Genomic DNA, 72,089 nt, shown 5'->3' on the forward strand with positions numbered 1-72,089 from the left:
TTACTGATTTTGAAAATGTCAACTTAGCCTCCTCGTCCCATTTAGATTCCTTAAAGATCCATGCTATAGTTTAGATGAGTAGATGTCCACACCCATGCACTGACCATCCTCCTTCATATATTCAAACACATGGAAGTGCGAGGAGGCTATTGGATCGAAGCCCAATCGAGCCTCACCAACAGAATGGATTCTAGGTGGCAGTACCTTCAACTTCTGGGTTGCCAGATTGCAGACGAAATAGCGGTATCCATCAGCCCTAAGGCACCAGCATAGGATGAGGCCATTACAACAATCTGAGACAACTATATTGTTCATGATGAAGGGCAAGAAGGACAAGGAGGGGTAAACACCGGTGATGCTGGTGAAGTTTCGTTGGTCGTAGATTCCATCGTAGAAGAAGCCGGCCATAGTCTGGGGCATCAACTTATGGTTATCTGAGATGAGGCATTTCTAGGAGCGACAGACACATTTGTAGCAAAACAAGGAGTGGACGGGGAGGCGGCGAAGGATCTCGATAAAAACATCATCCATGAGGCTGGCCAGTGCGTTCCTCTTGTTGGGGGCCTCCTCCATTTCGTCAGTGTGCATGCAGTAGGATGAGAGCTTGCTCAGTAATGAGATCACTAAAGAGGAAATTAATCCAATAAAGATCCATCGGTGAAGACCACAACTCATATCAAAGTGCAACTTTAACAACCATTAACAATTTTCATGGTACGACCTCATGTAAATTTAGGGTAGCACCATATAGATATATATAACTCAAACTAGAGTAGCAGTTAATGGAGCTGTAACCATTACAACTCCAGCTAAATCAAGTCTAACCATCACACTTACAATCAGTACACGAGCTCAGAACTTCTTCCATAGGAGACAGACAAAGATTAAGAGGACTACAATTACAATAGTTTTGAAGGAGAAAGAGGGTGGAGCAGCTGTTGGGTTTTTAAGATAGAAGTCATCATCACGAGCTAAGGGTGGATTTGAGTTGGTTCTTTACTTGAAGGCAAAAAATCCTTCTTCATAGGAATTGTACTTTTTATAACAAGCACCATGAAACCTATGAACTTATTCCTAGCAGTCAAGCCAGTTGTAGTAAACTTCTGGCTCATGGCCATCGAACACAACATAGCAGGGATGACTCATCTCAAATCTACACAGCCCAAATAGGCTGCCTCGGTTTTCATAAGTAGAATGTCAGTGAATAAGTGGTAGTGATCATCATTGGCATCAGTAGCAACATGTGCAGCTTAAATATTAGTGGCCTCAGTCATGTGAATGATGGACACAAAGCATTGATTTGCTTTCGATGCCTTCCTCTTGTTTGAAACCAAATGGATAACTTGGTTGTCAACAAGGAGAAGACACAAAAAGCAAACATATGAGCTGCATCCTAATACATCCAACGACCATGTAGACATCATTGGCACAGAATTGTAGCCTCAGACATGTTACAAATTCAAAATACCACAAGGACTCACTAGCGCCACTGGAGCATACGAAACAAAAATATAGAATCAAGCAAGCACTGGACACAAAAAATAGTTTAAGGCAGAAGCGAAGGGCCTATTTGTTTGCCTAGACAGATAGGTATAATCAAGCAAGCACTTGACAATTAACATGCCTAGTTATACACTTGCATTTACAGTAAGAATACTAAACATATGCAGAAAACCAACCAGTGCCACCTCCTAGTTCTTTTCATCATCATTGGCCTAACTAGATCTGCAACGCTATAATATTTCTTGTATACCTCATGTTCAAGCAAGGACCAAAACAGTGAAGCGACCAGGAAAAGGCGAGAAAGGAGACCTACGGATCAGATCTGTCGCCTTTGCCGTGGCACACGATGGACATGGATGCCAATGCCACCATGCTCCACTAGGAAGACCCACCGCCTAGCCTCCAAAAGGACGCCTGAGCCACCATAGCACACCGGGGATCCTCTGCTACCACCGTCGCTGCAAGTCCAACGGGCACATATTTGTTTCCACTTCTAAGGGATATATCCAATATATAGGTCAACCTATCCACGCAGAGAACATATACTACTATGAGGACTCTAAAGACATGTCAACACAACTAGGCGTCTAGCGCAATGGTGAAGACGGTCTATTCCTTGCTCTGTGTCTCGGGTTCAACTCCTAGGTCTCATGTTTTTTTGAGTTTGAATTTATTATTAAACCCCGACAGCAACAAGTGACACGTAAGCCGTCAGGTCCTACAAGCCAGATGGAGAAGGGTCCACAAGTGACCCGTAAGTCGTCGAGTCCCACAGGCTGGATGGAGATGGAGAAAGGTCCCACAGGTATATGACGTCGGGTCCCATAGGTCGGATGGAGATGTAGAAAGGTAAGGTCCCATCGGTACACGTCATCGGGTCCCACAGGTTGGATGGAGATGGAGAAAGGTAAGGTCCCACAGGTACACGCTGTCGGGTCCCATAGGTCGGATGGAGATGGAGAAAGGTCCCATAGGTACACGTGACACGTAAGCCGTCAGGTCCCATAGGACGGATGGAGTACGGTCCCACAAGTACACATCGGATGGAGAAAGGACCGAGCAGAGACTTTTATGACGAATTGCCAACGTCACGGATGAGTAACTGTAGGTCCCACATGTACACATTGGATGGAGAAAGGGCCGTGTGGAGATTTATGATGAAGTGTCGTTCGTTACAGATCGAATATTGTTTATCACAAATGTGTAATTAGTTTAATAATGAAGCCCTGGTCATCATAGTTCTAAATAAGATTGTCATAGATGAGCAGGAACAGTCACGTGAGTGATCTGTGATGAAACCCTGTGCTGTTCTATGATGTTTTTTGTGATGATATCCGATTTTGTCATAGATAAGGGGGTTCGAGGATCGTCGCCGATGATATGTGATGAAACCGAAATATTCGTCGTAAAAAGCAATTTTTTATGACGATTTTGGGTTTGTCATTAAAATTTTTATCATAGAAGTGGATATTTTTAGTACTGTCCATGGTCGGCTTGCCTCTACACCTACGCAAGGGAGAGGTTGGGCTCAACAGGGGCTGCTCTAGCCAGTCGGTCGAAACTATATTGGCACGGTGGGGCACCCTCACGAGCCCATGTCAAGGGTCGGCCTGCACAGGACAGTGCCCGAGTGGCACAGTCAGCGGCCTGATATGTTCTACAGAGGCGACACGTGGGGGAGGGAATGGCAGGGGTGGAGCAGCGTGTGGCCCGAGGCCCCTCCAAGGGCGGCAACGGCTTTCCTGTGACGGGGTAGCGGAGGTGTGGAGGTGCGGTAGCCGTGGAGACCGCGGTGGCGTGGTAGACGACGGTGGGGACCGTGGGCGGGTTTGTCTGTGCACGGGCAGCGACGAAGGCACGTGCAGGCGACTGTAGTTTGCGTTGGTGGAAATATGTGCGGCGCCGACGGTTGAGGATGGGCATAGATTCAACCGCGGCTTTGGATGCATGCGGAACATCGCGGGGCTGGTGAGTGGTGAGGCTGTCGTCCTCGATATGCACCAGCTAGTCGTGGAAGCGTTCGAAAGCAGGATGGAGCGGAGCGGCTAACTATGACGTGTGGTGTGGTTAGACTGTCTCCAATGGTTGTCCCATATAGGCATCCATACCTAAAATATGTCTCGAATGGTACTGTATCCATCTTTAACAGAGCACCTATATGCGAGACACATTTTAGGTTATAGTAAAGGCACAACCTAAATATGAGTATCCTCTCTCCTGGAGACTTATTTGCAGAAAGGGTTCTTTTTTTTGGTTCTGTTATTGGAGAAGACCAAAAATAGGTACGGAATCATTTACCTGTAGCGCTACCCAAACGTGAAATATGTCTTGTATATTTGGGTAATGTTGTTGGAGATAGCCTTATTTGGCACTAGATGCATGTGCCCATCTAACATGGCGGTCATTGTTCGAGCTACCATTTTTGCCATGTACTACATGCACGGGTGATGGATGCACACACAGCTAAGCGGCGACGGTAGGCGTGCACGGCCACGGGGACCACGACCACGGGCGTGATGGGGTGGTTCGCCGGCATGGGCGGCCACGACAGTGAAGCAGCGTGCGTGTTCAACGGTAGGGGCGTGGTGTGCGCGGTGAGTAAGGGGTGCGGCTGGGGTGGGTGACTGCCATGGTGATTCCTCGCCGAATTTTCAGAAACAGAGACCGGCAAGGCCGGCCGAAGATTGGGGATGAAGCTGACAGGTGGGGTCCACCTGTCGACGGGTGAGAGAGAGAGGCAGGTGGGGACCATGTGACTGGGAGGATGAGAGGATAAGGAGACAGGGGTAGGACAGTCATTTCCTATGCCTTCTCCACGCTGGAAGGATGAGCTGATGTGCCACGTCGTCAAAAGTGACAAAATGGAATACTTTGAACTGTTCATGTGATAAATGTGTAATTGTCATTCTAAAACTAGCAACTAAAAGAGTGTCAACCGGAACTATGGCAAATATTTAAATTTCCCGAGCGGAAGGACGTGCGTGGGATCGCACGAGGCGGACCGACGAGGCCAAGTTGGATTGTCACGCCAAAATGGAAAATGGTGTCCACTTCTTAGTCGTTTTTTAGTTACGAGAGATTATATCAGATAAATCCATATCCTGTATTTGAGGACCAAGGAATAATTTGGGTTTGATAAAATTTCAAGGAAAAAAATCGTAGGCCGGGCCCATCGCCCAGAAGAAAGCAACCGCCTCCGCCCTTCCCCGCTCCTCTCCACTCTCCGGACTCCGCTTCCCATTCCGATCTCAGCCTGCCGCTGGCACCCCTCCTCTCCTTCCCTCCCTCTACCCGTCGCCGCCGCTGCCATGGACGAAGTCGTCAGCCAGGTAGCCATCCGCCCACCTCTCCTCAATCCGCCCCCTCTCTGTCCTTGCTCTCTCTGAGCGCGGGAGGCGTGCTGGTTTCGGTGGCTGCAGATTTTGGAGAAGCAAGTGCTGTCGGCCGCGAAGGCGGTGGAGGACAAGCTCGATGAGGAGATCGCCGCGCTCGACCATCTCGATCCGGACGACATCGAGGCGCTCCGCGAGCGCCGGATCCAGCAGATGCGCCGCGCCGCCGAGCGCCGCGCCAAGTGGCGCGCGCTGAGGCACGGGGAGTACACCGAGGTCCCCGAGAAGGAGTTCTTCTCCGCCGCCAAGGCCAGCGAGCGGCTCGTCTGCCACTTCTACCGCGACAACTGGCCCTGCAAGGTGCTGCTGCTCTCCCATTCTCACTGTTGTGGTATGATTGGCGCAGTTAGATGCAGATCTCGTGGTAAATTGGCTTTTATTAGGAATGGTGTTTTATTATGCTGTTCGTACACTTTTTTATCAAGATAAGATCTTTTCATACTGGTCCTAGTATCGTTCCCTTTGGCTCGCATGCGCTGGACTGCTGAAATTTCTGTTGTATCCGAAATATATTAACAGTCCGCTTAGATTGCTCTGCCCCTAGAGTGAAATGGAACGTAGGCACATTCTTTGCAGTTCATATAAGCAGGTCCCAAGCCCTGATAAAGGAGGAGGGTTGTGTTAGGCTTGGCGAGCCAATGTAAAAACTTAGCCACTAGTATGGAGATGAAACCCAAAAGAATCCCATTGGGGCATAACTCTCTTAGCGACTGCGCCATGCCGGGACTAGGCTCTGGTGGGTTTTAACTCTAGCCTACCCCAACTTGCTTGGGACTGACAGGCTTTTGTTTTCAATCAGTTCAGTGGCAGAGCCAGAGACTCAACTTTTTCTTTGTTTTTGGTTGGGTGGGGAGGGGGGTGGGCGCTGTCAACTTAGAAATAGTACAATAGTTATTTTATTTTAGTACAATCATACATGGGATACCCTGAAGGGCGGGCTTGGTGCAAGCGGTAGAGTCTTACCGCCTGTGACCGGAAGGTCCCGGGTTCGAGTCATGGTCTCCTCTGCATTGCACAGGCTGAGGGTAAGGCTTGCCACTGACACCCTTCACCAGACCCCGCACAGAGCGGGAGCTCTCTGCACTGGGTACGCCCTATACATGGGATACCCTAGAGCACCTCACCATACTTGTTACAGGAGTATTTGGGTATTGCTTTCCTATTTCCACGTTTACTTACATGAATGACCCTGATCTTGTCTGGGAGAGGTTCGTACATCCCATTGTGTTGATCAACTTCATTTATTGACGCATTGGAGGCTTTGTTGTACACATATGTTGGATTATTTGTTAAAAGTCCCATTATGTTTGAATGCACACGTTCAGTGAAATACCTAGAAAACTAAGCTGTGAAGATTTAACAATATGAGCTACATTGTTGTTCTAGATAAATTTCATTTGATCTCCTGCCTCATTCTCAGTGTTTTAAAGACGACTAGGCGTCCAGGCGAGTGCTGGGTCGCCTGGATGCCTAGGCGACAAGGCGCACTGTTTCCCAAGGCGAGCTGGGTATGCCTGGACGCCTAGGCGACGTCTTTAAAACACTGCTCATTGTCCACCATGGCAGTATGGACCACTTAAGTAACATTCCCAAAGAACTTGATAAATTGACTTATTTATCACAATTCTTCTGGTCATGCCTTCTCCTCTTTAACTTTTTATATTCTCTTTTTTAATAATAATAATGGAATACTTGGAATTAGCAGAATTCTCAAACTACGGAACCAACTGCTTTCGCACCGGGGTACCACTGCAATGCTGTTTGTGGCTGATCTGCTGATGTTCCACCAGCATATGGAGCTCTGATTTCCCAGCCATTGACAATTGTTCCCCTCACTAACTCATTTGAGTGAATATATGGACCTTGCCTATGTTCTTATTGGTTGCTGCTGGCACCTCTCAGGCTCACTTTGTTCAACATTTTCTGACTTGGTTGATACTTCCAAGGTAGCATAATCGAAAGGTTTGGCCACATCTTATTTGTGTGTTTTTTGGGGGCAAAGGGGCCAAAACAAACATAGATGAGCATGCTAGAGCTACATGTTCAGATTTTCAGGTGGTTACCTCTTACAAGAGGGGGGGGGGGGGGGGGGGGGGGGGGGGAGGTTTACCTAGCAGTAGAGTATGAGGCTGTGGTAGATGAGGCCATAAGTCAATCCCAAATTCTCCTTAAAAACAAAGATACCCAGTTCTGCTTGTGTATTTAAATTTTTTTTGAAGGAAAAGTCCATTTTACATCCCATGAACTTTTAATTTACACCGTGAACTATGAAACAGTCTAATTGACAAGCCTCAACTATCAAAACACATTTTACTTTACTCCGTAGGAAACCACTAGGACGCACACTTAGGCCTTCTTTGGATGCACTTGTAACTATCTCAATCCACATGTATTGGGGTGGAAAATTAACTAATTTCCACCCCAACACACATGTATTGATGTGAATACGAGTGCATCCAAACAAGCCCTTAGTGTTGCTCCTACCGATGTAGTATCATGTGTTTTGTGGTTTTATTTGTGGCCAAATCAGTCGTATTGCTCTATTTGCATGTTAAAAACCGTCATCAAATCAGCAAAAAAAATGTGGTTGTTTTAGGGTTTGGGAGGGGGGGGGGGGGGGGGGGGTATAAGAATATAGTTTTGAGAATTAGGGATTGAAATGTAGAATTATTGTAGTTAACGGTGTAAAGTAGATAAATGTTGAATTTCAGGGGATGTGACTTGGAAATTTTCCCTTTTCAATAAACGTTGCGACTATACTAGCTATTGGTCCTTGTTTGAACTTAAACCTCAAGTGGTGGATGGTGACGTAATGAACTTAACCAAGTTTGGGACCAAATTTCTATATTTTTGTTAGCTGTTGAAGCAGTTAGTGAGGCGTGAGGCAGCGGAAGCCATTCAAGGACTAAAACCAAAATATTCTGCAAATATTTCCTTTTGAAATAGTAATGTCTACTATTATTAGTATTAACAGTAACTTGTACTACAGAATTACAGATCATACTCTTGGATCCGTTGCACCATGCTCTCGGAAACTGGTTTCGGCCATAGATTGACCTTCTGATTTTGCAACCTTCATAAATCATAATTATTCCTTAATTTCCATATCTCGATGGGATACAACAACAACAACAACAACAACAACAACAACAAAGCCTTTAAGTTCCAAACAAGTTGGGGTAGCCTAGAGTTGAAACCCAGCAGAAACAATCAAGGTTCAGGCACATGAATAGCTGTCTTCCAAGCACTTCTATCTAAGGCTAAGTCTTTGGGTATATTCCATCCTTTCAAGTCTCCTTTTATTGCCTCTACCTAAGTCAACTTCGGTCTTCCTCTGCCTCTCTTCACGTTACTATCCTGGTTTAGGATTCCACTACGCACCGGTGCCTCTGGAGGTCTCCGTTGGACATGTCCAAACCATCTCAACCGGTGTTGGACAAGCTTTTCTTCAATTGGTGCTACCCCTAATCTATCATGTATATCATCGTTCCGAACTCGATCCCTTCTTGTATGACCGCAAATCCAACGCAACATATGCATTTCCGCGACACTTATCTGTTGAACATGTCGTCTTTTCGTAGGCCAACATTCTGCACCATACAACATAGCAGGTCTAATCGCCGTCCTATAAAACTTGCCTTTTAGCTTCTGTGGTACCCTTTTGTCACATAGGACACCAGATGCTTGCTGCCACTTCATCCACCCTGCTTTGATTCTATGGCTAACATCTTCATCAATATCCCCGTCTCTCTGTAGCATTGATCCTAAATATCGAAAGGTATCCTTCCTAGGCACTACTTGACCTTTCAAACTAATATCTTCCTCCTCCCGAGTAGTAGTGCCGAAGTCACATCTCATATACTCAGTTTTAGTTCTACTAAGTCTAAAACCTTTGGACTCCAAAGCCTCCCGCAATAACTCCAGTTTCTGATTCACTCATGTCCGGCTTTCATCAACTAGCACTACATCGTCCATAAAAAGCATACACCAAGGGATGTCCCCTTGTGACCTCATCCATCACTAAGGCAAACAAATAAGGGCTCAAATCTGACCCTTGATGTAGTCCTATCCTAATCGGGAAGTCATCCGTGTCTCCATCACTTGTTCGAACTCTAGTCACAACATTGTTGTACATGTTCTTAATGAGCCCGACGTACTTCGTTGGGACTTTATGTTTGTCCAAAGCCCACCACATAACATTCCTTGTTATTTTATCATAAGCCTTCTCCAAGTCAATAAAAACCATGTGTAGGTCCTTCTTCTTCTCCTTATACCGCTCCATAACTTGTCTTATTAGGAAAATGGCTTCCATGGTTGACCTTCCGGGCATGAAACCAAATTGGTTCATAGAGACCCGCGTTGTCGCTCTCAAGCAATGCTCGATAACTCTCTCCCATAACTTTATAGTATGGCTCATCAACTTAATTCCCCGGTAATTAGTACAACTTTGAATATCCCCTTTATTCTTGTAGATCGGTACCAATATACTTCTTCACTCATCAGGTATCTTGTTTGATCGAAAAATATGGTTGAACAGCTTGTTTAGCCATACTATAGCTATGTTCCCGAGGCATCTCCACACCTCGATTGGGATAGCATCCGGTCCCATCGCCTTACCTCCTTTCATCATTTTCAACGCCTCTCTGACCTCAGATTCTTGGATTCTCCGCACAAAGCGCCTATTGGTGTCATCAAAAGAGTCATCCAACTGAAAAGTTGTGTCCGTATTCTCATCATTGAACAATTTGTCAAAATACTCTTGCCATCGATGTCGGATCTCATCCTCCTTCACCAAGAGATGTTCTCTTTCATCCTTAATGCACTTAACTTGGTTGAAGTCCCTTGTCTTTCTCTCACGAACCTTAGCCATCCTATAAATGTCCTTCTCTCCCTCCTTCGTACTCAAACGTTGGTAAAGATCCACGTATGCTCTACCCTTTGCCACACTTACAGCTCGCTTTGCAGTCTTCTTTGCCACCTTGTACTTCTCTATGTTGTCCACACTCCTGTCATGGTACAAGCATCTATAGCACTCTTTCTTCTCCTTAATAGCCCTTTGGACTTCCTCATTCCACCACCAAGTATCTTTAGCCTTGTCTCCACTTCCTTTGGTTACTCCACACACCTCTGAGGCCACCTTCCGAATGTTGGTTGCCATCTTCTCCCACATGTTGTTTATGTCCTCTTCTTCCTTCCAAGAGCCCTCTTTGATAACCCTTTCCCTGAATACCTCTGACGTCTTCCCTTTTAGTTTTCACTACTTTGTTCTTTCAATCTTAGCTTGTTTATCCCTACGGGCACGCACTTGAAAACGAAAGTCTGCCACCAAAAACTTATGTTGAGAAACAACACTCCCCTGGTATCACCTTGTAACCCAAGTATGCTCGTTTGTCCTTCTTGTGAGGACAAAGTCAATCTGGCTAGAGTGTTGTCCGCTACTGAAGGTCACTAGATGAGATTCTCTCTTTCTAAAGAAAGTGCTGGCTATCATCAGGTCAAAAGCTACCGCGAAGTCCAAAACTTCCTCCCCCTCCTGATTCCTACTAACATACCCAAAACCTCCATGAACTGCCTCGAAACCTGCGCTTGTAGTACCTACATGCCTATTAAGATCTCCTCCTATAAAAAGCTTCTCACTACTAGATACAGCTCTAATCAGGCCATCTAAGTCTTCCCAGAACTGTCTCTTAGCACTCTCGTCGAGGCCTACTTGGGGGGTATACGCACTAATTACGTTCAAGACCATATTACCAATGACAAGCTTGACTAAGATAATCCTATCTCCTTGCCTTCTCACTCCCACCACACTATTCTTGAGGCTCTTATCAATCAAAATTCCTACTCCATTTCTATTCGCAACTGTCCCTGTGTACCAAAGCTTGAAACCTGTAGTGTCCACCTCCTTCACCTTCTGACCCTTCCATTTAGTCTCTTGAACGCATAATATATTAACACGCCTCCTAGTCGCGGTATCAACTAATTCTCTTAACTTACCTATAAGCGACCCTACATTTCAAACTACCTAAACGGATCCTAGTTGGTTCGACTAGCTTCCTTACCCTTCACACCCGTCGACTCAGATGTGAAGACCCTTGCTCATTTTTCACTACACCCGAGCGCCGATGTAGCGCGCCACTAAGGATGCGACGACCCGATCCTTCCTCACTTGACACCGTGCCCGGATCGCGACACGGCGCGTCACGGGGGTGACAACCCGGCCCTTGCTCATTTAACACCATACCCGGGTTCCATATGGCGCGTCGCTAAGAGGGTTACGCCCCAACGGTTTTTTTTTGGGTTTCATCTCCATTAGAATGGCTAGATTTAACGTTGGCTCGCCACACCTATCACAACCCTCCTCCTTTATCAGGGCTTGGGACCTGCTATGTTGAGACAACATAGGCGGAGTTCATATCTCGATGGGGTATCAAGAAAAATCTCTTCCCACCGTGGAAGAAAATATTCTTTGCATTCAAGTGACAAAGAGGCGATACAAAGTTGAGATACAAGAAATGAGTGTTCTCAACTCCTCATCATGCCCATCTTTGGTACTGATTATATTAAAACCTTTTGCAGCCAACCTTGCTTTTTTTGGTTAGGTTCAAATTAAGCACCCATTTGCACCATATTGCTGTCTTTCCTGTTAGATTTGCAGCCGATCCTGTCTTCTTGAGTTAAATTCACAGTAAGCACCCGTTTGCACCATATATCTTACGTGTTAAAGGTAATTAGATTTTGATTTCTTGTTCTTTGCTAGTGCGCAAAGATCCTTGGCGTCTTTCCACTTGGGATCCTGTGAAGCAGCTTGCTAATCCTTGACAAATGTCAGTAGACACTCTGTAGGGATGCAATAACTACTTTATGTACAGATGAAATACAACAGTAATTGACATAAATTTTGCAATACTGTTCCTCAAATTGCAAAAGCTTTAGGCCCTGTTTGGAGCCGATCCCTGGCCGCTTATGGCGGAAAAAGGAGGCCAGTGGCCACAAATGGCACGATTAGGTGGACAATTTCCATGCCCATGCTTCCTTTCCCCATGCTGTCTCAACTGTTATTAACCTTGAAGATTTCACTGTATTAGTGGAGATGACATTATATAGGGAGCCTCATGTGTGCCATATGGTCCTTGATATATACTTAACACCCCCTTCAAAATCAAGGTGGAAGCAGAGGATTTGAAGCATTGAGTTGAGCAAATGAAGCCGATGCTGCTCTCGTGTTTGTGCTTTAGTGAAAGTCGATGTTTCATTTTTTCATTAGCAATCTTTATGGATCCAGTATTATCACGTAGAAGAGGTGTGGGAACATCACATGAAATACCAAAATCAGCAAGCAACCATCAAAGCCATAAATCTCTATATTGGTAGTCGCAAGCACTCGAAGCAAATGACCAAAATGAATATAAATAGGAGCACTCACAAAATGATTTATAAAATATGAACTGCGTGAGCAATATCAGCTCTAGTAACAGTGAGATAAACATGGCTGCCCACAATATGCGTATATCAAGAAGGATCCCAAGAGGTATACCATTAGTAGCACAAAGCTGCAAGTGGAGCAGCCATGCGATTATTAGTAATGCCTGAACGAGCAATAGGGTCCTTTATGTATTTGGACTCTGAGAGATAATATTCCTATGCAGAATGGGAAAGCTCAATCCCTAAGAAATAACTGAGAGGACCCAAATCATCATAAATCTGAAATTGCTCACCAAGCTGCTGCTTCACAGTGAGATAAACATGGCTGCCCACAATATGCGTATATTGAGAAGGATCCTCAAGAGGTATACCATCAGTAGCACAAAGCTGCAAGTGGAGCAGCTATGCGATTATTAGTAATGCCTGAACGAGCAATAGGGTCCTTTATGTATTTGGACTGAGAGAGATAATATTCCTATGCAGAATGGGAAAGCTCAATCCCTAAGAAATAACTGAGAGGACCCAAATCATCATAAATCTGAAATTGCTCACCAAGCTGCTGCTTCACATGAGAAATGTTTTCCATATCGTCGCTCGTAATCAACATATAAAAGAAGCAAAGTACGTTCACGTGGAGAAAGGTGAATAAATAGAGCGGGATCATTAGCACTAGGTGAAAAACCAGCAGCCCATGTCACAGAAACTAAGGACGAGGAGCCTATTTAAGACTATTTAAAGCACGATGAAGACGACAGAAATATCCCAAGGGAGCATCAACACCTAGGGATGGCTACCTCTTCATTCAAATCATCATATAAAGCAACGTCAGACATATCCCATGATGAAGTAGCAGCCTTTGCAATCAGAGTATGGACGGTAGTCATATAAGCAACCGATGCAAATGTCTCATTATAATCACAAGCATGAGTCTGTTGAAAACCTATAGCAACAAGCCTAGCTTTATATCGCTCAATAGAACCATCAGACCTGGTCTTTTGAATACTCATTTAGATGTTATAGGCATGGCATGTGATGGTAATAGAACAAGATCCCAAGTGCATGTCCGATCAAGGGCAGCAAGCTCCTCAGACATCGAAAGCTGCCATTCAGGAATGATAGAAGTTTTGTGATACGTGGATGGCTCAGCAACAACACTCATGCATGGAAAACAATACTTGTCAGCAGGCCTAGTAGTAGTGCGACCCCGAGGTTTAGGCGGCGGAGGTGGGGGTGGGGGTGCAGGAGCAGGAGCAGGAGTCTCATGTGGAGACAACACAGTTTTTTTTTTCTCGAACATGCAGGAGAACTGCGTCTCATGTGGAGACAACACAGTAGGTGTGATGGACACATGTTGATCGGGAATGGGCATAATGGATGAGGATGGTGTAGGGGCATCATCACTGGAAGAATGAGTAAGAAGACAGAGAAATGAGGTGGACTCTGTGGGAGAGTATGAGGGTTGAATAGGGTGCTTGTGCTTCCACTCCCTATATTTCAGCCTCCCACTACATGAAGCTTGTCCTACAACCACTTCTTCCCCCGTACAAACTTCAATTGTGTTCATTCGCCTCAATTTTCACTCTTGGTGTCATGAGAGTACAAACTTCACATTCTTAAGTGCTCAAACTCAATCCATTCTCACATTTTCATATGTAACCCTTTTGATCTGATCCATAGCCAATAATACTACACCTCAGTTACTAAGAGTGGCACTGAGGGCTCAATTTGCCAACTGATAGTTGGTGACCCTGAGAAGGGCGGGCCTAGTGCAAGCGGTAGAGTCTTACCGCCTGTGACCGGAAGGTCCCGGGTTCGAGTCGCGGTCTCCTCGCATTGCACAGGCGAGGGTAAGGCTTGCCACTGACACCCTTCCCCAGACCCCGCACAGAGCGGGAGCTCTCTGCACTGGGTATGCCATAGTTGGTGACCCTGAGCACCCAAACACTTAAGGTGGCACCTTGAATTCCCTTTGGCCTAGGAAAAGTTCATCTAGGGACTTCAAGCCAAATATCTTCTTTGGGATACAATTGATGACCTACATGGACATCATCACTGCTTAGCTGAAGAAAAACTTAGGAATTCATGTGGAAAATGAGCAAATACGAGTGTGAGTTCGTTCCAAGCATCATAAGCTTCCTGAGCTTCCTGAACCTTTTCCTTCACAGAGTGTTGAGGTAGTCAAATTTGTTTCTATTTGTGTAGAAGCTCTTGTAGAGGTAATATACCTTTGAAATCTTTTGTTAACTTTAACAGACGCTCTTCCTCAGAGATAGATTCAAATAATGACAAATGAATGGTAACATGGTATCTATCCGTGGTCAGGAAGTGCTTCGAGCCCTGTGTCCTTTGTCATGTGGGGCTACACCCCCTCTAGGAGGAGAGCCAGGGAACACCCCGCGAGAAGCGGGCAATGGAAGAGCACGCATGCTGACCAGGCAAGAGCGGACGCATGCGCAGTTGCGGTCCAGGAGGCAGGCCGTGCCTATTCATGGAAGCAACGCGCCCGAGCGGCTTCATCAGCCATGCAGTGGACAGGCTTGATCAACCGGGAAGGCATGCAGTGGACAGGACCTTCAACTATTTTTAGGAGTGTGAACTCTTCTTTCCTTTAGCCAGCCGAGTGCCTCTAAAAGCTATGTATGAGACGCCTTTGAGAATCAAGCAATGAAGAACAATTAGTCTTAATCTCATCCCCTTCAACAACAGGGCGCTGAGGGGTAAAACCTCGCCCCAACCCTACGGATCGAGGGTATGAACTGCATAGCCGAGGTCCAGCTACCCTAGAGCCCAACCTCCATGACATCCTTGCTTTGCTCTACTGAAGGATAATGCATGTTTTTTCTAAGAACGTTGTTCGGTACTTTGGTTACCATATCTTTGAATGACAAAAATGATCAGGAAGATGAACAAACCTGAATTATTCTGAAATGCATAAATCAGGATAAAACCATTCATCTTTCGGAATTTAAAACATGAATCAAAGCCTAAGGGCACCCTATCAATAAAAAAGAGCTAGCTTCTAGTCTATGAAAGTTAATTCTGTGCTTTGTTTGGTTTACCAGGGCAGTTTTTCTCCTAGTTCATCCGTTTTTGGTAGAGACAGCTCTAGACAATTCCAATTGTTGGCACAGGAAATGTTCATTGTTAGCCCCTTAAAAACACCAATAGTTCAGACAAATGAACCTGCAACGCCTTAATTAAGGTTCTAGGCTTCTGAGATTTATGATAATGAGTTGCAGTGCATGTTGGAATAATGTGTTAACTGTATCTATCTGAGCTTTGCTAGTAGCAATCAGTAGATGTGCTAATTAGTTCATTGCGCGGACATAGAACATTTCAGTGATCGAAGGAGGTGAGATTTATGATAATGAGTTGGAGTGCATGTTGGAATAATGTGTTAGCTGTAGCTTATCTAAGCTTTGCTGGTAGCAATCAGTAGATGTGTTCATTAGTTCATTGCACGGACATAGAGCCTTCCAGTGATTGAAGGAGGCGATCTAGCCTCTGTTGGACTCCTAAGGTTTGGTTGCACTTGTGACCCCTGATTTCAGAATGAGGGGGGAAATGTTTGATTTGCATGAATTAAAACATCTTGGAATTCCTACCAGTCATCTTTGTATTTCCTTGCATATAGCCTCTATATAATCCAGTCATGTGCTCGTAGTGCATCCAATCTTCCATGACCACTTCCAATTGACCTTACAGTATGCATCTGTTGTGTAACCAGTTGCTTATGCTTGTTTGCAACAGTGCATTGCAAGTTGTGGATGCAACGAAATGATCTCATGTGGTTCTTCCACATCATTCCTTTCTAGGACAGTATCTAGAAAGGTTTTCTAGGGTTGTGGTCAATTAATGTTACACTTCCAATCTTTTCATCCACCATAGTTTCGATTGTCTTATGGAGTGGTGTTACGTGGTGCCAGGCCTACAACCGACGCAAGATGGTCAGCACAGCATGATAAGAGGATTAGTGCTTTCTATTAGGTTTGTTAGGTGTTAGTTCAGGGCTTGTTTGTATTAAGATTGGTTTGTTAGGAACTTAGGATCAAGATTAACTTGTTCCATACTTCCATTGTCCTCTATATGGGAGTGGATATTCACGAATAAGGAAGCAAAAGTTGATATCTTAACCTCTCTCTCAGTTCTATAATCCTAGCACCAGGGAGGTGAGGCTTATCGAGCATAGCAGCTGCTCTACAACACCTTAAGCCCATAACCTCAACAAATGGGCAGACTGCAATGTTTGGTCTGTCTCACAACAAATGGTGCAGATTGCAATGGTTGGGATGCCTTGCAAGATTCGAATACATTCATCTTTGAATTTATATGGGAGTCAGCATTCATGATTAAGGAAGCAAAAGTTGATATCTTAACCTCTCTCTCAGTTCTATAATCCTAGCACCAGGGTGGCGAGGCTTATCGAGCGTAGCAGCTGCTCTACAACACCTTAAGCCCATAACCTCACAACAAATGGGGCAGACTGCAATGTTTGGGCTGTCTCACAACAAATGGTGCAAACTGCAATGGTTGGGATGCCTTGCAAGATTCGACTACATTCGTCTTTGAATTTTCAATTCTTCTTTTCGTATAATCTCAAAGCTGATGTTCTTCCTCTTCCTATTATTACAGTTATGATCCGTTCACTGTGTTGGTCACTAGAACTGATGGTATCAGTTGCATTGTGTTCAATCTTGCCATCTTGTGCTGTGCAATATCATTTTATCATGTTGCTCTCTTGACCTGCAGGTTGTGGATAAACACTTGTCGATTCTTGCAAAACAGCATGTTGAAACACGGTTTGTGAAAGTTCATGCGGAGAAGGCTCCCTTCTTGACAGAAAAGCTCAGGATAGTTGTCCTTCCCACTCTTGCTATAGTTAAGAATGCGAAGGTTGAGGATTATGTGGTAAGTGAACACTCTTGTTAGTGATTCCTTAGCTTTGTATTTAATTTAACAATAGTCATATATTTTGTTCTGGTAATTGCAAGGTTGGCTTTGATGAGCTTGGCGGCAAAGATGACTTCAGCACCGAGGATCTGGAAGAACGCCTCGCAAAATCCCAAGTTATCCTCGATGGAGAAGGGTCTGCATACGCAGCAAAGCAGGCTGCCGCCACCAAACGAAGCGTTCGGCAATCAGACACCGGCAACTCATCTGACTCTGAATAGCCCCTCTGTTATATCTAAGTGGGTAGTACACAATACAGACATGTTGGCTGTTACGCCAACAGGCAACCTGTTGTGTTATCCTTAGCAGTACAAAGAGGTGTTAGTCCAGTTTTCAAATTTGAGCCGGGATTGACATTATATATCTTAAGATCTTGAAGCAAAACAGGTTGTGGTTTGAGCTGTTGGGTTGTATAGTGCTGCCTTGTGGATCACATCTGATTGGTTTGCTTGAGTGATTTGTTTTCCTTGTACCGCCAGGACAACCCTGATGAGTGATGAGAAAAAAAGAGCTACGGAGTACTACTGTCTGTGTGCTGCGCATGATGATGCCCCATGAATGAGCGGTCTCAATCTAGGACCATGTGCAGATTGCGTCGTCGTCATCATCCCCTGCAGCGTCTCTGTACAACATGGCCGCAGCAGCTGCTGCTGCTCATCCATGAATAGATTCTGTGCCGTGCCCTGCAGTGTCACCTTTTCAGCTGCTGCTCTGCTCACCCGTTTCCCCATGTGCTCATCATTGAGCATCCTGCTGGGACCTGAGCACTGAGATGAGATGAGATCAAAAGGAGAACGGTAAAGGTGGCGGATCCGCGGTCTGTTTGCGCAGATTGTGCCTGCTGGTACTGGTACAGCCCTGACGGCAGCTTGAATGCCGGCAAATTTAGGGATTGGGATTGCACTGGATTGAATCCCAATTGAATTGCAGCTTCAGATCGGTCGGTTGGTATGCCAGTATCAATGCGTTTCTGGGACTATTGATTGTGTGTGCTACAACTGTTTGTATTGGCATGTTTGGACGCCACGCAGTTTTTTTTTTTTTTTTGGTACTACTACGTAGCACTGGACGTTTCAATTCATTTCAATCTCCGGTACCTGCAGTGGACAGTGGAGTTAGAGCTCAAATTTGGATTTTGTTTCGCTTAAATTGGACACCAGAAGATGTGGATATTTACAAAACTACAGGTAAAAATAGCATAATACCACCGCCTTGGTCCTACTAAGGGCTGTTTGGTAGTAGTACTCCTGACAAGCTCCTCGGGAGGAGCAGGAGCGGTTTTGGTGGAGCCACAAAGCTCTGGCCCTAATAATATACAAAATGAGTAGACAAAGCTCTGGCCCTAATAATATACAAAATGAGTAAACAAATTCGGGTAAGGTGGGTGGTTACATCAGACGCACGATCGAGAGTAGAGAATTATTCTTAGCGTGTGAAACATTTAGCACGGAGAATCATAGTTTCTATTCTATAAAAACGCCTCGGGCGGGCCTGTTCGGCTGGTATTAAAGCCGGCTGATAAGCTGATTGAAGCTGATTTGTTGTGAGAGAAAAAAAATGTAGATTCTAGCTGATAAGTCGGCTGATAACTTCAAGCGAACGGGCGAGCTTTTCAGGCCTCTTATATATACTTTTTTAGCGCGACTCGGGTCTAGTCATGACATGGAAAAAAAACACATGTAACGGCACTCATGTTGTTTCTGTGAAGACATCTTCAGCCGGTTCGCTTGTTGGTTTCAGCCAGTCCAAATCAGCCAGCCAACAGTATTTTCTTCGCACAACAAACAAGCATTAGCCAGCCCAAATCAGTTCAGAAACCAACCAACGAACAGGCCGTTTGACTGTGACTCGGTCCAACAAGAGACGTCTACAATATATACTACTAGTACTAGTACTTAGGAGGGGTCAATTACTTAGATCCAGTGCAATAAAATGATGCAACACGACATGACGGCATTTTTGTCACGTTAATCTACTTGGCCGGCCAATAAACTAGGGTTTATGTCCCTTGTTTAGGACACCTAATGGCTGATGTAACCACAAAAAGGTACGCGTCAGCCGGACTAACAAAAAAGGGGGTTACTAGCTAGTTATGAATTAGACGACGACGACGACCTTGACATGATCTCCGGAGGATCACAAGCAGGAAGCGACAGAAAGGAATTGCACTCGGAGCTGAGGAGTTGTTGGAAAGCATCACCGGAGAGAGTCGTTATAATATATCTATTATGCTTGTAAGTAGGAACGCAACAACAATTTTAGGTCCTGCATCATTGACTAATTAATTTGATGTGCAACCTTCATATATATTTGAGTACTTGTATAGTATATAACTTGCTAGACGCTGAAGTGTTCGACTTGAAAACTTCAACAGTGAAAGTTTGAGAAGATTGTTATAGAACGTATATAGAGTTTAATTCTGAAGTTGAGGAATCCGAATAAATGGTACTGTACAACAGTTTTCATATGTAATGGGAGTTGCAGCAGTAGAGAAAATAATGATCTTGAAACCTCACAAGTGACAAAATTTACATCATGCCAATTTATATATGACTAACAAATAACGCAAGTGGCATTTTTTGCCAAAAATTGTCAAAGAAAAAAAAGAAGTGTTTCACGTCACCGGTAGAGATGAAAATTGAAGTAGTCTTAAAGGTAAATTCTCAGAAAAGCAACAAGATCATATTCGTCCTCATTGCACACCTAACAGGTTGGATCACCAATAGGTAGCCAGCAAGGGATTTTATTCTTGTACAGATGATTGAAAAAGATGAGAAATCCAAAATATGCCGGCCACACACTTTCACACTGGTGGATGCACATCCATCCATGGATATATGTCCCACTCTCCTAGTACAGGGAATAAGTCCTCAGTGTTAATAGGAGGTGCATTGAGTCATTTGTTGTTTAATATCAGTTACAAGAAATAAGATTGTTTTTGACAACTGCCGATCTAAAAAAAAATTAGGTACTATTCAAAGGAACATATTGGTTTTGTCAACGAGCGCAGTTAATTACAGCAATGTATAAAGACAACAAGGAACAAATCTTTCAATTTTATTGATCACTAGATACGCGCTCTTTGTCTTATTTGGATGGCCATAATATTAATTTGAGCTTTGAGATGGACACTTTTACTTTTTATTCTTTTTGGTATAATTGGTCTGATTCTCTTGGTCTCAAGAGACGAAGTCAGGCTTGTCTCCTTTATCCGAAATAGTCAAAATCTAAATATGATAGAATTTAAGTTGTTGAAGGTGGGTTGTGCAACCAAGAGCGACAAATTTAGGTTTACTTTTAGGTTAACAATAAGACATAACACTGTAATGGACACCTCAAAAGGAACAACATTTGCAACGCAATGTATTAAGAGATTTGCGCATTATTGGAAATGATGAAAATCTCAACCAAGATAGAGTGCAAGACTACTGTGCAAAGGTCTAAAAGAGTGTTGCCGCATGGCCTCCTCAAGCCACTTATGGGTTTAAAAGATCATGCCTTCTAGGAATTGGTGGCAAATATTTCTTTATCCTTTCTTTAGGGGTTTGTCTTTGTTGCAGTTGTTTGCTTGCTCATGTTGTTAGTAGATTTGCCTTAGTTAGTCATCGTAGTTGTTGCTACTTCTCTTGTTTTGTGTTACTCTAAAGTCGTTGTTTGTTCAGTCTGGACCTTCTTGTCAATATAATTGGCAGCCCTACTGATTGATTCACTTCAAGAAAAGTAACTTTGTGTAAACCTAACTATTAGTTGCTCCTTTCCCTTCCAAATGTCTATCCGGGAATTAAGACAAACAAATCTATTAGCAAGCAATAACCCAAGGACCCATTTGGATCCTTTCATTAGAGCTGAATTCGAATCTACTTTATGAACTAGGCTATTTGACTTAAAATTTGATATTCCACCACTTTCCAAATCTCAAGTATAGACCTAGAGTAAAATTCACCGTCGGTCCCTGAACTTGGCCGACGGTGTCATCCAGGTCCCTGTACTTCTAAAGTGATATTCGTGAGTCTCAGACGGTATCATCCAGGTCCCTGAACTTTCAAGGTGATCAGTGCAGGTCCCTAAACTTGGCCGGCGGTGTCATCCCGGTCCCTGAACTTTCAAGGTGATTACCGCAGGTCCCTAAACTTGGCAAGCGATGTCATCCTGTTCAAATGTAATAATATTAAAAGTTACCTATAGTATTAAAAGTTTTCTCTATTAAAAGTTACTTCTAATTTTAGTATTATTTTAAAAGTTTTAATAGTAGTATTATATTATAGAAGTAACTTTTCTCTGTTATTAATACTATAATACTATTATTAAAAATTATGATACTATAAAACTACTATTAAAACTAGTATAGTATTATAGTTTTAATAATAGAGGAAAGTTACTTCTATAATACTACTATTAAAACTTTTAAAATAATACTAAAATTAGAAGTAACTTTTAATAGAGAAAACTTTTAATACTATAGGAATTTTAATATTATTTTAATACTATTAATGATACATAAATATTAAATTAATTTTAGTATTTTTTTCTATTTTAGTTTAAACCTAATATATATGTTGTTGTGAATATTTTAATATTTTAATTTATTTTTGACTGATGTAAATTATTTTATATAATTTATATTTTCATGATAAATAATATATAAATAATGATTGATTAATTGACACATGTTGGATCCACATCTAACATAAAGTCAGCATGCCACGCCAGCTTATAGGGTAGGTTAGACCATATTTGGACAGGAATGACACCACTTGGCAAGTTTAAGGACCTGGGGTGATCACCTTGAAAATTCATGGACCGCGATGACACCGTCGGCCAAGTTTAGAGACCCGAGGTGATTACCTTGAAAATTCAAGGACCTGGATGGCACCGTCTGCTAAGTTCAGAGACCCACAGATATTACTTTAGAAGTTCAGGGATATAGATGGCACCGCTGGCCAAGTTCAGAGACCGACGGTGAATTTTGCTCACAGACCTATGTCAAATTCAAGTAAGAAACGGAGAGTGAGATTCACGACCCTCGCAACCTGATCTCCTTCACTCGTCTCTCTCGATTCCGGACACAAAAAGCTCCTTGTGGGGGATCCTCATGCTGCCATCAAGCTTCCACCGGCGGCAACACTTCAATTAAGATATGAAATGGAACGTGATCCTTAATTTTCTTGAAATAAAATTCAATTCCACAGAAGGGCGTAAGAATTTTATCGAAAGAAACCGGATCGACAATTCTACATGGCAAAAGGTCCGACCAGACACCTCGCCATCTAGAGTGCCACTGGTTAGGCAGCAAAGGATTTTATTCTTGGTGGAGAGACGATCCGGGTTCCGGAAACACGAAGGATGTGAAAATACTCCGGCAAGGCCTCTTTCACGCTCGTGGATCTATGCATGTGCAAAGATGGAACGAACCCCAGGACAGGCCCCCCCAACAAAACATGCATACGCTCAACACACACATACACTGCGTGTGTGCTATGCATTTGGGAACCCGATCCCATTCCACTCCCACCAGGAGTGACAAAAGGGTGCTAAATAAAGTTGCATTGCTATTGCTGCAAGCATCGTCGTCCTCACTTTCACCCAACCACCATCCATGGCATGGCATGCACAGCACAAATGCACAAAATGGCAGTATGGCACAGCACCAGCAGGCAGCAGCACACGAGACGAGAGGGGCCTTGCCCTGCTCGCTGCTGCCTTTCTGCTCCGCCTTTTGGCGAATCCATGATGCCATGGAGACTTTTTTGGAAGAAGAGGATCGGAGGAGGTGGGTGGTGACTGATGAGGCCAAAAAGTGAGGCGGTCGAGCATCATGGCATCTGACCCCATGGCCTTTTCTGCCTCCCCATAATTGCGTGCTGGAACAAGGCGGAGGAGATCATTATTGATCGATGGCAGGGAGGAGGAGAATCAGATCAGCCCATGGGTTGGGTACGTCCGTCCGTGGGTCTCCTCCCTCTGATCTGATCATGCTTGGGTTGCTGTTACTCCTACTCCGTACGTTGCTGCTGTGCTGTCAACGAAGGCAGGCAGGCAGGCAGCTAGTGCAATTAACTTTCAAGTCCTAGTCAGGATCTGTGACAGAAAGTAGTGGTCCTGTTTTTCTCTTTCTTGTTTCTTCAACGGTATGGGCCTTTTCTTGCTGAATTTCCCCCCCACAGTATCTCTGCATGTTCGGATTGAAATATTAACGGTAGAAAATTAATCACTGAGGCTGTGAAATAAGGTTTACGAGTCCCTTTGACATTCGATTCCACTGGCCATTTGATCTGGTCAATTCAACGATTGGCCTTGTTTGACAACCACCACTAATAGCAAGTGGAAAAGCATGATGAGCAGCTAGCTAAACAAGAGGCCGCCGGCCGGAGACGAATGGAATGGAGACCTGCAAGCAGCAGACGAGACGAGTTAGGTCCGGGGAGGAAAAGCAAAAACTAAATGGATGCACATGGAAGGAAATATGCAATGTTTGCTTAGCATATGGCATATCCAAATGTACAATGCAAGTGAGAGGAGGTAGAGTATGAGTGCGCACAACGGGGGTACTTAAAGGAGGTGTTGATTTGTAGCTAGGGGAAAAACACCTTTTCTTTGTTAGATAATTAGATATTTTCATGGTTAATTTAATCCAGAAATAAAACATCAGCAGGTTCGTGATGACATATATGTGCATGTGTATATCTCTAACAATCGCTACAGCATGCAAATAGGATATACTGATCGATACAGTAAGTACGCAAAGTACTGTAATTACAGAGATTAGAATGTACCCAGCGGAGGGTCCCATGCCAAGGGCATCGGAGGCTCCATTCGCACCAGACATAGTGCGTTGCTCGAAGTCGTGGACCACAGTCGATACAGGAAGATGTTCGCAGTGCAGTCCCACGAACAGTCACCAGGAAGAAGACGGGTTCCGTGAGCGATCACCAGAAAAAAGACGTCGGACGAGCAGCCGCGGAATCGCTCCCCAAAAACCTAATCGTCGCACACCCCGTGCAAGGTTCGTAGGCCGACGAGGGTTCCGGAGGCACCTGCTCTCGCGCTACTCCGTGCGCGCAGAGGTACGGGACGGGGAAAGCCAAAGGGCGGCTAACATGTGGTCTCTTGGAAGCAAAGGGGAAGTATTGAACTGACAAAGGACTTCTGATTTATGCCCAGCGGCGGGGAGAAAGAAAGACAGCGGAAGATCTCAGGAGATGGAGATACGAAGAGACGGTAACTGGCGCAATTAACTCGCCTCCACCATAAAGGAGAGAAACTCTCGTAATTATGTGGATTAAGTGGCAAAACCTGGCCACGCCCGTCTGCCCGCCGCCCGCCTACCACGACCCGGCTCGGACTGGCCCGGCCGCCGGCGACGGCGGCGGCGCGCACGTGTGGCACTCCTTTGTCCTTTTCTCAGCTTCTCAATTAAGATGGATAATTTTCAATCAAATAAGCTGAGTAAACGTCGAGTCAAAATCCCATACGGTATTAAACCATACAACGCTTAATATTACATACCATAGAGTTTTATTTGATTTATTAAATATTATGCGGGCCAAGCCCATAATATATCCAACAATCCCCACCAAACTCTAGGGTTTGTAACAAAGTCGTCTCAAAACCATATTTCTTTTATATACCAGTGTTTCGATGGAGACTGTTAAGTTAAACATCCATCTAGAGCAATAGTTTCACTCAGTCACAACTGAACAATAAACTAAGCCTTGAATTGATAGTTTTGTGTGAGGTGAATGTCACTAAAGTCCTTAGCTGATACTAGGCTGCAAAAGGCATCCCCTTTATTTGAAGCATATAAGTCATACTCTAGTACCTTTCATGAGTATTTAGAGATCACCTAAATCTCATAGATTGTGACCAACAGTCTGACTTATATAGGTGTGTTCCTCAAAAGATGTTCTGTAGGACAACATCTTTGCTTTAGCAAGCCACTTGAAACACATTAAGGTAAAAACCAGCCAGCCTTACAGAAAGGAAAGATATGCATCAGAAATGAGTCTTACTAAAGATCTTTTCTCATAATTTACTACTAGCTTGTTTCACCATCCTACTTCACGGGATCTCTGATTACATAGAACAAGTTACCACTATAGTAAATTTTATATGGGTCTCAAACCCATCTCTCTCGATGCACTTTCTATCACATTGCGTGACAAACCCTTAGTGAACTGATTTACCAGATTGTTAGACGTGTGAACATAGTCCAACGCTATTACTCTGGAGTTTCACAATTTTCTGACAGATTTTAGTCGTCTCTTAACATGCCTTGTCGACTTCATGTATCGTCTCTTAACATGCCTTGTCGACTCCATGTTATCCTTAGAACTGTTAACCTTCGTAATCACAGTCTGGTTATTGCAGTTCATAGAAATAGCTGGTATGGGATTTTCAACAACCGATAAATCCATAAGGAGATCACGAAGCCACTCGGCCTCAGAGCCAGCGGTGTCTAATGTTGTGAGTTCTGCTTCTATTTCGTTAAGATAGTCTGCTTGCAAGACTTCTAGAAAACAGCACCACCTCTAAGCGAAAACATATATCCACTTGTGGCATAAAGCTCATCAACATCAGAGATCTAGTTGGCATCACAATAGACTTCTAGCACCTTTGGATATCCGGTATAACGAATACCATAGCTCATAGTGCCTTTTAGATAGCGCATCACTCTCTCAAGAGCACGCCAGTGATCATCTCTCGAGTTTGACACAAAATGGCTCAGCTTGCACACAACATATGAGATGTCAGGCCTTGTTGTACTAGTAAGATACATGAGCGAACCAATGATCTAGGAATATCTCAATTGATCCCTTGCTATTCTTCGATTTTTCCTCAATAGCACACTCGGGTCATAAGGTGTAGGAGCAGGTTCACAGTCACTAAACCTAAAGCGACTCAACATATTTTCCACATAGTGGGATTGTAACAGAGTTACCCCACCATCACCTTCTCTCAGAAGCTTGATATTAAGAATAATATCAGCCTCTCTCAAATCTTTCATTTCAAAATTATTAGATAAAAATTTCTTCACCTCCTCAATCACTTTGAGGCTGGATCCAAAGATCAGTATGTCATCAACATATAAGCACAAAATAACTCCTTCACCCCCACCATACGAAGAGTACACACATTTGTCAGCTTTATTGACAACAAAGCCGACAGATGTTAGAGTTCTGTCAAACTTCTCATGCCACTGCTTAGAAGCTTGTTTTAGGCCATATAACGACTTTAATAATTTACACACCTTGCCTTCTTGACCATTTGCTACAAACTCATCTGGCTGATCCATATAGATCTCCTCCGCTAACTCTCCATTTAGGAAAGTTGTCTTAACGTCCATTTGATGAACGATAAGACCATAGGAGGCTGCCAGAGAAAGCAAAACTCGAATTATAGTCAATCGGGCTACCGGTGAATAAGTATCAAAGAAATCCCCACATTTCTTTTGAGTATAATCCTTGGCCACAAGTCTTGCCTTGTCCCTCTCGATAGTACCATCAGGCCTAAGCCTTTTCCTGAATACCCATTTACACCCTATAGGCTTGCACCCATAGGGACGATCAACTATTTTCCAAGTTCCATTAGACATAATAGAATCCATCTCACTCCATACTACTTCCTTCCATACGTCAGCATCAGGAGAGGAATATGCCTCTTCAATGGTCGTTAGTGTGTCATCCACAAGGTACACAATATAGTCATCACCAAAAGACTTTGCAGTCCTCTGTCTCTTACTTTCTCTAGTGACTATAGTGTCATCCTCCTCAGGATTTTGCATATAGGGTTCCTCAATTTGTTCTATCAGAGTAAAATTTTTATGCTAATGGAAAATTATAAATTCATGACCGTCGTGCTAGGTGCATTTTTTGTGGGAAATTCATTCTAAAAAAATGTAGCTTCTCTAGATTCCATAATTGTATCAACAGCCATCTCAGGAACACTAGAATTTATAATTAAAAATCTATAACCCACGCTGTGAATAGCATAACCAAGAAAAACATAATCAACGGTCTTTGGTCTAAGATTTAGCTTTTTGTTTATTGGCACATTCACCTTTGCCAAACAACCCCAAGTTCGTAGGTAAGAGAGATTTAATCTCTTCTTCTCTCATTCCTCGAATGGTGTAATTTCTTTGTTCTTTATGGGCACCCTATTCAGCACATGACACGCTGTCAATATAGCCTCAGCCCACCATTCCTTAGATAGTCCCGCAATCTCTTACATGGCATTAACCAAATCAGTTAGAGTGCGGTTCTTTCTCTCTGCAATCCCATTGGACTGTAGTGAGTATGGTGGCGTCCTCTCATGAATAATTCCATGCACCACGTAAAACTTAGAAAATTCATTTGAGAAATATTCTCCCCCGTGATCAGACCGCAAACGTTTGATTTTCTTCTCAAGTTGATTTTCTACCTCAGCTTTATAGACTTTAAAATAATGCAATGCTTCATCTTTAGTTTTCAATAACTACACATAGCAAAATCAAAAGTATTGAACTAATGGGGGACTTCTGATTTATGACCAACGGTGGGGAGGAAGAAAGGCAGTGGAAGATCTTAGGAGACGGAGATACGAAGAGACGGTAACTGGAGCAATCAACTCGCCTCCACCATAAAGGAGAGAAACTCCCGTAATTATGTAGATTAAGTGGCAAAACCTGGCCACGCCCGTCCGCCTGCTCGCCTGCCACGATCCGTGCCCGAGCCCACGGTGGCGGCGGCGGCAGCGCGCGCGTGTGGCACTCCTTTGTCCTTTTCTTAGCTTCTCAATTAAGATGGATAATTTTCAATCAAATAAGCTGAGTAAACGTTCATTTAAAATCACATACGATATTAAACCATACAACACTTAATGTTACGTACCATAGAGTTTTATTTGATTTATTAAATATTATACGGACCAAGCCCATAATATATCCAACATTCTTTATGATGCTTAATTAGGCGTCTAACAGGGTAGTACTTTCAAGTACCCATTTGCATGGGAGGGAGTCTAGAGGAACTCATTTTTATTTTTATACAGACATGTGCTTATTAACGTTGTAGGGATGTTATCTCTTTGAGAAGCACTCATGTAAACCTCGCGTGGTAATCCCTCTATCCAAAAATATTTATCGTTTTCGCTTCCCAAAAACAACTCTGACAAAGTATATATATTAAAAAATATTAATATTAATGCTACATAATTTGTATCGTTGGAAAGATCTTTGAGTTTGGCTTTTTAATAAATTTATTTAGAAATACAAATGTTGCACGTATTTTCTATAAATCAAATCAAATTTGTGACACGGAAATCAAAAGCGATGAATAATTTGAGACAGAGGGAGCACGTGCCATGCCCATGCCACCCTACCTGAATTTCGGCAAAATTTCGGTATAAAAACCTTCCATGTAGAATTCTTGGAGCAACTCCAGCGGTAGCCCTAAAAATAGGACCCTTACTTTTTATTTCATGACTCTTTTTCTGGGTTGCACTCCAACAAAAACCCTCAAAGTAGGACCCTCATTCACTCTAACAGAGAATGATACATATGACCCACTTGACACCCTCTTTCCTTTCTTTTTCCTCTATCATCTTCTCCCCGTTGACAAACACGGCCATGTAGCAGCGGCTGGGGAGGGACTCCGGCTGGGAGGGGAAGGAGCCGATGTGCGACCTCTCCAGCAGATACGGCAGCGCCGGTATGTTCCTGCTCCGGCGGCACGCAGATGGGGAGGGGAAGCCACCGGAAGTAAGGAGCCGGGGGCGCGACATCTTCGGCAGATCCGGTGGCGCAGTGTCTTCTTGCTAGAGTGGCATGTGGATGGGGATATGCGTGAGCAGGGAAGTGGGTGACACGTGGATAGGGAAATGGGCTGCGCGTAAGCGAGGGAAGCGGGTGGTGAGCGCGGGTTTCTGTCATGAGCGGGAAAGAAGCGCGCACAGGTAACTGTCGGAAATGGTGATTTGAGGGCTTGGACCAGACCCAGACCCCTAGGAATGAGGGGTAGGATTGGGCCCTCTCTAATTTGAAGGGTCTGTACTAGTAGAGACCCGTTGTGCACTTTTTCACTCTTAGCCTTGAAAAGTTATACAGTTTTTCACTCTCAGCCTTGAAAAGTAGGACGACGACTCAAGTAGGAGCCATGCTAGAATTGCTCTAGGCTAAAAAAAGCCAATACATAATCTTTTCACTCCATCCTCCACTTTGTATCTATAGTTTCGGCTCTGTTCGGCTGATACATAAGCCGGCTGAAGCTGTGTTTGTTGTAAGAGAAACATACTGTAGATTCTAGCCGATAAGTTTAAGCGAACAGGGCCGAAACAAAAGGAAAACCGCCATTCAAAGCCAAGCTGTTGCTTCATGATGATCACTTTCGCTCCACATGGGACAAGAAGGCCATAAAAAGGTGAAGTCACAAACAAGTGACGGGGAGATCAATAATAATCAATAATAAAATAAACAAGAAAAGAAGGAGACGCATGAACCCATTAGCAACTAAAAAGCCTAGGCAAAAGGCAACTGATAGTGCCCACTCAGTCACACGGCTTGCTAACCTTTCCCCCACCATGCATGGTGACTGACTAAAACGTATTACCTACGACCCCTGCAGCAGCAGCGGTATGGCCACCCAATCATTCAGTGACAAGTGGACCCCCTGAAAGCCAAGTTTATCTGCGGCCGTCTGAAAAGGATGCTGATGCTGATCCAACAGCCCACCAACGAACGCCTCCTCTCCCATGTCAATATCAGACAAAAATGGTGCGAGACCTTATCTTTTTGTCACATGGAAAGGGGCTTTAAACAATCGCCATGCCTTTTTGAAAAGCTTTTAGTGACCCAGCATGATCGGATAAACAAACCGATCGAGGGAGGGCTGCGAAGTACAGATCAAAGTTAATAATAGGCCCAACTTGATGGATTAAACAAGACTGGCCATGGCTACAGGTACCCCGCGATAAACGAGTCAATGCGTTCCTGACATACGGGCCCGCGTCTAACAACACCAGATCCTTCTGGTGAGCTGGCGATTGGCAGTCTAAGAGCCCGTTTGGTACAGATTCTTGGCCGGCTCCCGAATCTGTTTTTCGGCTCCACCTGCCAAACGCCTCTGACCTACTCAGATCTTAGGAAGAAGCCCCGAAATTCCTGCTGAGACAAGGGAGGAGAGAGAGTAGGAGCTGAAATTTATGGCTTCTTCCGGCTTCCTCTAGCGGTAGCGGGCCCCATCGCGGCCATGGGTCTCCTTTGCCCCCGACGCGTCTGCGAGGGCAGCGGTAGTGCGTCTGCTGGACACCGGCGCCGGATCCGCTGGAACCGGTAGCGGGTCCGCTCGGGCAGCGCGAGGCGACGGTGCTGGTGAGGCGCGCAGCCGTAGAGGTTGTGGAGCGCGCGGGCGGTGAGATGCGGGGGCAGGGCTAGGGCCTCGACACGGGGAGGCGCGACGAAGCCAACGCAAGGGGAAGAGGAACAGGGGAGCAACGACCTACGCGAGGCCTATCCGTGTGCGGGGTGATAAGGTAGAGATAAGTTAGTGAGAAAAAGAATAAATAAAAAGAAATAAAAGGAGAAAAAAAAGAAAAAAAGGGTATTCTGGATATTTAATCCCTTTTCATCATAAGGAGAAATTGTTTTGTCAAACGGTCTAAAAACAGATTCAGCTCCTCATGTGAATCTGCTCTACAGGTGAAGCCACAACTAAAGCTATTTTGGCTGGAGCCAGAGCTCTACCAAACGGGCCCTAATTTACTGGAAAGAGTTTCAGGGGTACAATTTTCTCAGGGGGGACTCAGGCAGGCCGGCCTCTAATCAGCACTTAAACATTATTACTAATAATAATATAAACAAGCATGGAATGTTTCCAAGTTGATTCGAGTTGGTGATCTGCCACATCAGTGTGGGCCCGCAATTAGGCCAAAAAGTAGCCATTTGGTTTTGGACCAGGAGGAGGGATTTTTCCATGGAGAAAACAACAAGATGCCTCAGTTCCAAATAAGTGTGGTGTTGGTGGATCAAGCCATGCCACATGGCTCTTAGACTAGGTGTGGGTGGCAGGGCATCACCTAATTGGCCACATGACACACCAAAGGTAAAACAAAATCTCTGATGATTTTATTTTCTTTTATTTTTTGGAAATAAACTCAACAGGAAGCAACAGGTGTAAAAAAGACGAACCACAGCATAAAGTGGTAGTAGTGATCTTGTGTGGTCAACCTTTGGCGCTCGTTGGTTTCAGTCAGGGCTTATCAGCCATGGTATAATGTTTTTCTCTCACAACAAACCAGCACCAGCCGGGCTTATCAGCCCAGAAATCAACCATCGAATAGGTTGTTTAATCTCTCAAAAAGGGATATAAAGGAGAAATGTTGTCATATGTAAAGTAGTGAGAAACCAGGAACACCTTTATGTACTTACTTTTAAATCATTTTTTTTGGAATTATTGGAAATTAGGTTTTGACATGGACCGCAGCATGGTTGAGATTCATCACTCAGCTCAACCTTGAAAACGATATACGAAAATGGGAATTAGGCAAAATCTCCTGCAACTAAAAAGAACAAAGCGTGGACATCTTTTGGTGCGATATTTGATTTGGTTTGTCTGTCTGCCCACCCCGTGTGATACCCTGTGCGATAAAAAAGAAACTGTCATCCCTATGATCCCCGCCTGCTTTGAAGGAAACAAATCGATCACCTGAGGCCACATGCATGGAAGGAAACAATAATCATACATGGAAAAAAACAATCATGCATGAAAAGAAACAATAATCATGCATGGAAGGAAACAATCATGCATAGAAGGAAACAATAATCATTTACCCTTTTTTCAAATAGTGGTCTTCATTTTGGAGCCCTTCATATAGTTTAATAATGGCTGGGGAGTTAGGCTTGCGAGAACTTACTCTTAATTAGGTTGCGAGCTAGGGATGTAGCACTTCAATGGGTGTCTTGGTTGAGTTCTACAATTGCCAAAAATTGATGGTGCTGATAAGATTAACAATCCTGTAACTCTGCAATACCTTTCTTTTTTTTCAAAAAAGAGGGTAAATGCTACTTATGGTCGAATCCATGTTCTTTTTGTTGTTTTGATTTGATGCCCACAGCCCACATGTTAACTTTCAGATGTGTTTGTAAACAATCAAAAGGAGTTGGCCTAATGCCAATCTTTCTAGTCGTCTTTTTCATTCTTTATATTTATACTAGGTAGCGTGCTCGTGCGTTGCTACGGGATAACTAACAATTTATACTAAAAACACACGGATCGTACGATAAGATAACAATACTATAAAAATTAAATACCAACGTTAAAATGATATTTAATCCAAAAAGCAAAGTTTATGAATTTAACACAGTCACGTAGTGCGCGACGTCGCAGGCCCACAAACTCTACTTTGTAGACCTTTCCATGATGCGGCTAAGATAATGTTTTATATTGGCAGAAAGAAATCTCCGATATCTATTTTTTCATTGTATATATATAATATTCAATACAAGAATAATCTATGCATGATCTTCTTCAAAGATTTCTGCAGTGTAAAGATATCTTCATTTTTCATGCATGCCCGTGCTAACGCTACGATAAAAACAAAAGGACAATATATCAATTAAAAAATAAAAACAAAACTCATGCTCAAAGTCAAAGAGATAAATTATGGATGCTTGAATTTTGTCATCCATTATCTACCGGCGTGCCTATAAAATAGACTGAATAAACAATTAAACATAAATAGAAAACTAAATTAATGAAAGGATCATTGCAAGACATCAATCATCTCATAGCTTCGGACAATATCGTAAAGCTACTAAAAACTGTAACCGTGCCCTCACCTCAAACATTGTCCAGATAAATGGATTACAATGAAAAAAATGGATATCGGAGATTTCTTCCGGCCAATATAAAATATTATCTTAGCCGCATCACGAAAATGTCTATAAAGTAGAGTTTGTGAGCCTGCGACGCCGCGCACTTCGTGACTGTGTTAAATTCATAAACTTTGCCTTTTGGATTAAATGTCACTTTAACGTTGGTATTTAATTTTTACAGTATTGTTATCTTATCGTGTGATCCGTATATTTTTAGTATAAATTGTTAGTTATCCCGTAGCAACACACGGATACACAACCTAGTGTGATAAAAAAATAGAAGTAAACTTTTTCGAACAAAAACAGAGGGACCACACGTGTTTCTTCATTTAATCTATTTGACCTTACTATTCTGCAGTAGAAAGCCAACTATCAATATGGCCTCGTTTAGTTCATCCTAAAAGTTTACGCACTATCCCATCGAATGTTTGAACGAGTATTAAATATAGAGTAAAAAAATAATTAATTGCACATATTACGACTATTTTGCGAGATGAATCTTTTAAGCCTAATTAGTCCATGATTTGACAATAAAGTGCTGCAGTAACACATGTGCTAATGACGTATTAATTAGGCTTAATAAATTCGTCTCGCGGTTCACTGACGAATTCTATAATTTGTTTTTTTATTAATATCCGAACACTCCTTACGACACCCAAAACTTTACACCCTAGAACCAAACAAAGCATATGAGTCTCATTTTTTCAACAGTAGCCTTCCACAGAAATGGCAAGGCATACAGGAAGCTGAGGATGATGTATTGATACATTCGCATCAAACAAAGCAAACACCTCTAGAGAGCTCCCAGAAAAGAAAACCCATATATTCACATGTCGAATCTTTGCCACTTGATGCAAGCTCAACAGTTTATGCATCACAACTGCTCTGATAGGAGTCTGAGTTTGATTGAGGGCTACATCATTATTTGCTTCCTCTACACCATCAACCCTTGCAACATTAGCAAGTGCAAAAGAGAAACCTTTTTTGTTTCAAGGAACATAGCTACATATATTATCAAAACTATAGACCACATCTTTTTTGTTATAAAAGCCTATTTGGTAGTCAAAGGGATGTTCTCCCTTCCTCCCCTATATGTTTCATATAGTAACCTCCCCCCCCCCCCCCCCCCCCCCCCCCCCGAGTTTCTCCCCAATATTTACCTACCTACCATACAAAAGAATGTACTTCCCCCAATTCCCTCCCTACATGCCATCAATGGCGATCGGTACCGTCGTTGGTAGCCCTTCTCGCCCCCCTCCCCACCTTGGCAATGCCTTGTCTGTGACTGCTGCAAGACGGACAACAGCACGGCTGTTGTAATGCTTCACGTTGCGCCACAATCGTTCGATGCTGGGCATAAGCACTTTCTCGGCCCAGTCTTCAAGCTTCTCGTCAGTGAGCCAGATGCTGCCAGCCATCCGATCAACAGCGTCTTCATCGATTCTGAATGAGTTGCTGCTCCTGATGACTGAGTCGAATTTTGCCGATATGCAATCTGTGACAGTCTTCCTAAATGGTGCAAAGTCAACTGGCCGAAACACAATGGCATCGTTAACGAGATTCAAGAGATCACAGTCAGGGCCTGGTGTTGAACACTTGACTGCAAGGTGCCCTTTCTCCTGATCTTGTTCCACAGAGAGATCACTGGAATTCCGTGAGCCCTCAGTGTCATCCAATGCCCCAACTGCTAAATTGAGGTCAAGCGATAGACCATGCCCACCGGACAATTCTTTGGCTACCTTTGCTGGACGAGCATCATCACATAGCCAATCCGCTCGGTGCTTAACCTGCTTGTCCCCAATAGAAAGCTCTAGCTGCCAATTAGAGCTTGCTACCTCACACATCCTTCCTTCATCTTGGAGCAATGTTTCAAACTTTGGTCTCCTGAGTTCCTCAGGTAACCAATTTGTGGTGAGAACAAAGATGACATTACCAAGGCTGACCTCACGGCCCCGGGAGTCTGGCAAGCGACCGGTCTCCATTGCACGCTTGATCTTTCCCCGCACAACAGCGTCCACTTGATCAATGCCCTCAAGAACGATAACTGAACATGGATTTTGCCGAACTGCCTCAGTGACCCGGTCAAGAGAGGTTTTCCCCCAGAAACCCGCATTACCATCCTTGCCTAAACGAGAGTCACCACCAAAGTTTATAACCACTGGTTGAGCATTTACCATCTGCTCAGACAATGCATTCACCATCTTCCTCTTGCCTGCCTGGTCAGGACCAACAAACAGGAGCCATATGTCGCCTCTTGTCCCAATGTTTCGCCGCTTCCCACTGCCAGTTCTGCATTGTATTACAACAGCAGCAATTGCTGAGGCAGCATCAGATTGCCAGCTGACCTTCTCTGTGAGCACCTTGAGGAGCCTTTTGAAAGACTCGATATCAGAGATTCCAGCTATCTTAGCCTTTTGCATAGCAGTTAGCCCTTCTGTGTAATTTTCCTTCTGGTCTTTCTCCACAGTAGCACCAGGATCCAAGGGACCAAGGGCAAGGTCAGTCTTCACTGGGCTGCCTGGCGGACTCCTACGAAGCTCAGACGTAGGGGTACCCTCAGGCTTCTCCCAGTTGGTGTTCATCTTAAGGGTGGGAACACCACCCCTGGCAAGTTGTAGCTTGGGCTCGACGGGCGGGCGTGGAGCTAAGGCAGCCAACGGCAAGGAGAGAGCTGGTGCCCCAGCACGGTTACCGTGGGTACGGGCGCAAGTCTCGCGCCATTTCTTCTCAAGCTCTTCGGCAGCCTCCTTCCGTTTCAACTCTTGTTCCTTGGTCTGTGAAAGCATAAATAACTATATCAATCACCTTTCCATTAGAACCAAAGCTACTTTTACGAGCTAACACATAGAAAAGACACAAACCTGTGGTTGATCACTGCTGAGCTGCATCCAGTGTGGCAAACCAGGCTTAGCAGCCTCAGAGCGTGACACTGGCTTTTCCTTCTGCTCCGCCACGAGCTTGGCAAGCTCACGATCATAGCTACCCTTGCAACTCCGGCACATGGCCGGCTTAGCCATCAGAGGATGGTCACTCCCCGCCCCTGGTGGCCATCGGAGTGCTGTTGGTGTCAGCGGCATAGGCCGGAGCGTAGGTGATAACGTCCCCATTGAGTTGCCCAGAATTCCAGTGCCTCCAGGCCTATAAATTTCAATAAATTGATTAGATCATTTGTTTTGGATCACAGAGTACAAAATTAGAAACCTATTGCATTATTAGAAAAGGCACCAAACTTTTTAGAGTAGTACTAGCAATCATGATGAACTATTCAACTGTAGTAAATTTTGGTTATCAAGAATTAACTAATTTGATCATTTTACTCTGGTCCAAGACATACTCTGGTCCAAGACAACGGAAAAACTGATACAAGTTTGAGTCACCAAAAACAATAACAAGAACGGCCATGTTCGCTTGGAGCAATTTTGAAGAAATCTGGAGGAATTTGAGAGAGGAAACACTGTTATAGATGAAAAAAGAAGCAGATCACGCCGGGTTTAGGCAAACAGCAGACATGGCAGATGCAACAAAAAGGCGAAATAGCGAAGAAAAACACACCTGAGAGCTGCGCCGGCGAGCGGCGCGCTGCGGGCGATAGGCACGGCCTGGAGGTCCCACTCGGCCTCCATGGTTGGGTGGTAGACCTTGCATCGGAGGTAGGTGGCGCAGGCGGCTGTACCGACGGCCCAGACCTTGCCGTTTCCGAACCGCCTCAGCAGCCGCGCCATCTCCGACACGACCGCCTTGCCCCCCTCTGATGCTGCTGCCGCCGGCCCGTCCTCCAGCCACTTGAGATCTCCAAGATCAAGAACCACGGCGCCGTGGTCCGCGAGGAGCCTCTGGACCACCGCACCCAGGTCCCCAATCCTCGCCGCCATGGCGGCCTTGTCGCCGGCGAGCTTGGCGAGGTCCGCCTCGAGCGGCAAGACCTTCGCTCCGGCAAGAGCAGGGGAGCCAGCCGTCGGGATCCTGCGTACCGCCTCCTTGAGCACCGCGTCCGGCCCGGCGTCGCCCACGAGCACCGGGTTGCGGCGCGCCGGCTTGAGCATGACGTCGAGCACCTTGCGCGCATCGTCCCCGCCGCCGCCTGCGACGGCCGCAAGGCGAGGGTTAATGTAGGCGTTGTCCCCGCCGCCGCCTGTGACGGCCGCAAGGCGAGGGTTGATGTAAGCGTTGTCCCCGCCGCCGCCTGCGACTGCCACAAGGCGAGGGTTGATGTAGGCGTTGGCTGGGCCGACACGCGGGAGCGGAGAGGGGGAGGGGGCCAGGGGTGTAGTCGCGGCGACCGTCCGGGTGGAGACGGCGGCGGAGGGCGGCGGCGAGGGCGACGCGAGCGACTGCTCGATGGTGGTCTTGACGGCTGCGGAGGAGAAGGAGGCCTCGCGCATGACGCGGCTGACGGACGGGTCGTCGAGGATGGAGAGGACGAGCTGCTCGAGCTCGACCTTGACGGCGAGCAGCGGCTGCTGCGCGGCCTCGGGGCACCCCCGACGCTGCTGCGCCTGCGCGCGCTTGAGCGCCGTGACGAGGGCGTTGGACACCGGCGGCCCCGCCGCATGCGCCGCCGCCGCCGAGGCCGCGGCCGGCAGCCTGTCGAGGGCGACGGAGAAGCAGAGCTCGAGGGCGCGGCACTGTAGCGGGTGCGCACAGGCGGCGGCCGCGCGAGCGCACGCCTGGCGCAGCAGCCCGGCCGGCGCGGCGAGCAGCGCGGCGGCGACGTGGAGCGGCGTGGTCTGGCCATGCCTCCTCCGCGCAGCCTCATCGATGGCCCGCGCCAGCGCCGCCGCCGCCTCCGGCGTGAGCGTCTGCTGGATGGTGCTGAGATCCGCCCTCATCGCCGCCGCCCGCCGCTCATCAATCGATCAGCGAGCAACGAAAAAAGAATCCCCTTTTGGTTCGGTGACCAAGAAGTAGTTGTTGCCCGGCGCCGGCCTGGAAGTCGGAGGACGTCGGAGCGCGGAAAAAGGAGAGGCTTGGAGGGGAGCGGAGGCGGTGGTATCGAGAGAGAGAGAGAGGGCAGGAAGGAGGGAGTCAGGTGAGGGCAGAGAGAAGGGGGAGGCGAATAGAATCTTCGTCTCCTACAACATCTCCCCGACGACGTCGCATTTCATCACCACACCATCTTCTTGTTACCCACGCGGTCCAGGGAAGGAGGTGAACAGTTTTTTTCTTTTCTTTTTCCTTTTCTATTATTATTAATTATATGTATTGTGTATATTATACATTTATGTTTTTTACTATAAGGTCTCCTATTTATTTGATCCACTTAATTCAAAAAGTTCAAACTATTAACACAAGACGACCTAACAAATGGAATTTCACATAAGCCACAATGTAAACGGAAGCGACCTACTATTTATGCGTTGATATAATTAAATATCGAGTTCTAAGACTTCCTTTGTGGATCCATAATCGAAGGACTGGTTGGCCAGCTAATGATTATGATGGAAGATATCTCTCAATTCTCCATATGAAAACCCTCATCGGGGATTGCACTGGTACATATGTATAGTTTGGAACGTACCTATAACAATTTGGTCAAGATTTGAGTTTATAATTTGATTGGTCGGGCCAAAGACTGAACCATTTAAAACAAGATAAATTTTATTCCTAATTGAATATACACTATCTTGGTGGTGGATTTTTTTCCTTAAAAAATATCAAGAGTTCAAAAATCTATAATATTATATTTATTATTTATTTTACTTATTATGGAAAATCAGATAAAAAATAGAATAGGAGATCAAATGGAAAAAGACTGAGAAGAGGAAACATAATGTGGAGAAAAGAAAAAAGTAAGACGCTAAAGAAAAATGGAAAACCAAACATGGAAGAAAAAGAAACCATACATTCAAAACAAAACTAAAAAGTGGAAAACATGATGTGGGGAAAACAAGACGCAAGGAAGGTCGGCTGCAGCAGACGCCATCTATTGCGCTGTCGAGAGCTAGGGAGAAAAGCTTTCTTCTCGGCACCTAGGGTTTCCCTAGGCGACTCGAGCGATTCAGTTGGTGGCATCCGGATCTTTGTCTCTTCCTCCCTCTTCCTTAATCCTCCGAGCGCACCATTGCCTTGGAGATTCCTTGCCTAGGTTTTCCTCCTGTTCTGACTGCCCTCTGCATGTTTGGTACAGTTTTTCCCCATGTGTCCATGAAAACCCCAAAACCCTAGTTTCTGGTAGCCCTTGCACCTTGTGTCCATAGACTTCTGGATCGCCTTTGGAGTGTTGGCAGTACGAAGGTGGGCTCCCGAGTGGGGTTCTGATGGAGGGGGTGGAGGAGATGTTAAAGAAACTGCAACTATCATCAGAGATAAGAGGCATCAAGTTTGAGGCAGAGGCGAGGAGCAGGGAGAATGATCGCCCACCTCAGGCGATCGTGAAGCTGTTCTCAGAGAGGAACGTTTATCCTGATGTCATTGAGCATTCTGTGGGGTGGATCTGGTGTCCAGCGAGGGGAATCTCAGCAAAGATCTTGGAGGTAATGTCTTCTTGATTTCATTCAACTAGGCGTCAAGTTTGAGGAGGGCATTGGATGATGGGCCCTAGATGATTTCAAAGGAACTCCTAGTGGTTACAGTGTTTGATGAGGCAAAATTGGTGGATGAATTTGACTTCTCTGTTGTTCCGATCTAGATATGGGTGGAGCGCCTTCCTCTGGGTCTAATGAATCGGGCAGCAACTAGGGCGATTGGTGATGATGTTGGAGAGTTCATGGAGGTGGATGCGGATGGAAGTGACTTGGCGGCGGGGAGAGATCTATGTCTCAAGGTCCGGATGGATATCCGTAAACCTCTCCGTCGAGGCATCTTAGCGGGTCTAGGACCAAACAAAGGAGATCGGTGGTGCCCGATCACTTATGAACACTTGCCTGATTTCTACTACATTTGCTTGTTGATCGGTCATGTGGATCGTGCTTGTTCAAAGAAGTTGGGGAAGGGTGAGAAAGCCCCATATAGTAGGGAGTTGTGGTATATACCACCTCATAAGCCGATCAGGGGATTTGGAGGATCAAGGTCATGGAGAGCTAGGCGTTCTGATAGCTAGAGCAGTGGAAGCAAGTCTCAGTCGGATGGTCCTTCTTGGAGGAAGGATGTAGAGAAGGGAGATGTGAAGGTGATCGAAGGAAGGAAGGATGATGGGGAAGAGGTGATGAGCCCTATAAAGGAGATGCAACTCTCGGAGAAGACCCTAGGTGCAGTGAGGACTGAGCTATTTCCAAAGGAGGTGGGCGATGAGCATAGTAAGGGCCATGTGAATAGTACCTTGCAAAAAAGCCTAGAATACTCCTTCTATGAAGAATAAGGAAGGGGAGAAAGATAAATTTGGGGGGTAAGTTTAAGAGAGTGAAGAGGGATGGCAAGCAGCAGATGGGGAGATGATCCTGGGGAGATACAGAAGAAGAGGGGAGGTAGGGGAGAGGATATGGATCTTGATGAGCAGGCTGAGGTGAAGAGGTCCAAGCGAGGTGTTTCAGTGGAGAAGGCGTCCGAATTTGAAACTATTGAAGCGGGGCTGTCGGAACAGCCCTGCACGCTGCAATGAAGATAATAGCTTGGAACTGCTGGGGGTTAGGAAACGTCTCAGTAGTTCAAGGGCTTCTTCGGTGCCATAAAGTCAAAGAAACTGACATTCTTTTCTTATCGGAAACAAAACTAGATGAGAAGAGGATGATTGTGCTAAAAAAGAAGTTGGGTGTGGAGAATTTGGAGGTGGTGGATTGTGAAGGAAAATGTGGGGGGCTTGCTGTGTTGTGGAGGAGAGGAATCAGTGTGGTTTTGAAGGGTAAATAAAAAAACCACATTGATGTGGAGGCCCTAGAGACTGGTGGACAAAAATGGCGGTTTACTTGGATTTATGGTGAACCCGAGTTGAAGTATAAAACTTAGGAACTTATGGAGTGCTTGAAGAATCAAGACAATGAACAACTCCCTTAGCTATGCGTAGAAGATTTCAATGAAGTCCTCTTTCACCATGAGAAGGAAGGGGTGGTTCTGAGGGCTCAATCTTGTCTTGATCGCTTCAAAGGTGCTTTGGAGGTGTGTGAACTCAATGATATTGGTTTCTCTGGTGACATTTTCACTTGGAGAAATAAGCAAACCATAGGTAATACACATATAAGGGAGAGGCTTGATCGAGGAGTGGCAAATGCGAGATGGCGTATGAAGTTTCCACTTATGCATGTGAAAAATGGAGTTCCCTATCACTCGGATCATAGGCCTATAGTGCTGTCAACTGAGATGATCCAAAGGGGCAAAGGAGGTGGATGTGGTTTCAAATTTGAAGCGAGTTGGATCAAAGAGGAGGGTTGTCAAAAAATTATTGAAGAAGCATGTGAAAGCTCTAGTTTGGTTTTGGTAAATTAATGAAACCCTAAGTGCTAACCTAGTTTATCAAAGTGATTTTGAGATAGGTAGCACTACTCCAAGTGATTAAGCATGTGAAGATCATGACATGATAATGGTGACGCCATGGTGACGATCAAGTGCTTGGACTTGGAAAAAAAGAGAAAGAAAATAAAAAAGCTCAAGGCAAAGGTGAAATTGATAGGAGCTTTTTATTTTAGTGATCAAGACACTTAGAGAGTGATCACATTTAGGATCGATAGCCATACTATTAAGAGGAGTGAAACTCGTATTGAAATGCGGTTATCAAAGTGCCACTAGATGCTTTAACTCATTGCATATGCATTTAGGATCTAGTGGGAAGCTAACACCCTTGAAAATGTCTATGAAAATATGCTAACACACATACACAAGGTGATACACTTGATGGTTAGCACATTTGAGCAAGGGTGGAGAACTTGGTGAAATAAAGGAGGTGATAGTCACTAAGAAACAGTGATCGAACGCTAGGGTCCTACATCCGATCAGTGGCGCGCGGTGAAGGCCGCCCTCGGTCTCTTGACCGGACGTAGGTAACCGAACTCTGGCTGAATACTATTCAACATCCGGTGTTGCTGATTTGGCAGCGCATAGAGGAGACAGTGAGTGACTGGACACTGGGTGAGTCCGGTCAGACATGACCGAACGTGTCCGATCACGAGTGGTACCTTACTGGAAATGACCGGACACTGGGGTCCTGTGTCCGATCACTTTGAGTAGCGCGTCTAGTCACAACTTAAATGTACTGATGACCATTGAGATTGGACGATCAACATTTGAAGCAGAGGCCATGTGGCGTGCATCGTGTGACTGGATGCTAGGGTCCTGTGTCTGGTCAATCTGACCGGCGCGTTCGGTCACCTAGACTTTTTAGAGAACAGAGAGCCAACGGCTCTATTTTGTGGGGGCTTCTATTTAAGCCCCATGGCTGGCTCAAGCTCACTCTCTTGGACATTTGCATTGACATAGCAACCTTGTGAGCTTAGCCAAAGCCCTCCCACTTATCTCAATCATTGATTCAACATCTTTGTGAGATTGGGAGAGAATCCAAGTGCATTGCTTGAGTGATTGTATCTAGAGGCACTTGGTATTCGTGTTTCACTACGAGATTCACTTGTTGCTCTTGGTGGTTGTCACCTCCTAGATGGCTTGGTGTAGCGGAGGAGTATTGGCATGAGTTGGTGATTGTTCGTGGCCATCTCCTGGTGATTGTGGACTTGTGCCTTGCCCGATGGAGTGCCAAAAAGTAACCCTAGTGGATTGCTCGTGTCATTAAGTTACCTTGCTTGTGGGTAGGTTTTTGTGGTGTCTAATTGTGTGGATGAGGTTCGTGCAACACCTCTTAGCCGCTGAACCACCAAGTGTTGATTGACACAATGGGGACATAGCGTGTTGGCAAGCACGTGAACCTCAGGAAAAAATTGGTTGTCTCTTACCCCTTGGTATTCTCCTAGTGATTGAATTATTATTCATCTTGTGATTGGTTCACTTCTGTATGCAGCGGTATAATCACCTTACTCACTCACTTACATTTCTACAAACCAGTTGTAACAAGCTCTTTAGTGTAGCTAGAATTGAGAGCTTGCTTTGTCTCTTAAGTTCATCTAGTGGAGCTCTTTAGAGTAGCAAGTGTGAGAGCTCTTAGTGAGTAGTGACTTGGTAAATTGTGTGTCTAGTGATCATAGTAACTAGAATTATTAGATAGGTGGCTTGCAACCCTTGTAGAGCTAGAGCAAGTTTGCTTTTTGCTATTTGTCATACTAATTAAATTGCTCTAGTTGATTTATAGATTTTTAAATAGGCTATTCACCCCCCTCTAGTCATATTAGGACCTTTCAAGTGGTATCAGAGTCGTGGTCACCATTTGATTGAAGGCATAACAACCTCAGTGTTAAATTATGGCTCAAGTTATGTTCAACCATGTGGGGGGCAAACCACTGTTCTTTGATAGCATAAGCTATGATTATTGAGAAAGAAAGATGAAGATGTATCTTGGTTCAATCAATGATCAAGTATGTGATGTGACCGAGAATGACTACGCTATCATTGATCTCAACAATCTCACCAACCAAGACAAGACCAACAAACAATGCAATACAATGGCTCTCAACACCATATACAATGCCATTGATTCCAAGGTATTTGAGCAAATCAAGGATTGTGAGAGAGCTAATGAGGTGTGGAAGAGATTGGAGGAAACATATGAGGACACACCGGCGGTGAAGAGTGCCAAGTTATATATTCTCAAGGACAAGTTAACAAGCTTCAAGATAAAGGAAGATGAGAGCATTTCGGAGATGTTCCATTGATTGCAAGTGATTGTCAATGATTTGAAGGCATTGGTAGAAAAGATCAATGATGATGATATCTCTTATCAGTTCTTGATGTGCTTACCTCTAAGATTTGAGATGTTGAGATTGCTTATCATAAGAGGCAATTTAAAGGAGGTTACCCCTAACCAAGTATAGGTGATGTCTATGACACAAGATATATACCATGTAGAAAGGGAAGGGGTTGACAAGGATGACAAGAAGGAAGACGAAGACAATAAGAATAAGAGTGTAGCATTCAAGGCTAGCTCATCATCCAAGAATAAGGGCAAGTCCAACAAAGAATCAAGTAATGATGAGGATCTTAGTGATATTGATGATGAGGCCATGGCTCTATTTGTGTGCAAGATTGGCAAATTCATGAAGAAGGTCTATGGTGCAAGAAAGAGAAGAGATCACACCAAAAGTAAAGAATATATGAGAAGATGCTACAATTGCAAGAGCCCCGATCACGTTGTAGCGGATTGTCCCTACAATAGTGACAATAATGAGGATGAGAAGAAGTACAAGAAGGACAAGAAAGAAAAGAAGGAGAAAAAGGAGAAGAGGATGACCTTCCAAAAAAGAAGAAGGGTGGATGATATGTGGTCACTTAGGACAGTGATGGCTCTTTGGATAGTGATGGCTCTAGTGAAGATGGCAAGAAATCTATCAAGAAAGTACTAGCAAGCATCGCCATCAACAACAAGCCCTCCATCTTCGACACTCCATCGACATGCCTTATGGCAAAGCCTACCAAGGTAAAATATAATATGAGTAATGATGATGAATGTGAAAGTGATGCTTGTAGGAGTGATGATAATAATGAGGAGTACTCCAAGGAGGAGCTCATGGACATGTGTAAGCAAGTGCACACTTGCTTTGAGATGAAGAGAAAGAAGTGCAAAGAATTGCACAAGAAAGTCAAATTTCTTGAGCAATCTCTTAATGAGCTTAAAGCCACTCATGAGAGGCAATTAGAAGTCTATGAGAAGCTTGGCAAAGCTCACTCTAAGCTTGAAAAGGCTCACTCTTCTCTCATTGAGTAAGTCAAGAAGGAGGAAGCCAAGAAGGAGAAAGTGATTATGTCTTATGATGTGGGACTAACATGTGATATTATTGATGAATCTTTTTGTAAGCCCATTGTTGTTGCTCCCACTAACCCTTCTTGTAGCACTACTACTTCTACTTCACCTTTGAGTGATGGTTTCACTTGTGATGCCTCATTAATGATGGAAAATGAGACCCTCAAGAAGGAGGTGAATGAGCTTACTCGTGCCTTAGGCAATACCAATGGTGGAGATGTCCGCTTACTAAAGTGCTTGGGTAGCCAAAGGTTTTCTCTCAACAAAGAAGGATTAGGCTATACCCCCAAGAAAGGAAAGGCGGCCTTTGTCACTTCCAAAGCTAGCTTTGTGAAGGGCAATGGTCGGTTTTGCAATAGATGCAAGCAAGTTGGGCATATAGAGCCATATTGCAAGAATAACAAGAACAAGCTACCTAATGTATCCTCAATTAGATTTGATTCTTGTTACATGCTTGTTAAGGGTGCCAATGGTGTGAATGCTAAGTTCATTGGTACACCAATTATGAGCCTAAAGAAGAAGGCCATTTGGGTCTCAAAGACCTTGGTAACTAACATTCAAGGACCCAAGTAAGTTTGGGTACCTAAAAAGAATTGATCTTCTTTTGTAGGTCAATTATAAAGCCAGAGAAAGGCATTGGGTGCTTGATAGTGGGTGTACACAACATATGACCGGTGGTCCAAGAATGTTCAATTCAATCAATGAATACAAAAGCAATGGGATTGATAGTATCATATTTGGTGACAATGGCAAATGCAAGGTCAAAGGGCTTGGTAAGATTGCAATACCCAATGACTTAAGCATTTCTAATGTGCTACTAGTAGAGAGCTTGAATTTCAACCTATTATAGGTAGCTCAATTGTGTGATCTTGGTTTCAAGTGCATATTTGGTATGGATGATGTAGAGATCATAAGTGTAGATAGCTCTAACTTGATATTCAAAGAATTTAGATATCAGAATCTATACTTGGTTGATTTCAATGCTAGAGAAGCTCAATTGTCAACATGTTTAATCACTAAGTCTAGCATGGGTTGGTTATGGCATAGAAGGCTTGATCATGTTGGAATAAAACAATTGAACAAGTTGATCAAGCATGACTTAGTTAGAGGCTTGAAAGATGTCACATTTGAGAAGGATAAGCTATGTAGTGCATGTCAAGTCGGAAAGCAAGTTGGTAACACACATCCTAAGAAGAGCATGATGAGCACATCTAAGGCATTTGAGTTGATGCACGTAGACTTGTTTGGACCAACCACTTACACTAGCATTGGTGAAAACAAAGACGGATTTATGATTGTGGATGATTTCACTAGATATACATGGGTGTTCTTTCTTGTTGATAAGAGTGATGTGTTTGCAACCTTCAAGACATTCATCAAGAGAATTCATAATGAGTTTGAAACAACCATCATGAAAGTGAGAAGTGATAATAAAAGTGAGTTCAAGAACACAAGAGTGGATGATTTGTGTGATGAGTTTGGAATTAGGCATCAATTCTCGGCCATGTACACTCCATAATCAAATGGCCTAGTTGAAAGAAAGAATAGAACTTTGATTGACATGGCAAGATCAATGTTGAGTGAGTACAATGTGAGTCATTCATTTTGGGCCAAAGCAATCAACACGGCTTGCTACTATAGCAACCGACTCTATTGTCACCCCATGATGGAGAAGGCACCTTATGAGCTATTGAATGGAAGAAAGCCCAACATAGCATATTTTTGGGTTTTTAGTTGTAAATGCTACATATTGAAGAAAGGCTCTAGATTAAGCAAGTTTGAAAAGAAATATGATGAAGGTTTCTTACTCGGTTACTCTACTACTAGCAAGGCATATAGAGTTTGGAATTTGACTAGTGGTACTCTTAAGGAGATTCATGATGTGGAATTTGATGAAACAAATGGTTCCCAAGAGGAAGATGAGAATCTAGATAATGTGAGAGGCACTCAATTAGTCAATGCAATAAAGAACATGGATATTGGTGATATAAGACCTAGAGAGGTGATTGATGTTGAAGATGACAAGAATCAAGTACTCTCTAACTCAAATGTACAAGCTAGTGGTTCTCAAGATTAAAGTCAAGCAAGTGCTAGTGTTGACAAAGTGCAAGATTAACATGTGGCTAGTTCATCATCTCAACCAAATGATCAATCAAATGCAAGCAATCAAATGCAAGTGCTCCAACCAACCAATGTTGCAAGAGATCATCCTTTAGACTATAATTGGTGATATTTCTAGAGGTGTACAAACAAGATCTAAATTGGCATCATTTTGTGAACATTTCTCATTTATGTTATCCATTAAACCTAAGAAGATAGATGAAGCTTTAAAGGATATTGATTGGGTAAATGCTATGCATGAAGAGCTAAACAACTTCAAGAGAAGTCAAGTATGGGAGTTAGTTGAGAGGCCTATGGACCATAATGTAATTAGAACCAAGTGGGTCTTTAGGAACAAGCAAGATCAAGATGGGATAGTAATAAGGAACAAAGCAAGATTAGTGGCTCAAGGTTACACTCAAGTTGAAGGTCTTGACTTTAGAGAAACATATGCCCCGATTATAAGATTGGAAGCAATTAGGATCTTGCTAGCCTATGCTTGTGCCCACAACATCAAATTGTATTAAATAGATGTGAAGAGTGCATTTCTCAATGGATACATCAATGAGCTTGTGTATGTTGAACAACCTCCTGATTTTGAAGATGAAAAGAAACCCAATCATGTTTACAAGTTGAGAAATGCTTTGTATGGATTGAAACAAGCACCAAGAGCATGGTATGAGAGATTGAGAGATTTCCTACTCTCTAAGAGATTCAAGATGGGAAAGGTTGACACCACTCTCTTCACCAAGAAGCTTAAAAATGACTTGTTTGTATTGCAAATCTATGTTGATGATATTATATTTGAGTCAACCAATCAAGATTTTTGTGAGGAGTTTGGCAAGATGATGGCAAGTGAGTTTGATATGTCCATGATTAGAAAGCTTAGTTACTTCCTTGGTCTTTAAATCAAGCAATTGAAGAATGACATATTTGTAAGTCAAGGTAAGTACATCAAAGACATGCTCAAAAAGTTTAGAATGGATGATGCTAAAGCTATTAGTACACCAATGTGGACAAATGGAAGCTTAGATTGTGATGCTAGTGGCAGCATGGTAGATCAAAAGATGTATCGGTCTATGATTGGAAGCCTACTTTATGTGACCGCATCATGGCCGGATGTCATGTTTAGTGTATGTATGTGTGCAAAATTTCAAGCCTCACCGAGAGAAAGTCATTTGAAGGCAACAAAAAGAATATTGAGGTACTTGAAGCATACACAAAATATTAATTTGTGATATCCCAAAGGAGCAAAGTTTGAGCTAGTTGGTTACTCCGACTCAGATTATGAGGGATGCAAGGTTGAAAGGAAGTGCACCTCGGGCATGTGTCAATTGTTGGGAAGATCACTTATTTTATGGTCATCAAAGAAACAAAATAGTGTTGCATTATCAACCGCTGAAGCCGAATACATATCCGCCGGTAGTTGTTGTGCACAAATACTTTGGATGAAGGCACTTTGAGTGACTTTGGAATCAAGTTCAAGAAAGTATCATTGCTATGTGATAATGAGAGTGCAATCAAGTTAACCAATAATCAAATTCAACATGCAAGAACAAAGCACATTAATGTCCGCCACCATTTCATAAGAGATCATCAATAAAAAGGGATATTTGCATTAAGAGTGTAGGCACCGATAATCAACTTGTCGATATCTTCACCAAGCCACTTGATGAGAAAAGATTTTGTAAGCTAAGGAATGAATTGAACGTACTTGACTTCTCAAATATGTGTTGATGCACCCCCACTTATATGACATGCCTCTCATTCGAGTAATCCAAGGTAAAAGTTGATTGGCATGACATACATCCTTGCTAAGGACATGTTTAGTGCATCTAGTCATTCCTATCATGTTCTAGGCTCATTCATGAAAATTAAATGAATTTGATGCTTGTATGGTACCACTATTGCTTCTTTGCTTAATTTAGTCTAGTGGTAGCATATGATATGTTTGTGGGCTTGTAAACCTAGTGCTTAATCTAGAAAATGAGTTATAAATGTTTAACTCAACATAGTACAAGATAACCCTTATTTGGAGGTGTGAAGAACTTGTCATTTGATCAAACCGAGTTAAATATCTTTTGCAAGTGATCTAGATTGAACCAAATTGGGAAAATGATCCTCACTTCATATGGTTTCACTCCAACCTATCTAAAATTTGAGCTCACTTTTTGTGTTAATTATTGACAAGTAAGATAGGGAGAGCAAACAAATAAAATAACATTGTAAGGGAATAAATCAAAATTGTACACAAGAAGGGAAGCAAGTTCATAAACTTGTATGTTGCATTGGAATGTGCATTTTATATATTTGCTTGCATGGCACAAGTTTTAAATTTCAATATTCATGCTTGTGGGGTGTATGCTAGTTATAGGCTTAAATGATAAAATGAAAACTAGCATGCATAGGTTAAGTAACTAGACTCATGCTCACATTATGGAAACTAGTCCCTTGCTTCTAATGTTGATCTCATGGGGTATTCTAGTTCTTGTGTATGTCTAGTTACTAATGGTGCTAAGAATGATATATTAGTGCACTTCGATTGATATCACGCTTCAAAGATCGATCTCTTATACCTTAGCATTATTTGGTAGACATTGTCTCCTATATTTCCTATCTAAGCATATGTGCAAGCTACAATCTAAACTCTTAGCACATATATAGGGGGAGGAATTGCTACCATATGGAATTCATGAAATTTGTCTATATCCTTTTACACATGGTAAATATGCTTGGGCAAGCAACATGGATTCAATTAAAATTCAATTCATATCTTTGTGAAAGGGTTGTCATCAATTACCAAAAAGAGATAGATTAAAAACTCCAGTTTGGTTTTGGTAAATTAATGAAACCATAAGTGCCAACCTAGTTTATCAAAGTGATTATGAGATAGGTAGCATTACTTCAAGTGATTAAGCATGTGAAGATCATGACATGATAATGGTGATGCCATGATGATGATCAAGTGCTTGGACTTAAAAAAGAAGAGAAAGAAAATAAAAAAGCTCAAGGCAAAGGTGAAATTGATAGGAGCTTTTTATTTTAGTGATCAAGACACTTAGAGAGTGTGATCACATTTAGGATCGATAGTCGTACTATTAAGAGTAGTAAAGCTTGTATCGAAATGCGGTTATCAAAGTGCCACCAGATGCTTTAACTCATTGCATGTGCATTTAGGATCAAGTGGGAAGCTAACACCCTTGAAAATATTTGTGAAAATATGCTAACACACGTGCACAAAGTGATACACTTGGTGATTAGCATATTTGAGCAAGGGTGGAGAAGTTAGTGAAATGAAGGGGTGATAGTCATGGAGAAACAGTGACCGGACGCTGGTCACGCAGTGACCGAACACTGGGATCCTGCGTCCGGTTAGTGGCGTACAGTGAAGACCGCCCTCGGTCTTTTAACGGATGCCGACGATCAGACTTTGGCTGAACACTGTTTAGTGTCCAGGATCCCTCTCTCCTCCTGTACAAGTATTGTACTAGTCATCGTGTAGTAATGTTCTTTCTCTCCGTTGTAAAAAAATGTTCTTTTTCTCTGTTTTATTTATTATATAAAAGTTCTTGGTATTTCGTTCGAGCTTTTCTGGTAGCGACGTTTATTCATGTTCCTATTAGCGTACGTCCTTTCCTTAGCTTGTTTCTTCTCCGCTGAGTCGATCGATCATTCACTCTCTTGGGAAAAGAATTGAAGCTAAGGTGGTCGTCTTATTTGTGTCAGGAAAAGGAAAAAAAAAAGAGAGAGCGAAAATCAAGACAATGACACTAGTGTGGCGACATGCAGGCCGGGAAAAGAAAGAAAGGTCCCTTGCAGTGTACCACTCATACCACGTGGGAAACGAATTTGTTGCAGTGGGGAAACGATTTCGGTTTCAACCGTGCTACATGCTTCGTTGAAATGTCGTCGGGCCGGCGGATCAGTTTGTCATCCAACTGTCAATGTGGACACGAGACACGACGACGTATGGGTCATTGCATGGGATGAGGATGATGGATTTTCTTTACATCACTCCACATACATTAGTCGTCCATCGATCGACTTGGATGGCAGATGACAGTGCCCGGCCTTCACTCTATTTGGTACTGTTTCCACGGATTCTCATGGTCTACCGAAATTTGTCCTAGGCCTTGTTTAGATTGCAAGTTTTTTTACTTTTTCTCTATCACATCAAATCTTTAGACATATGCATCAAGTATTAAATATAGATAAAAAAATAATTAATTATATAGTTTGATTGTAAATTACGAGATGAATCTTTTGAGCCTAGTTAGGTCATGATTAGACAATAATTATCAAATACAAACGAAAGTGCTACAGTGCCAAATACTGATTCCTGACCACCATCTAAACAAGGCCCTAGCTCTCTTGGATGGCAGCATATGTACATTTCAGTTTAAAGATAGATGGGCTATGTGGGAAAGGGATTAGTCGTAATCGTTGAAAATCCATACATCTTTTTGTCTATGATACTGGGACCAATACGTACAAGTAGGGATTTTACCCTTGCTGCTCCGGCCGTCGAATTGACCTCAATCCCTGGAATTTTCACGAGTAATTTTATCTTTTTAATTTGCTTGTGTATGGCTTTTTTTAATGTCGCTTGTGTATGGCTTTAGCACATTCAATTATGTGTTTGCAAAAAAAATGTTCAAACTCACATCTTTTGAAACAAGCCGATAATAGAGGTAGCCATCTATATTGATGGTGTGATTGGTTGAGATCCGAATTCTTATAGAAACATTTTAGATCTATATTCTTTCGAGAAACGTTTAGGTTTGGCATGAGAATTAGATTGTTTGGATCCCATGGTCCAAAGTTTAGCCACTATACTTTAAACCACTTTAACTCGATCTTTAGGCTCTAAATAGAAGGTTTAGGGGCTCTTTGGAAGCCTAGTTTTAATCCTAAAGCAGGTGTAAAATACAAGGCTGTATTATTTTTCAACCTAGAATGAAAATAACTGTTTGGATGAGTTGTAAACAAAATTTTTTTACACCCGGTTTGGTCCAATCCAAGCCAAAAATAAAAATATGCTCTGGAGGCTGAATTTTTTTTAGCCTTTTTAAATTTTTTTTCATAAATATGTCCTGGAGGTATGATTTCAAAATCTGGACCCTTAGCTCGGCGCCATCGTTGGTGGTGCCGAGCTTACACGTCTCGGCGCCATAGATACTGACGCCTAGGTCGGGGCCACGTTGGCGGCGTGGATGCTGACATGGCAGCCAGCTCGGCACTGTGGATCTTGGCGCCAAGCTCGGCGCCGTGAATCTTGACACAGAGCTTGGCGACATGATTATTGGCGCCAAGCCCAGTCTTATGTATGGGCCCTATCTTGCTTTCTCTCTTCCTCTCTTTCTACCGCTCCCGAGCCACAGCTGTCGCACCGCTGTGCCCGCCGCCGCGCGTTGCCTCGACCGTCCCCGCCCGCGCTCACGCCTACGCCGGCCCCACGGCCGAGCCCACGCCGGCTATGCCGGCCGCCCGTGGCCCCAGCCCGCTCGCGCCCGCCGCGCGCCACCGTCAGCCCCAGCCCCTACAGCGCCTGGCCGCGCCACCTCCGGTTCAGCTCTTGAACTCATCAGATAGGTAAAAATTGTGAATATGCAATGTAGGTACTTAGTTAGCTTTGATTGTAGTGTAGTAGTTCGATTATTTGTTATTTACTAGTTAATATGATGACTCAGGTAGTTGATTTAGTTAGTGATTTAGTGAGATAGATATGTAGATAGATAGAAACATAGATACATAGGTACATAGATATAGTTAGATAGCTACTTAGATAGGTAGTTATATATTTAGTTAACTAAATAGGATATAGCTATTTAGTGAGTACACTGTATATATACATAGTTATTATCTTATTTACTTAGTTTGTAGTTAAAAAGTATTTGTTAGGTACTATCTATCGTCTAATTTTGACTAAAGAACATGTGTTTCGTTATGTGTTTGAACTAGATGGACAACCTAGTGACCATATATTATGGAGACATCGTTGAAAGCGATCGCTATGGATATATTGAGTTTATTGACATGTAAAGCGTGCCTATGCTATTCAATGATTTCACATGCACTTGTGGTAAACCAAGGCAGTACCACTTTCTATGTTCTCATTTGGTGGAAGCAGCTAGGCATCGTAACTTTAATATCGAGAGCAGGATACCTCACGAGTTCAGTGTTGACACGCTTGTGCACACATGGAGCCTCCGCTTCGTGCCTTTTTAGGACCCTGAAGAGTGGCCTACATATGATGAGCTAAAGTACATTACGGATTCAGCTTACCATTAGAACAAGCGTGGATCAAGGAAGAGGACGAGGCACAGGACGGTTATGTATCATATACCCGGAAGAACGAGGCATGGAAGAGGAACCCCATTTCTTACTGACCCCGAGCAGTACGAGTACGACAAGTGCTGTAGACTGGGCCACAATTTACGCACTTGCCATTGGCAGATTAGTGAGGTGTGACTATTGGTTGTTTTTATTATTTCATATTTATCATATTCATTCACTTTTTTATGCATATATCAATTTATGCTTGTAATTGTGTCAATTACTTGTACATTTCTAAGTTTATGTTTCTTTGTATATTGAATTTCTATTTCATTGACTTTTTTGTAGGATGGTGCAATTCCACCTGCTCGACCTGGCATACGAGGAGACCCACCGAGGACGTCTCATAGCGAGGGGCAGGTAATAATCTATACATCTTGTTCAAATTTTTGTGAGCGTACATGTGTTCGTGAAGTAATGGGAGACTATGTTTTATTCCATGCAGGACCTTCCGCTCCTTTGTCCTATAACCCACAATGGGTTCTTAGACATGCAGTATAACAATAGGTATACTCCTTTCCTGCAAAGAGCTGGCCTAGATGTCATCTCTTTTCAGGTTCGTCATGGGTTGCCCAAGTTCAACTCAGCGGGCATAACTGCGTTGGTTGACAGGTATTATCTTCAATCATTGCCTCTATTCATGGTCATTTATTCATGCGCTTACCTTTTTGACATGTTATCTTACTTTGTCTAAAATGTAGGTGGCGGTCGGAGACTCACAGCTTTCACTTGCCTTTTGGAGAGATGACAGTCACGCTCTAGGATTATCAAAAGATGCTAGGTCTGAGGATTCACGACAACGCAGTGACTAGGCAGTGCAGGTCACAAGGTTGGAGAGCATGAGTAGAGGCCTTCCTTAGGCGTGAGGTTTGCGAGCAAGGGGCTCGTACTTCTAAAGTTCTAATCTCTTGGCTCCGGCAAGAGTTCGCATAGTGCCCCGAGGAGGCAGATGAGGAGACAGTTGGATACTATTACAGGGCGTGGATCCTACACCTGTTTGCCTGCGTTCTCTTCCCCGATGCCATGGGTGACACGGCGTCGTGGATGTGGGTCCACTGCCTCACTGACTGGGACTAGGCAGGTCAGTACAGTTGAGGCTCTATAGTGTTGGGTTTTCTTTACCGGTAGCTTTGCGAGGCGTGTCATCGGACTTTGTCCTCATCGTCACTTGGTGGATGCATGTACCTGCTCTAGTTGTGGATGTGGGCTCTTCTATTAGTTGGCCATCCTATGGTTCTAGCTCGTCGTGAGTGGTTCACAGGTCAGCCTCCTCATCGTCAGCCAACATGGGCGTACCTTTGGGACCAGGTTAGGGTTCCGCACGCGAGATTAGAGCAGGTGTACATTGAGTTCACGAACGAGCTAGACACGCTCATGATGTCTAGTGTAAGTAAATTTTATTTTCTATGCTGGTTTAAAATGGTTTAGTATAGCATCTAGCATTTTGTTTGGACATATTGTAGGTGTCGTGGGAGCCGTACGATGGAGAGGGGGCACTTCCTTTTCAGTTGAGCAACATATGTGGGTGCAATGATGACTTCTATAGGATGAGGTGCCCTCTAATCTTTTTCTATGCTGTCGAGTTCCACCTACCAAATAGAGTTGCACGCCAATTTGGAGTGAGACAGCTTTGGCCAATGGCTCTGTTCTCGACTAGCATTGACTTACACAAGTAAGTGTTTTGCTATTTCAATTATCTCGTGATGGTCCATTTCCATTAATTCCTATATAAGATGAAGTAATGATGACATAGGTGCACTTTTAATATGGTGATATGTACATGGATTGAGAAACTAACATCGTACGTGACGTGTAGGTTGGATCGTCAGAAGAACAGGAAAAGTTTTGATTGGGAGAAGCACCACCAGTACTACATTGAACAATGGGAGTTGTTGCACGACAACGTGAATGAGCACAATGAGCCACACACGAACCGTGAGTACAGGCACTACCAAGCTTGGTACCAACGTGCGACACGTTGCAGGCTAAGGCTACAATGGACAGAAGATGACTACGCCGACATCATGTCCTCCGACGATGAAGACATGGCGTACGATCAAACTACTCGTGTAGGAAGGCATATGGAGGCAGGACCAATCTTGAACAGAGTGGTAAGACAATTACCTTATTTTTCTATGTTAAGTTGCATACCAATCATTTAACTAGGTTTTCTTATCATTGGTGCACTTTTGAGTCGTATCATCCTTATAATTAATTTAATCATGCAACATAATCATGCCTTTATAAGAGGAATGGGTGGAGTTTGATTTCTTCCATTCTTCAGAGAATTTGTTCTATTCATAAACCAATCATTTAGCTAGGTTTCCTTATCATTGGTTTGGATGCAAAAAATAAAAATTGAACATACCTACTACTAGCAGTAGATGTCAATCAGCTAGGTGTTTTGAACATAATTTAGTACAACAGATGGAGTTGAGGAACTGGTTAGGAATTAACTAGTACTCCGTACTAGATTAGTAGCGTTCTCATTTTTCAATGTCCACCACAATCTTACTGAGAACTTTGTTGCAGGGCAATACCCTCAAATGCTCGGTTGAAGACATTGAGCGCTTTTGTCCGAGAGTTAGGCAAAACGACACGTGTAGTTTCCTAGACGTAAGATTCAAAATATTCTTTCAAATATATAATTAATACGTTAAATTCTTTCAGTTAACATAATTTTGTACAACAGAGACTATCACGTCAGCTACGCCGTGCGGTTGCTCGTTGTGGTTGTAGGACAGCCACGACGCAAGATGTGCATGTTTCTTCCGCAGGCTTAGGTTCGTCTAACTAAGTATCTACAAGGTCCATAGGCATTGCGTACAAGGATGAGGACGACAATGAGGTGGACCTGAGGCACGAGGAGCTTGGCCCGTCTCAGCTCTAGGACGCTCCCTCGACTCAGCCTACACAACCTTTAGACACTAGGCGACGCCGTCCACCTGACCCTTACACTCCAGGCACCGACGCTCTTAGTCACAAGGGTAAGGGTAAGACTAGGAGTCAGTGAGGGTTTGTGGTAGATGTTATTATGTACTATTATGGACTTTGTGGACTATATGGACTATTATTATCGCATATGAACTATTATGGACTATAATTATGGACTGTGTGCACTATTAATATGCTTATGTATATGGTTTCTGATGAATGTGGCATATATTTGTATGTTTGAACATGTTGTATTGAGGTTAAATATTCATCTTATATTTGTGTATGGATTGCATCAAGAAATAGGGGAAATTATGCCGAATTTTTTTGCCTAAAGTACATATTAATCAGCGGCATCAGTTTTACCGGTTCAAAATAGTGATTGAAGTCTGAAATCGAATAGGCTTTTCAGTCATGGAGTCTAGGGGAAATAACATTTACAGTGATTTATCATGTCACCGTCGAATAGACTTTTCAGTCTCCTTCAAAATAGTGATTTAAGTCTAAAATCAAATAGACTTTTCAGTCATAGAATCTAGGCTATCCAGTGTCCTACGATGTAGGCTTTTTAGTGATTCTTAGTAGACTTTCCAGGAGCATTTAAAGCACAACACAACGGCTAGCAAACCTGCCTCCGCTCATATATATGCATTCTAGGATGCATTGCTAACCAAAAGAAAAACCAAACTAGTATTCAATTTTGTTGGAGTAGAAATGTCTAAAGGGTCATCTAGAGGAAAAGGTTTTGGGTTTGGAAGAGGAAAGGGGGCGACGAAGAGAACTACCATTGTGTGGTAGGGGTCTATTGGGCCTGATTTCTTTGAGGAACCAGTGTATCAGTTTTCCCCCAAGAGCAAGAGTGATTTCACTAAAGAGTGCCCTCTCAGAGGATACGATAATAGGAAGAAAGATTAACCAAAATGCATGCATAGTGATGACTGCTTAGTGTAGATGTTCACCGAGGGGATCAACGAAGGTCGTCACTTCTTCAAATGCCCGCAAGCATGGGTAATTGTTATTACATTTTGTTTGTTAAATATATTTCTCGAATACCCTTACAACTCACAGGTCGTACTTATTGTAGTCTTTCGGGTTCAAAAAAAAACTATGGATTCACTAGGTGGGTTGATCCTCGACCAATTTATCCATATTAGTAGTACATCTACTACTTGCAGGACAAAATTTTCGATCTACAAAGGGAAGTTAGCAGCGGGTACAAGAAAGACGAAGGCGACGACAACAACAATGGTGCAAGTTTATAGGAGACACTCTGCAATGATCCATATTACACCTGCCCTAATCATAAGAACAAGGGGCCTCCATCGTCACCCCCGCCGCCACCACCACCAACAACAATGGGAGGCTACTGTGGAGAAGGTGCAACATAATTTGCTATATAACCACACTACTAGGACGACCCTATCTTATTCACATGGCACATCCATGTGTTTCTTGTGCTTGTTGTTCGCTTGAATTATCTAAGGCATGTTAGGTTTAGTTTAGGACCTCTGTACCCTAGTTCGGTACATGTTCTCACATGTCATTTTATGTGTTGTGTGTGTTGAATTATATAATGCCCTACTTCGTTAGGTTTTATTTACAACACGTGATCACATTTCACTACGTCCGCAATATTAAACAGAATATTATAACCTTAAATAATAAAAACAACTACATAATGAAAAGTCTAATACTATGACACATTAAACAACACAATAATACTAGAAGTATGTTCCGACAAACTAAATAACGTAGTATATGACCTAAGCATGTCCATACTTAAAGTGCATTACATGACAACACAATGAAAAAACCAACAGTAGACAACATTATTCATGAATAAACCATAGACCTAGCAAGTAATAGAGACTACTGAGTGCAACGAGGCCATTTTTTCTTCCTCAGGGCATCGAGATTCTCCTCCACCGCTGCTTTCGCTCGGCATGCACGTTCAAGCTTCTTCTCCCTGTACGCAGCAACACGCCTCCTTTTCTCCTCTTCCTCATGCTCCTTTTTTGCAGCCTCCTCTCCGCGTCTCTTCTCCATCATCTTCTTGTCCTCTGCCTTCTACCACAAAAGTTTTTTGCATCCATTTCTTGTCTTTAGGCTTGATCTTAGTGTCGATCCACTGCTCAAAATCATATAGCGGTGGAGGAGTCTGCAACAAATATAATTGTTACAAAACAAAAAAAATCATGCAAGATGTCATATGACATAAAATAATTATTACACAATCACCCTGTTCGCTTGTTGGTTTCAGCCAGCCAAAACCAGCCAGCCAACAGTGTTTTTCTCTCACAACAAACCAGCACCAGCCAGTTCAAACCAGCCCAGAAACCAACCAGCGAACAGGCCGAATATCAATTCCTCTCCATCTTGTTAATGCGGCGCTGATGAAGTGTAGGCTCAAACGTAAGATTAGAACACATCCAATACCTCTGTCTATACGTGTCTTCTTCATCGAACTTGACTACCTTACAAGGATCGTCGCAAAAAGCACACGGGCACTGTAACACCACTAGGCAGAGGCAATGAGTCGAAGATATTTTTGGTCATCCGACCATAACTATAATTTAGCCATTTTCTTTTTAAGAATTGAAAACAATTAACATTAAATCCTACACCTAGGGTTTCCCATTTGATCCACAACAATAAACCCATAACATAACAACGTGCGCTGAGGTTAACTTGGTTTAGTAGCTTTTTCACGTCTTAGTATCCTACGATTGTATAATATAAATATTAAAATTGCATGAAACCCTAAGTAATGATGATTCTTAAGTTAAAAAATCCGACTAATATATACCTAATTGATTTAAAAAAAACTAGAAGGAAGCGAGGATACCTTGCTCTCGAAGATCTACGGATCAAATCAAAGTTTCCAAGGTCCAATATGCCGATTCGTGAGGTAGGGCGAAGTGGGAAGAGAAAAAATCTGAGGGGGAAAAAGAGAGGAAGAAGGCTCGGACAGGAAGGTTGGACGCCGGGTTAAAACACAAGCCCGACGCCATGGATCTCGGCACCAAGCTCGGCGCCAATAATTACGGCGCCGAGCTTGGCGCCAAGATCCACGGCGTAAGGTGGCTGCCATGTCAACGTCCACGCCGTTAACGTGACCCTGACCAAGACGCCAGAATCTATGGCGCCAAGACGTGTAAGCTCGGCGGCATCAACGATGACGCCGAGTTAAGGGTCCAGATTTTAAAATCATACCTCTATATACATATTTGTGATTTTTTTAAAAAAAGGCTAAAAAAATAAAAAAAAAAATCGTCTCCGGATGCGACAAAAAAAAAAACGACAAATGTCGGACTCATCCGCTCGTGAGTCGCCTCCTTGCCCGACGCCGCCCTGCGCAGCCGCCGCCGCCGCGCCCCCTGCACAGCTGCTGCGGTCTCCCTGCACAGCCTCCGCCGCCGCCCGCCGCGCACCCTGCGCAGCTGTTGCCGTCGCGGTGTCGCCCTGCGCGCCGCCACCGCCGCCCTGTGCAGTCGTCGCCGCTGCCGCCTTGATACTCGACGCTGCTGCCCGCAGACGCCGTACGTTGTCTGCAGACCTGCCGTCATGCCGCATCCTCGCGCCGCCCGCATCCGCAGCTGAACAAAGTGAGGAACAAGCATGCATGCAAGCGTCTGCTCCATCAATAGAGGCTGACTGTTATTTCATTTGTGTTCGTCTTGTGTTTCTGTGTATTGTTTCAACAGGCAAGCCGCTAGTGTATTGTTGCAAATACCCAAACAACATTTTACAGTCGACAGAAATTCCGGCGGTATTGTTGTACACTAGAAAATACATCTGGAACTTATTTACAGCTGCAAAATATTACTAAGTTGCCAAACAGGGCCTTAAAGTGTTGTCTAAAGTTAAAGCTAACCTCACAAAAACTTTAGGCCCCACAAGTGAGTTAAATTGGTCTAAAGTTTTAGCCTTTACTTTAACTAGTTAAACTTTAGACCAGAGAATCCAAACAAGCCCTTATAATCACTCTGTGAAACAGTTTTAGCGGGTAGATTGGATTTTGATTCATAAGAATATTTTTTTCTTAAAAATCATAGAAAAAATACGCTTTAGAAAAGTTCTAAACTTTTTGTGGACAATGAACAACTTAAATACAACATCGAATAGAAGTAAGAAGCGATGGAAGGAGATTAAGTGCGAAACTAACATTAGTTGCCAATCATCTGGGTTCAGATTGGAGCATTGAGTCACGTAAATAATTATGTGGTGTCATTAGATTTTGTCAATTATCTGAACTTTTTCACGCATATACAAGCACCCATAGCACCAGCAATATGAGAAGGGGATAATTGTAATTTAAGATTTTTTCCCCCTATATCAGATATCAGTTATTGATCTGGCGATGCATTAGGATAGTTAGAATTAGGGCACCCGCAATGAGGGCAGTAAGGGGGTAAGAAACATTTACTTCCAGAAGAATACATTGTGGGGACAAGCAGTAACAAATGCCGGGTAGTAACACTACTTTCGATAGCAAGGAAATAAACAACAATATTTGTAGAGTGTTTCCGGTCACATGCATTAGAAAATTGAAGAGCGGTTGGTCGTTGTATTCTAGCCGTTGCTCCTTCCTGTAGCTGCCACTTCGTCGTCTACATTTTCCTGCCGTTGCTGCTCCTCCTTCATGTACGGTTTCCTATCGTTGTTGGTGCTGCTCCGTCTACAAAACAGAGGCAAACTCAGGACATATCACCACGCAGCGGCGGGCGGGGCATGCTCCGCTCCACGAAACAGCGAGACCCGCGGACCTGCACCGCGAATCTCGACCGTCCCGTGAGAAGAAGCGCGACGGGGACGGGTGCTGCTGCGTTTCTTCGCTGCCACCGTGCCCCGTGCTAACGGAGCCTTGCTGCATGAGTCAGCGCTGGCTTGCCGGCGGCGGGCATCCTGGTGGCCTTCTTCATCGTGGCCACGTCCGACCAGGACGAACCAGCGGTTGAGGAGCAGGCGGCGTCGAAGGAGTAGTAAGAGGAGGCGGCGGTAGCATAGGAGGAGCCGAGGAGGAGGCGGCGGCGATGGTGGCGGCATTCGATTCTGATGGAGGTGGGAACGGGATTGGAGATCTGAAGCTTTTTTACGGTCCTGTTTGGCATGGCTTATCTGGAAAACATGGCATTTAACTGTTGATTTCAGTTTATTTTGACCATAAACAGCTTATAAGCTGTACCAAACAAGCCCTCTGTCTCGCGGGAAGGGTCGCAGGAGGTTGTGGTATCTGGATTTTTTTTTCTTTACGGGCCCCATCTTATAGGGGATAGGCATTGTGAATGTGCGCCGGGATGATCACTACCACCAGTCCCACCTGCACACTATTACCGAGATCTTCAGCTTGTTTTTTTTTTATTGTTTGGTCAAAACAATATTTTTTCTCTCTGAACAAATCAGACGAAACAGTGTTTTGACTTTTTTCCAGAGAAGCGAATGGGGTTGCGCCTGCTCTTACAACATATCATGACACATTCCAGTTAGCTTCTTGCAGGACTACAGGCCGGGTACCTTAGGATTGTTGGAATTACAACATCATAGCACATTCCAGCTAACAACATTATTCACTTTCTTATTGTTTTAGAACATATGGTCCATATTAAGTTTAATTCATGTAGTATGAAAAGTATCAAATTTAATTTGTTTCGTCTACAACTTTGATCCTAATTGTTATTTTAAGGACCCTTCTGGGTCTTGTTGCTAGTAAGATGTCAGACAAACTATATAGAGCAACTGCATGATTATATCTCAATAGTGTTGTAAAATTCCTCCTAAATCATTGTTCATAATTTTATTTGCTTTAATAAATTATAAAATTCAGTAGTTATACTTCATTAATGAGTAATGATGTACCTGAATTACTGTACTTACATCATGTGCATTCTTGGACATGTAGGATGACTTGTAAAGAAACATTCGAGAAAAAAAGATGCAAAGAGAATACAAGACATTGCTTGATGGAAGATGGGTGACAATGAAATAGAATGGATATACCAAGGATAATAGTCACGCTAGATAAATGTATTGATTTCTTGTTAGATGTTAATCCAAATTGGTTGTGTAAAGCATGTCACAGTCAATCCAAATAGGCGGGCTACGTCTACGTGTGAAAGGGATATATGTAAAGGTGTGAAAGGGATATATGTAAAGGTTGCAGCTAGACGCGGAAGATGGTCGGTCCAAAATCGGAGACTTGCGTTTGCACATATAGTCAAATTCAATGAAGAGCAAAAGTAGGGATTTTCACCTCGCTGACTCGCTCCATCCGTGCAAATTTGACCTCAGCCCTCGGCTCAATTGCTTCCGTTCATGTATCCCACAGGTAACTTGAGTTTTGTTCTTACCACAAAAAAATTTAGGAGACATGTTTTTTTATTATTTTCAGAGGGCAGGCAGAAAATTTTTGTATTTACCAAAATGCCTAACGATTTATGGAGACGGTCGTTTTATTTATGGAGATATCCAAAAGTTGCCCTCCTCTCACAATCGATTTACGGAGGCTGTTGCTTTATTTATGAAGATAATAAAAAATGCATACCTCCAAATATGGATATACAGAGCCAGACCTCTTAAGAGGTCCGCTTTTATAAAACCATTTTCGGAGCCAAGCATTTATAAGCAGCAACTTAGGCCCAACACGCTAACCATCTCTAGAACCACATCAGCCCACTACCGGTCTCAAGTACACAATGAAAAATGGAAACCCTAGTGCACACTTCCTAATATAAGAGGTTCGCTTTTATAAAACCATTTTTCGGAGCCAGACATTTATAAGGCCCGTCTTAGCAACTCAGACCCAACACGCTAACCATCTCTAGAACCACATTAGCCCACTACCAGTCTCAAGTACACAATGAAAAATGGAAACCCTAGCGCACACTTCCTCTCTCTCTCCCCTCATCTTCAAGCGCCGCCTGGCCCTCGCCCACCCTCCTCTCTACCTCACCATTTCTTGGCATCGGCTGCTGGAGTCTCCCCGGCGACACTCACACAGCCCCGTAGCGCGTGGTTGAGCATAGTGGCGATGATCAGTTCGGATGCTCCTGCGACAGCGATGAGCAGCTCGAACGGCGACCATGGCTAGATCCATCGAGGAGGGTGCAGGATCCAGCGACCATGGCTAGATCTGTCAAGGAGAACGACGACCACATGTGAAAACATCTAGCCCCCTAGTTCGGTTTCAGTGATTAATGACAACACGAGATTACTATGACTAACATATGTTTTGTAGAGGTAATTAAGTTAGGTCATGGTAATGGCAATTAATTGGGCAATCATGGTTGTCATGCCCCTACAATGGAAATCATTTTGGTTTTCAAAGGATGGACGACAAGGTTAATGATGGCCTAGTTCTAAGTGTCATTTGGTATTGAAGAGACACTTAGAGTAGTTTAGGGCTTTGTTTTTCCTTTGGCTGTACTATTAAGGGGGGTATGGACTAGTAGCTTGACCTAGGTGAGTCTAGTGGGTTAGGTGTGGTGCACACTTGTCAAATCTAGCACTAGGTAGCTCCAGAGTAGCCCTAAGATCAATTGGAGCAAACTTTATTCACATATGATTTCGAGTTGAAAGTGAATGGAGGGTCAAATGACTGACTGGACGCTGAAGGGTGAGTCCGGTCGGTTCATTTGATCAACTGGAGCCGTCTGGTTGTGACCGGACACTGAGTGAAAAGTGATCGAACGCTAGGTGCCTGCGTTCGGTCAACTCCAGAGAGGGAGATTCTTGATCGGACGCGTCCGGTCAGTGCTGACTGGATGCTGGTCAGGATCCGATAACTGACCGAACACTGAACAGGGAAGTGACCGGACTCTGGGTGCCAGCGTTCGGTCAACATTAGTAAGGTTCCAGAGCACAGTTTTTGTGACCGGACGCGTTTGGTCAGTGAGGACCGAACGTAGGTCAGAGTCCAGTCAAAACTTAATGGCTCGTTCTAACATAGTAGCAGGGATAACTGACCGGAGCGTCTGGTCACCTTGGCCGGAGCATCCAGTCACCCCGTAGAGTGATGACTCAACCTCCAAACGTTATGTTTTGAATGAGGGGTATAAATACTTACTCCACTCATCCAAGGGAGGTCTCTTGCCCATTTGTTCAGCTGAGAAACACCCTTGAGAGTGCAAAGGAGAGCGAGAGCCTAGTGAGGTGATTGAGATTTGAGAATCCAAGATTAAGGCCTCATTAGTGCAAGGAGAGTAGCAAGTGTGCATCCACCCTTCTCATTAGGCTTGTCGTGGTCAAGTGAGAGTTTCTTCTTGTTACTCTTGATGATCGCCATCACCTAGATGGCTTGGTGGTGATCGGGAGTGGTGATCATCCGACGGAGCTTGTGGATGACCCAACTCAAGTTGTGAGTGGTTGTGGGCAATTCACCGCGATGGAGTGTCAAAGAATCAGCCCATAGAGAGCACTTGATTCTTACGTGGATCAAGGGGGAGCTACACCCTTGCGCGGGTGCTCTAACGAGGACTAGTGGGGAGTGACGACTCTCTGATACCTCGATAAAACATCACCGTGTTCCTTCTTCTCTCTTTACTTTAAGCATTTATATTTGAGCAATTCATTTCTTGTCTTTACATTCTTAGAATTGCCATGCTAGAGTAGGATTGGAACCTAGGGTGCAAAACTTTTATGTGATAGAACAATAGAAACACATTATAGGCACAAGGGGTGAAGTGGACTAAGTGTAGGGTTTAATTATTGCAAAGAATTTTAGAATTAGCCTAATTCACCCCCCCTCTTGAGCATCTTGATCCTTTCAATTGGTATCAGAGCCTCGTGCTCGCTAAATTAGGCTTAACCGCCTAGAGAAAGATGTCCCATGGGGATGGACATCCTCTTATCTTTGAGAGAGATGATTTTCCTTATTAGAAAATCCATATGGAGGCTTATTTAGAAGCCTTAGATGTTGGAATACTTAGAGCCGCCTCACAAGGCCTCCCAAAATCTAAGGATCCCACCAACCTTCAAGTCAATGAAGTTAATTACAAAAAATGGAATGCAAATGCTAGAAATACTATCTTTAGAGGCCTTTGCAAAGATGTTTTTAACCATGTGCGGAACCATAAGGACGCCCATGCACTATGGTTGGACATTTGTGCGCTTCATGAGGGAACAAAGAGTGAGCGTGAGGAACGCTATCATCTTGTTATGAAAAAGCTTAATTCATTTGAGATGCTTCCTAAAGAAAGTGCAAATGAGATGTACTCACACTTAAATGTTCTTATAGAGGAAGTCAATGGGCTAGGACTTACACAAATACAACCCTCTGATGTTGTAAGGAAAATCTTGAGTGTCCTCCCCATTGACAAATATGGGCATATTGTGACCATGCTTCATCAAGGTGATCTTTCCACCGCTACACCAACTCAAATATTAGGAAAGATCAATGCACATGAGATGTATATGCACATCACACCGCAAGATGGTTCTTCCTCCACCAAGAAGAAAGACTTAGCATTCAAGGCTAGCCAAGAGAACAAGGGCAAAGCAGGAGTTGAACATGAGAGCTCAAGTGATGATGAAATTGATGATGCAAGTTTTGCTCTCATGGTGAGAAGAACCACCAAGATGCTTAAGAAGCTCAACAAGAACGGTGTCAAGTTTGACGGCAAAAAGAAGAAGTTCTTCACTAGCAATAGAAGGAAGCCAATCTCTAAGATGGATTGCTATAATTGTGGAGAACTTGGTCATCTAGCTCATCAATGCCCCAAGCCCAAGAAAGACAAGTACAAGAAGAAGTACAAGGGTAAGAAAGATGACTCAAGTGATGAAGATAATGATGAGAAGAAGAAAAATAAGCCATACAAGAAGAAGGATGGCAAGAAGAAGGATTTCCACAAGAAGAAGAAGAATTGCAAGGCATACATCATCGATGATTGGCTCACGGATATTGATTTATCAAGTTGGTCATCCGATGATGATAGTAAGAACGAGAAGGTGGCCGCTATTGTGATTGACTCTTCACTATCTTCACCGACACCACCGCCATCATCCTCTACACACCTATGCCTTATAGCCAAGGATGAACGAAAGGTACAAAGTAATGATGATAGTAGTGGCGATGATCATGCTAGCAATGATGATAGTGATAGTGATGATGAATTTGAATCACCTTCATATGATGATCTTGTTAAGTTGCTAAATCAATATACTAAAATTATTAGAAAGACAAGAGCTAAAACTAAAAAGCTAGAACTTGAGAATGATTCACTCTTAGCTAAACATGTCATAGTAGAAAAAGATAGTGTTGAGCTTAGAGAAGAAAATAAAACTATGTCATCCAAACTCAAGGAGCTCAAATCATCTAAAAAGGAGCTTAAAAATATGATAAACTTGAGGGGATACATAATGAGCTCACCACTAGCTACAATATGCTAAAAGAAGAGTATACAAATTTTAAGATTAATCATGATAATCTTGTTGTCTCTCATGAATTATTGTCCCATGAGCCACATTATGCTACAAACCATGTTGTTAAGATTGATATAGCTACATCATGTGATGATTTGATTATTGAGAGCATTGAGCAAGGTTCTAGTAGCAAAGGCAAATAAGTGGTTGAGTCCGACAACTATGATGAGTATGTCAAGATCAAGAATGAGAATAAGAAGCTTAAGAAAGATCTTGAAAAGTTATCAACCACCGACACCATCGTGATAGAGATCCTTGACCATGATAGTGATCTAGCTCTTGAGAATGAGATGCTCAAAGTAGAGAACAAGAGACTAAAGATGGAGAAAAATCATGATGAACTCAAAGAAGAGAACAAGAAGCTCAAGTTAGAAAAAGAATATTTCAAGACTGGCTTGAGCAAGTTTACAAGAGGTCAATATCTTCAAAGTGAGCTACTCATGAATACCGTAATGAAGATGGATAGAAGTGGCATTGGGTACTTGGCACATCAAGAGAAGAAGGCTCAAGCTCAAGCTCAACACCAACACAAGTCAAAGCCAAAGCCAAAGAGGTGTTTTGAGTGTGGAAAAGTGTAACACCCTGGTGTTATTCTTGCCTAATTGCACTTGCATTTCATATTCATGAGCATCATTCATCAATTCATGAGCATATGTCACTTGAAACATGGGAAACATGACTTTGAAACAAATGTATCATTTCAAGTGTTTTCATCATTTCAGTACCTTTAGTGCTTGATTATTGTATGACCAATGTGTGATATAGCTAAATCTATTGTTAAACATCTTAGCTATGCTTAGAAAGTCATTAGGAACAATGTTCAAGTTGATCATTTTGCCCAATTAAGATTTCAAATCATGGTTTGACTTGTTTTGACCCTAGGACTTTTTGGTTTGACTGTTTAAAAAATACCACTTGGAATGTTTGCATGTCAGAGCAACCTAAAACAAAGTTGTAGCAAATTACATAAGGAACAAAAGTTATTTTGTGACCAAGTCATGAAAATGTGCACAACATGCTCAAAATGGTCCCACAAGTCAGAATTTGGGTTGATTTCAACACTTAGAAATTTCTAAGTGTAAGTTTCAGTTTTCAGTTTCTTGAACCCGACTTTGACATGATTTTACTCTCTGTCCTTTGCGAATTAGGTCTTGATCATTTAAGATGAATTACAGATGGTACTTAGAGCTACAACTCTTGTGTAGATGGTATGAGCTAATACTTCACGGTTTAGTAGAAAGAACGTTGTCAAATGGCGTCGTCAGGCTCTGATCGCGGGTCTGATGATCGTCTTCGTCAGGCCGAGTGGCCGACCGCCGTCAGGCCCAGTGCGCCAAGTGGAGTCCGTACGCCGTCGCAGCCCCCGCAGGTCAGACCGTCGCTGCCACGACATCGCCACGCGCCCCGCAGCTGGCCTATTTGGTTCGCCCGCGCTCCTTCGCATCGTCAGTCCCCTCCGAGCCGAGCTCGCGCTTCCGCCATTGCCGCAGGGAGAGTCGCCGCTGCTCAGCTCACTCGCCTCCGTGTCGTTGCCGCCTCCAGTTAGCGCTCAGCTCCGTCTTCACCTCCCCTAGCTACTCCATCTCACCGTCGAGCCGGATAACCCAAGGTAGTGGCCTAATTGAGTTCCCGCCGCCACCGCAACTCGCCGGAGTTGGAGCTCACCGTGGCTAGCACGGCACAGCTTCTCTCTGCCTTCCCTACCTCTTGTTTTGTCTTCTCCGTCGCGCGCTATTGCTCGAGTGATGGTGTCACCGTCCTCGCCGGCTCCGTCTGGCCGGAACGCGGCCGCGCACCGCCGTGCGCCATGGCCGAGCCACCGCGCTCCGTGGCTGGAGTGCTTAGGGGTCAGTAGGGAGCAAGGTTAGGGTACCAATCGACGCGGTTCTTCACGTAGGTCACGTTGGTGCCGTCGGTTTCGCCGGGGAGATCACCGTCGGCGAGCTCGATCATCGCCGCGCCGACGTGTGCCGTCTCCCCTGTTTTGTGTCATTGACACGGGGGGCCCGCGTGTCAGCCGCCGAGCCGAAGAGAGCCAGGCTTGGGCTGCGTCATGTCGTGGGCCGTCGGGTCCCTTCGGGCCGGCCCAGCAACACTTAAGCGAATTGTTTTCCATTTATTATTTGTTATTTGAAATCAAGAATGGTTTGAAAAATGTTTGGATGATCAAACTTGTTCCAAATTTGTTGAAACAAAATTTGCTAGGTTCCTTATCACCAGATCTACTTGGGAAAAATTATGCATGTCATTTTTGAGATACTTTTCTGTAGAACTTTATTTAATCATGAATATTGCTGATAACTTGAAAAATATGTAGAAAAATATATAGGCTTCAGAAAAATATGATTTCAAGTTTGTTAATCTTCTTGTGTCATGTACTCCTTAGGAAAAATATATTTCATGCATGTGCTGTGGAAAAATTTTGAGGTGTAGTTCAAGCTCCTTTTATAACTGATTTTTGTTATTTTTGCTAGAGAGCAAACTTTGTATAAAACATGCATGTGGTAATTTTTGTACAGTCACTATATGCTATTAAGAACTTAGGAAAAATACTAATTCTGTTGTTTGACACTTTTCATAGTACAAAGTAATTTCATGCTCATTTTTATGCTATAGCTTGTCATTTTTGTGTAGGATGGTTTACTTATCCAAATGCCATGAAATTTTTATGGTAGTCTGTTTAGGGTAGTAGTATGCTACTGCAATTTTCTCAGATTTTTAGGAGCATCAGAAACATAGGTTGCTATTCAAACCTATCATTAACTAGGGTTTAAGCCAGTGTCGCTTTAAGTGTGATTAAGGAAGTCGTAAAGCTTTGGTGTATCTTTGAAGCATTTCATAAGATAGGTTAACTTAACATATTAGTAGTAGAAGAGAATGCAGTAGATGACATGTGCTTGTAGTATAGTTCTTCGATGATGTTGACTACCTTGCATTTCAACATATCCATTGCATTCATCTCCTTCGATGCACCGTTTGCATAATCACTTACACGCATTGCATCATACAGGATCGCAAACCGAGAACCCAGTCGTCATACCCGAGGAGCCCGAGGAGCAGCTCGAGGTGCAGCAGCAGGAAGTGCCAGAAGCCGACGAGGAGGACGTTGAGGAACTTCCGGAGTGCCCCGATCACCGTCCGAGCTCCTTCGAGAGAGGCAAGCCCCGGAGCATTTTTCTCCCGGTTTGCAATTAATTAATTAAATGCTTTACTTTAATTGATGCATTACGTTCAGGAGTTGTTTGCAACCGTTGCTGCATTATACCTTGTTTACCTTTGTTATACTATATCCTTGTTACCCTGGTATCCGCAGTCGAGTCAATGCTTAGCTGGCTTAGACCGGTAGAAGTCGGGTGATTTCCTGTCACCTGCGAGCTATAGGTGGTTACCTGGATCTGCTTGGATGACTATGAAGTCATAGTATAACTAAGTGTTAAATGAAGTTGAGACCGGACGGAGACTTGCAGAGTTTTGGACTGTAGTGTTTCCGTCTGTGTCGATTAAGGACCGACCGTTGTTGGGCCTCGAGTCATGTTGAACGCATGCCTTACATTTAGCTGGCCGGATAAAGTACCTTCCGACCGCGAAGCTGGGAGATTTTTCGGGCCGAGTAGATTGCCCGCAACGCACTGTACCGGAGCAGGTGTGGTAGGACACGGGGGCGGGATGATAAGACCAAAGTGCAGTCGGTCGGCCCCCGGGTACATGTGGTTCCTGGCAAACTCGAGATTCCTGGAAAGTTGACTCGGTGATCAATATCTCACTTTAGCGGGTGAGTGAGGTTTGTGTAAGGAATAAATCACCAGCTGGTTAGGAATCGATTCGAATCGCCATCGCTCCTGGATAGTGAGCACTTGACTTGAGTTACTTCATCGTAGTAAATGCTATGGAACACTTGGACAGTTATAGTGAATATGACAGTATGGAAGTTGTTTAATGATCATTGGTTATCATTCTCTGCTTAATCACATGTTTACTCTAGCATAGGTGCAAACCTAGTTGACAGGTTAATAATAACTAACTTGGCAATAATGCTTTTAGACAGGTTCTTGAATTGCTAAAAATGCTTCTTTTTGCAAATGAGTCAGCTACCCTACTATAAAGCCCTTCATAATCCTTGGTGTCATTATTTTCGGTTATGTCGGGTAAGTCTGGCTGAGTACATTCTCGTACTCAGGGTTTTATTCCCACTTGTTGCAGATGGGCAGATGTACTATGGCTACTGTATCAACTGCCTGTATCCTGCGATGGGTGATGCTTAGGACCATGGGCATGGTCATTCCTTACGTCTCATCTAATGCTTTTGTTGGAGATGATCATCCGCTGGCACTATATTTCAACTCTGTGTGTGTGTGTGATTTGAACAAAAGACTTCCGCTACTTTTTATTCGAACTGGTTTGTAATAACTATGTTGAAACTCTGATGTATCTGTTATGTGAACTTTTACGTAATATGTGATGGTGACCGCTAAACTTATTACGATCATGGCTGGGACACGAGTTGGTTTGAAATCCTTCGTGATTTCACGGACTACCGGGTTATACGGGCTTAAGTTTGCTCAATCGTCTGCTCTGGTGGATGATTTCTTACTTAATTTCGTATAATTGGTCGGTTCTGTCACAGCTGGTATCAGAGCATGGTTTAGCGTGTTACTGTTCACAAGTGTATTTAAAACAAAAAGGCATTGGAAAACGTGATTTTAAAACTATAAAGTGTGCCAGTGATCATATCCGTTATGCCCAGTTAAGGACTTTAGGTGGCTTAATTAAGTACTGACTGGGGTTCTTGCATCATATTTCTCTTTCGTCGCTCATACGGCGTGCTATTGTATGAGTGCCACTTGTTTGAGTGGTAATGAATGGATCAATTGCCTCTACGCCTCGGTAAGTGTGAGTTGTGAGAGCATGATCGGATACACCGCCGATCTAGGGTGAATGCTTATATGATACTGGAGTAATTACATGTTCTACGCATGTTTTACCAAGGTATCTCATGTGAGGGTCTTCCGTCTGTGGAGGCGATGCCATCATTAGGATGATGATTCGGGTAGTTACTACCGTTGTACACGTATCTGGGGATTCGTGTAGAGCGTGTAGATAAAATTTTACTGCTTTTATGCATTCATTGGGAATTGGGCTGAAATGAATCTTTTGCAGGTACATAACAACGCTATCGTGTAGAACGTATTAGCTACGTAAATGAGAGATCGTTGTTATGCCACCAAATTCGTCGTTAGAAATTATTTATTTCCTAAGTTTGTGAGAACGTACGACCCGTACATACATCATGTACTTGTGCATCTCATTCATCTCATGCATACCTCCCCTTATAAATTGATTATCTCATTTTGATAAAAGTTGTATCACCTAAAATATGTTTCCCCGAGGTAATAAGAGAACTTTTGCTACAGATGGCCCGCAC

At 43.6% G+C, this 72,089-nt stretch overlaps 2 protein-coding genes and 1 long non-coding RNA gene across 3 annotated transcripts; 2 read left to right on the forward strand and 1 right to left on the reverse strand.

Moving 5' to 3' along the window:
- The first annotated feature begins 4,675 nt into the window (after nt 1-4,675).
- Nucleotides 4,676-17,791, forward strand: LOC136471889 (thioredoxin domain-containing protein 9 homolog). Its single transcript, XM_066469641.1, has 4 exons — nt 4,676-4,832; nt 4,923-5,195; nt 17,067-17,225; nt 17,309-17,791. Exons 1-4 carry the CDS (start codon nt 4,812-4,814, stop codon nt 17,486-17,488), a joined length of 633 nt encoding a protein of 210 aa, XP_066325738.1. The 5' UTR covers nt 4,676-4,811; the 3' UTR covers nt 17,489-17,791.
- Nucleotides 17,792-34,247: 16,456 nt separating this feature from the next.
- LOC136476311 (protein SMAX1-like) lies at nt 34,248-38,198 on the reverse strand. The gene is made up of 3 exons (XM_066474095.1): nt 36,664-38,198; nt 35,973-36,249; nt 34,248-35,885 (listed from the first exon to the last, which is right to left on the reverse strand). The coding sequence occupies exons 1-3, from the start codon at nt 37,938-37,940 to the stop codon at nt 34,314-34,316; spliced, it is 3,126 nt and encodes a 1,041-aa protein (XP_066330192.1). The 5' UTR covers nt 37,941-38,198; the 3' UTR covers nt 34,248-34,313.
- A 22,594-nt stretch (nt 38,199-60,792) lies between these two features.
- LOC136471890 (uncharacterized) lies at nt 60,793-62,500 on the forward strand. Its single transcript, XR_010762144.1, has 2 exons — nt 60,793-61,761; nt 62,151-62,500. It is a non-coding gene; the product is annotated as an uncharacterized lncRNA (long non-coding RNA).
- The last annotated feature ends 9,589 nt before the right edge of the window (nt 62,501-72,089 follow it).

Source organism: Miscanthus floridulus, chromosome 8 (genome assembly GCF_019320115.1).
Source record: "Miscanthus floridulus cultivar M001 chromosome 8, ASM1932011v1, whole genome shotgun sequence".
NCBI classification, from domain to species: domain Eukaryota; kingdom Viridiplantae; phylum Streptophyta; class Magnoliopsida; order Poales; family Poaceae; genus Miscanthus; species Miscanthus floridulus.

Coding starts and splice junctions, on each gene's coding strand:
- LOC136471889 (XM_066469641.1), top strand. CDS start 4,812: ATGGACGAAGTCGTCAGCCAG. Junction 5,196..17,066: donor GCGACAACTGGCCCTGCAAG/GTGCTGCTGCTC, acceptor CTTGACCTGCAG/GTTGTGGATAAACACTTGTC. Junction 17,226..17,308: donor CGAAGGTTGAGGATTATGTG/GTAAGTGAACAC, acceptor GGTAATTGCAAG/GTTGGCTTTGATGAGCTTGG.
- LOC136476311 (XM_066474095.1), bottom strand. CDS start 37,940: ATGAGGGCGGATCTCAGCACCATCCAGCAGACGCTCACGCCGGAGGCG. Junction 36,250..36,663: donor CTCGCCGGCGCAGCTCTCAG/GTGTGTTTTTCT, acceptor TGAAATTTATAG/GCCTGGAGGCACTGGAATTC. Junction 35,886..35,972: donor TCAGCAGTGATCAACCACAG/GTTTGTGTCTTT, acceptor ATGCTTTCACAG/ACCAAGGAACAAGAGTTGAA.